Source organism: Zingiber officinale, chromosome 7B (genome assembly GCF_018446385.1).
Source record: "Zingiber officinale cultivar Zhangliang chromosome 7B, Zo_v1.1, whole genome shotgun sequence".
NCBI lineage: Eukaryota > Viridiplantae > Streptophyta > Magnoliopsida > Zingiberales > Zingiberaceae > Zingiber > Zingiber officinale.
This window is the reverse complement of record NC_055999.1, coordinates 24,667,337-24,739,425: the sequence shown is the minus strand read 5'-3', so window position 1 is coordinate 24,739,425 and position 72,089 is coordinate 24,667,337. Positions and strand designations below refer to the sequence as shown.

The 72,089-nt window shown below is 40.7% G+C and overlaps 3 protein-coding genes and 1 pseudogene across 4 annotated transcripts in view; 2 read left to right on the top strand and 2 right to left on the bottom strand.

Moving 5' to 3' along the window:
* Positions 1 to 3,065, top strand: part of LOC122005571 (proteasome subunit beta type-6) — a 3,782-nt gene extending 717 nt beyond the window's left edge. The window contains exons 3-8 of the mRNA XM_042560652.1: positions 787 to 842; positions 1,006 to 1,078; positions 1,164 to 1,275; positions 1,368 to 1,441; positions 2,080 to 2,154; positions 2,724 to 3,065. Coding sequence (XP_042416586.1) covers positions 787 to 842; positions 1,006 to 1,078; positions 1,164 to 1,275; positions 1,368 to 1,441; positions 2,080 to 2,154; positions 2,724 to 2,855 — 522 coding nt within the window. The 3' untranslated portion in view covers positions 2,856 to 3,065. The remainder of the gene's footprint in view (positions 1 to 786; positions 843 to 1,005; positions 1,079 to 1,163; positions 1,276 to 1,367; positions 1,442 to 2,079; positions 2,155 to 2,723) is intronic.
* A 331-nt stretch (positions 3,066 to 3,396) lies between these two features.
* On the top strand, positions 3,397 to 4,170 carry LOC122003653 (60S ribosomal protein L12-1-like). The gene has a single exon (XM_042558733.1). It carries the CDS (start codon positions 3,412 to 3,414, stop codon positions 4,006 to 4,008), a length of 597 nt encoding a protein of 198 aa, XP_042414667.1. The 5' UTR covers positions 3,397 to 3,411; the 3' UTR covers positions 4,009 to 4,170.
* A 16,826-nt stretch (positions 4,171 to 20,996) lies between these two features.
* Positions 20,997 to 29,603, bottom strand: LOC122005570 (far upstream element-binding protein 2-like). Of its 2 annotated transcripts, XM_042560651.1 has the most exons (8): positions 29,160 to 29,602; positions 27,250 to 27,368; positions 26,962 to 27,147; positions 26,753 to 26,848; positions 26,603 to 26,674; positions 25,070 to 25,186; positions 21,456 to 22,341; positions 20,997 to 21,377 (listed from the first exon to the last, which is right to left on the bottom strand). In XM_042560651.1, exons 1-8 carry the CDS (start codon positions 29,497 to 29,499, stop codon positions 21,208 to 21,210), a joined length of 1,986 nt encoding a protein of 661 aa, XP_042416585.1. In that variant the 5' UTR covers positions 29,500 to 29,602; the 3' UTR covers positions 20,997 to 21,207. The 2 variants fall into 2 exon arrangements, with proteins under 2 accessions (XP_042416585.1, XP_042416584.1); XM_042560650.1 differs by having other exon boundaries at positions 20,997 to 22,341; positions 29,160 to 29,603.
* A 980-nt stretch (positions 29,604 to 30,583) lies between these two features.
* On the bottom strand, positions 30,584 to 69,225 carry LOC122004256 (annotated as a pseudogene).
* Positions 69,226 to 72,089: the final 2,864 nt, after the last annotated feature.

Here is a 72,089-nt window from a genome sequence, read left to right as displayed (position 1 = left end):
CTGCCCTTGCACTATGTCTATTCCATTCATATTCCTGAGAGTTGATATTTTCTCAAATGAGATCTGCCCTTAAAATAACCTCCCTTTTCTGAATGGTATTTTGTTCTTAGTGCACTGTTACTTTGATGCAATTTTTTCCTGCTTGAAATATGTCTCTTATCTTCTTAGCTCATAAGAGTGATGGAGAGGGCAACCAACCAGTAAACTGTAGACCTAGACTCAAACAGATGGAAATTGTGCTACTGCTGTCAATAATCATTTCCTTCTCACCTAAAATGCTTTTTGGACGCTATGCCACTTAGATTATCAAAGTTTCTTTCTGCTTCTCTTGTATGCAAAATGTTGGGGACATATTGCATAGAAAGGAGATATGTTGTAGCTTATGTAATTAACTTTCTTGTATCCTAGACATTTCACATGTTTGCATTGTTATAAAAGGCGGTAAGTCCCTTAGTAAATCAAATGTTATGTGTGAAGTCCTAACATTTAACAAATTTGATGGTGGCATAGTCACCAGTCAAACTGAACATATGTGTAGCAAATTACCTTGCCAATCTAAACCTTTGCTGCCTCAGATATTTATGTCATTGTATCTACTTCAGGTTTTTAATTTGGTTTATATTTCAGTCGGTGTTTTCTTTATTTTCTAACTTATCTCCTGCCTTTATAAACATCATCAGCCGTGGAGGAATTAGTTTCTGTTGAATTGTTATTTCTACAACTCTATTTTTTTCCCAAATTTTTATGGACAAAAGCAGTCTTCAACAAATTTGTTCTTTCTTCCAGGCTGCTGATTCCCAGGTTATCTCTGATTATGTCAGATACTTCCTTCATCAACACACGTGAGTTAATTTTTATGTTGGTTTTTTATATGAACACAGATCTTGATAGTTTGTTATGTGAAGTCTTTGCATAACGATACTAAACTTTAGCCTGCTCTAGTTCTATGATCTGACCAATTAGTATAGGTAATGTGGTTTAACTGGACTTGTGTTTTTTCTTCAGAATTCAACTTGGGCAACCTGCAACTGTCAAGGTGGCAGCTAATTTAGTTAGATTATTGTCTTATCAAAACAAGGTACCAAATATACTGTTTCCTAGCTAATATGCTCTGCAATGTAACATACCTTTATTATCTCACTTGTCTTGTGATTTTTTTATAGAATATGTTGCAAATGGGTGTCATTATTGGTGGATGGGACAAATATGAAGGAGGCCAAATATATTCAGTGCCCCTTGGAGGGACTATTTTGAAGCAGCCTTTTGCAATTGGAGGTGGGTATGACAAACTGGATAGTGAGAATAAAAAAATCTTTTGTTTTCATTGTCTTGTGCATGATCGTATGTTATTTGGTCTTTTGTCACAGGATCTGGCTCAAGTTACCTTTATGGGTTTTTTGACCAAGCATGGAAAGAGGGGATGAGCAAAGATGAAGCTGAGGTATGAAATGTGAAGTTGTTGTTTTTTGTTTTTTTACTGTAGAGTGGAGATATTTTGACAAAAGATCTAGTTTCTCTGCAGTGATGGTATTGAGCAGAAATTTCTGTGTTATTCTGAATGTTGTGGTGATGCAACTATTAAATAAGCGAATTTGTGTCAAATATTCAGTCCATGACATTTGCCTTAAGTACTTTTGATATATAATTCCATTGTTTTATTTAACTTAGAATGGTGCCCTATTTCTCCTTGAAGCTTATTGTAAATAAATATTCCATTTTTTCATTAAAAGTAGACTGGCACATTTCTCTTGTCACGTTCTAAAGAATAATAAGTTTATCTACCAAAAGGATTTCTATATTCTGATTAGAACTGAGATTCTCAAGAATTGAGTTAATTTCTGTAAACTTCTTTTTGTTTAGTACTATGAATGACAGACTGTTCTGTTATTTTCATCTCAATGCTGAGAGAGTTCAAACGGTTTTATTTGCTTATTCTTCAATTTTATTCTCCTTTCTGTCAATTGCAACATTATATGCAGGCACCCTGGATTATATACTAGCTACACTTGCATTCTTTTAATCAGTCATTAGGAAGAAATTATCAGACAGAGAATGACATTTTTTTCATCCAAAATGCAGAAATTAGTTGTGAAGGCTGTCTCTCTCGCTATTGCACGGGACGGAGCAAGTGGAGGTGTTGTTCGGACAGTTATAGTGAGTATCTTAACTGTGTATATATTTTGCAACGAGCACAATACTAGTGAAAAATTTCACATTTTTGCAGCAAATATCTATTTTCAAGGGAAAAGAAAAAGGAAACGATCATTATGTTTTTTTGCCAAAGGCATATCCGTATGCTGCACACCTACAAATATGCATATAGTGGATGCATACTAATAAAATAATTTGCTTGATTCAATTTATAAATTATGAAAACCAGTCATGCGGTCCAAGTCTCAATGCCTCTAGGGAGAGGGTTGAGGGAGATGATTCACGTAGCTCTAAATATTTATAAAATCAATGTTTAACGCCAATGCTTTCATATGCTTATTTGTTCATTTGCATACCTTCTTCAATAGGTACTTGCTAGATCCCAGAAATGGCTCTCATTTTCCTTGGATGATAGAATTTTGATTTGATTGAATGAAACAAATTTGCTGATTGGTCTTTTCAATTGATTTCTTTTCCTTTGTTGATTTAAAAGAATTGGCAGACTAATCACGTTGGAGCTTTGTTTAGACTTTAGATTATGCTTCTCAGTTGTTTTTCTTATGCCTTCACAGATAAATGCCGATGGTGTCACGAGGAATTTCTACTCCGGTGACTCACTTCCTCTCTGGCATGAAGAGCTGGAGCCACAAAACTCCCTTCTCGACGTCCTCTCATCCAGCAGCCCGGAGCCGATGAACACTTGATCACATGAACGACTGAACTCCTTTCATCTTTAAATTCGTGTTGTTTTAAACTGCATGAAGTTTGTCCAGCTTTATCGAAAACTTTAGTTTAAAAATGTGTTTTTTGGGGACTGGATTTACATTCGCCATAGAACTTTTATAAGATATATTGTGTTTGCATATTAAAATCCAGAAATTAATACTTGCATTTTATTTCATTCTCTATTAAAATTATTCCAATTTGTTCTTAATGGTAATGTTGTTAGTTTAAATTTATCTTTTTAAAAATGTACTACAAACGTTAACACTCTGTCACTTCACTCTCTCCCTTGGTTATTAATACTTAAACGATTATCATGCCATCCCAAAACAAGTTTTGTTCATAAATGTTTTTTTCATGGAGATTAAGAAACTTAACATATAGGTAATTTGTTCAATTAAATTTAATGAATTATAAAATTTATGTAACTAGGAGTAAGGATAGAACGATAAATACACTAAATTACAATTAAACGCTGCAACTTATTTCCATCTTCAAAATGCTAGCTTTTTAATTTAAGAAAACTACAGTGGCAAAATGAAAATTCTGTCACGTTTATATATACTCTCCCGCCCCAGGCGAAACCCTAATCGACTCTTCGGGATCGTCACTGCTGCCGCCAACGACGCCGCGATGCCTCCCAAGCTCGATCCCACGCAGATAGTGGACGTCTACGTTCGAGTCACTGGAGGAGAAGTCGGTGCCGCCAGTTCGCTGGCTCCAAAGATCGGCCCGCTGGGTCTCTCCCCGAAGAAGGTAGGAGAAGACATCGCCAAGGAGACGGCCAAGGACTGGAAGGGCCTCCGCGTGACGGTGAAGCTCACTGTGCAGAACCGGCAGGCCAAGGTCAGCGTGGTACCCTCCGCCGCCGCCCTCGTCATTAAGGCACTCAAGGAGCCCGAGCGCGATCGTAAAAAGACCAAAAACATCAAGCACAATGGCAACATCTCCCTTGATGACGTCGTCGAGATTGCCCGGGTGATGAGGCCCAGGTCCATGGCCAAGGATCTCTCTGGCACCGTCAAGGAGATCCTGGGCACCTGTGTCTCCGTCGGATGCACGGTCGATGGGAAGGACCCCAAGGATCTTCAGCAGGAGATCAGCGATGGAGATGCCGAGGTACCACTCGACTGAGCTCAGTTATCGCTTCTATTAGTAAATTGGTTATCGATTGTGCCAAAAGCGCTCTTTTTATCAATCTCTTTCTGTTGTTCAACTCTAGCATTTCTGAGACTTTGCGAAATTGCGGGCGGTTTAAATTCGATCTGATAATTTTAATAATTATTGTTCTGTTCTTGTTTCCGTAGACATCATCTATTTTTGCCTTTAATTTTTATTTCTTGGCCTGAGAATATGTTGAATCATGGGTGGTGTTTGAATTTGATGTAGTTGCTTTGTGAAGTATTGATATGTTTGTGTTTTGGTATCCATCATCTACTTTTGTAATCAAATATTTTTGTTGTTTTTTTTGGAACTATTCTGCGTGTCTTCATGTCATAATGTTTACTTGTTGGCTTTCTTGATAGCTTTGGCAGCTCTTATTGCATTTGTGACTTAGTTTGTTCACTTGTTCACATGTGTCCAATGTAAGAAGGATAGATTACAGATAGTAAAATAGAAGAAACAATGGAGTTTATTTTTTTTAAGGTTGAGTTGGATGTAGGGTAGAGAATGAGTTTGAATAGATCAAAAACTAAACAAATTGGAATTTTTTTGAACTGATTGAATTTTTCTACGAAAATAGAATTGACCAAATTTTCTTACGAAAATTGAATCGGCTGAATTTTCTTATGAAAATCGAACCAATAAAATATAAGATTAATTCAGATTTCAACTAAATTAATTGAAATTTTAAAATCTTATGCGATTTTAACTAAAAAATAAGATTTTATTTCATTAATTATATTTTTAAATAAAAAATAATTAAATTAATATTTTTATTCGATTTATTCAATTTAATCTAATTAAAAATTAAAATAGAAATTAAATTGAATTAATTAAAATTTGAACTGAATTTTTAAAAAAAATAAAAAAAAACTAAAATAATCTAATTGAATTTTTAAATACGATTATTTCAGTTAATTTGATTTTTTTTAATTTTTGTTCATCCCTAAGTAGATGTGGTAGATCTTTTGGTCCATTAAAAAATAAATTAGGGGATGGATCATCTGCAATTGTAGTTGAATTATGATTATGATTCGGCTATAATTGGTTGTGATTCTTCTCTGGGTTTGTCGTCTCACTTACGTTATAGTTTCGGTCGGGACGGGTGGACAAGAATACTAACTTAGTCTAAAAATCCTCTCTTAATTATAATCAAGGATTTCTTATATAGCTAGAGCGGCCCTCATAAATTGTGGATACTAATTTGTTAAGAACAAATTGTGGATACTAATTTGTTAAGAACCAATCAAATTGAAGCTATAGCGTCATAGTTGGATGGAATCGAAATATCTGCAAGATCTGGGTCACAATTTGTATTGATTAAATAAATCGTTGGAATACCCAAAATTACACTCTCGAAGAGCCGTATATTTAACAGCCTAGCTCCAAGCGGAGGGCGGCCTCTGACCATCCGCTCCAATCCAAATTATAACATGAGAGGAACGATGGACTTAAGGAGGGGACACAATCAATTATAGTCAGATCACTTTCACAATTCAATTATAATTACAAGTGCTTTATCTCCTGATCCCCTTATTTGTTTTTTGGATTATTAGATATGAGCTTAGTTGGACGTGTGAATATAGGACAAATAAGTTAGAATATTAAAAAAAAGAAATTGAGGTTGTTAGGAAAAAGTTTAGAGATGCATTTGAAAAAAAATAATTTCAGTTAGCGTTATTGACTATTTCTAGGGTGATCGGCTCGATCTTACGGAAGTTTTCTATCAACTACCAGGATAAATCGGGAAGTGCACACGACGGTCAATCCATAAACCCAACATCCTTTGATTACACCCCTATTTAGAGGAAAAATCTCTGCAAATACACTATAACTGAAGTTTGAACTACGAGTGTTTGCGTAACAACCTGGATGTCCTATCGCGGCACCATGGCCCTGGGGACAAGATGCATTTGAAATAAAAAAAAAGATGATTATCCCATTTAATCTCATTGACTATCTCTTAGGGTGACCGGCTCGATTCCACGAATGTTTTTCCACTAACCACCAGGGTAAATTGGGAAATGCGACAGCCAACCCAGAAGCCTATCATCTTTTGATTGCGTCTCTCATTTGGTGGAAAAATTCTTATAAATACTACATAGCTGAAGATCAAACTATGAATACCTGAGCGATAATCTAGATGTCCTACCGCGACATTATAATCCCGGGGACCAAGATGCATCTGAAATAGAATGAATACGAGATGATTAATAAATCTCCGAGTTAGATACATATGATAAATATACCTATTAATTTAAACATATGTAAAGTATAGAAGATTCGATTAATAATTATAAAATTAAAAATTATTTAATTATAAAGGTTATATAGTAAGCTTTCGTTTGATAGGGATGATAGGATTAGGATTATATTTTTAAAAAGTTATTAATATGTCGTTTGGTAGGATTGATTAAGGATAGGATTAAGGTTGATTAGGAGTGAGATTCATAATCCCTAGACATGAGAAATGATTATTAATCCTATCCTCAATCCTATCCTAACTAATCTAATTTTAATCTTATCACTCCTTACCAAATGGAGCCTAAGAGATTGAGAGTCTAATGAATTAGACCTCATTTGAGATACAGGTTTTTCGTCAAGTGGATGATTTGAACACTTTTTTGAAAAAAAAAAAATATGAAGTGGAGGATTTGAGCATTGGTGAAGACAACTGGGTCGTGAGAGGGTGTGACTTGTAACTATGCAAATAAATTTGGTTATGGATTGTGTTTGTATATAGTATTTGCAACATATAAATGTAGTAAAATTCTTATTTGGTTCAAAAATTGGAGTCTTTTCGCACTTCAATTTTGCATGCATTATAATTTTATTTCGTATGTTGATTGTCAAAACAATTTGCATGGCTAAAATTGCTCAATTTCACCCTTGTTTAATGCTTTATATATAGTATTGATATTATTCCTTCACGCGTCTGTGCGCGACGGCGAATGTGGCATCTGAGCATGGATATTTTTTTTCTTTTATTTCCCAAAATCCAAAATTTTCTATGCCATATCATTTGATTTTTTTTTTTTTTTTTCTAAAATGTAACTTTTCCTCTCCTGTGACGCTATTCGCTCGGCATTCCTCGCCTCGCCAGTCCTCACTTATCGATCCCCGCCGTCTTTTGTCGCTGTCACCACATCTGTCAACAGCTGCCGAGCCGTCGTGCACAGACGCGTAAAGGAAGTTGCGCATATATACCAAACAAAAACTAAATATTTGAATTTATTTGTAGATTTTCACAGTTGATTTGTAAATTTATTTGGGATAAAAATTAAAAATAGCATACAATAGTTTACATGTGACTTGTGAATTAAAAAAAATGCACTTTAATTTAATATACTCTCATGGTAAAGGGATCCCACAAATCCGAGTCAAAGATGGGAACAATAATCAATATAGAGGTCAAAATCAAGACAATCAAAAATAAAAAATTATCTAGTCACCAAAGGTTGTTGAACGATGGCAATGGGCCGAACGGGCCTGAAGGGTTTATTCGGCTCAGAGGCTCATCTGAATAGATTACTCGTCCGACTATGATGACTATAGAAAAGACATTAGATGTTCACAACTGTGATGACCCTATAATAGCTAGTCCGACCAGACCACATGTCTGGTCGCGTGAGGTTACCTACCGAGTCAAGTGATCGTGGAGAAGAACAGCTGAGATCGACTGGGTGGGGATCTCAACCGAGCGGCTCCTTTTTTAGGCCAAACAGTGAGACCCCTTGCTTAGCTCATTGTATCCTTTTGGGAATTGGTGTTGTTGACAGGAGGCATGGTCAATAGGCAAATCATATGACAAAAGTTTCTACTGTTATGTTAGGGATTTGCATGTCCTGTTAAGGAATGGTGTCAGAGACACTTTTCTGACAAAACTTTTCATAAGATAGTTGGAAAAATGTGTATGTGCCTTGAGAAGCGTGCACATCTGCTACTGCAGCACTATATTAAGGGGGGCCATGCAATACCGGAGGTATGCATCATTTGTGATTAGGTTCATGTTGCTACAGTTCTTTGCCATTTTTCTACTATTCCTATGACTGACTTGAGCGTCGGAGGGCCGACACCGGGGACCCCTTGCCTGACCCGACACTGACGTTCTTGGTTTTGTAAAGCGGAGCGGAGTCTTCACAAGGTCAACTACTGAGCCACATCCCCAGCCAACGTCTTCACCGTTTTTGGACATGATCATATTGGCGCAGTCTGTGGGAACTTAACCTGTATCCGAGATGTGGAGATGGAGGACGCTGGATGATTTACGACCGTGACATTAACGAAAGAGGAATTGGACATACTGATACAAGCCCGAGCAACCAAGATGGTGGAGCAACAACAGCAGGCGATGGCTGAGCGCCAAGCAAATGAACCCGCGGTGTCAGTAGTGGGACAGTATTCTGGCTACAGAGACCGAGTGGAAAATATATCCGCTCGCGGGCCAAACAAGAATTCGACCAACGCGTATGGGGATGCACCAAATACACCAATCCCCTTTCATCGAGCATTGCTCCACACCCCTTCAGAGAAACAAGGCCGAGCGAATAAAGAGCAAGAATCTTCCTTAAATGACGCGCCTATCTGAGACGGAAGGAAGGGAAAGGCATTAAGGATCGATGATTCCCCCGAATTGATCAACAGGAAATTCTCTCAAGGGATCCTGGACGACCCACTACCACGACATTACATGTCATTAACGATCAAGGAGTAAAATGAGACAACCGATCTTGAGGACCATCTGATCAAGTTTGACAACACAACCATGCTCCATCAGTATACCAATAGAGTGAAGTACCGATGCTTCCTTACCACTCTTTCTGGATTAGCACAGAGGTGGGTTAGACGCTTGCGAATTGGATCAATCCACAGCTTCAAGGACTTCCGGACGACGTTTTTTGCATTTATTTTGCCAGCAGCCGCTATTACTAGAAGATAAACGTTAACTTGTTCGTTGTGAAGTAAGGGCCCAAGGAGACATTGAGGGCCTACATTAAGAGATTCGACCAAGTGGCCATGGATATCTCATCAATCACCCCAGAGATATTGGTAAGTGCCTTCTCGCAGGGGCTTACAGAAGGCAAATTCTTTCGCTCACTCATCCGGAAGCTGTCAAAAAACTTCGACCACTTGCTCAGGCGCGCCGGTGAATACATCTATGTGGAGGAGGCCCAAGCAGCACGAAGGAAGGAAGTGCTCACTGAACATAATGCCACCCTTGAACGACGACCGACCAATATGCATCAACCACCAAAGGACCCTGAGCGGGAGCAACTTAGCTGCAACAGGAGCCCCGAGTCCATGCTGTGCAACATGTGGAAGCAGAGCAGCCGAAGGCTGCGAAAGGCAGGCCGTGGACATCGTTGGTTTGCTCCTACCATCACTCGGCAACACATAATACCCAGGATTGTTACGACTTAAGGCCAGTTTCAAGCCAACCGGCTCCTCCAGGATATCACCACCATTCACCCTCTCTCGATTGGAATCATCGACGCCGATCGGACGGACGATGGGAAGAAGAAAGACTAGCGGCTGAGCAGCGTCAACGCTAGTCTCAACGAAAAGGTAATGCAAGTCTCACCCGAGCTTCGATTGAGCGGGCTCGATCTTCATCTCGGGAGGAGGAAAACTTAAGCAATATGGCTCGAGGAGAAATTGGAATGATTGCTGAAAGGTCGACTGATGGTGATTCCAACAGAGTAAGGAAGTCGCATGCTCAACGACCGGAGATACATGCTATGGGATACAGCAAGGAGAAGGCCGAGGGACCAGAGATCAGTTTTGGCTCTCGGAACTTAGAGGGAGTGGAGATCCCTCACGACGACGCCTTGATCATCCGAGCGATAATATCTAATTACATCATTCATTGAACTTTTGTGGATACAAGTAGCTCGGTGAATATAATCTCCAAGAGGGCGTTCGACCAGCTGCAAATCGTTTGGAGCGACTTGCAGCCCATGATGACCCTATTGTATGTGTTCATGGGCAATTAAGTATTGCCAATTGGCCAAGCTCGGCTGGTCATATCACTCGGAGAGAAGCCTCTCAAGAGGATAAGGACCATAAACTTCATCGTGGTGGATGTGCTGTCCACCTACAATATAATATTGGGTCGACCGACCCTGAACAAGTTCCGAGTCATAGTGTCCACCTTCTGCCAGAAGATCAAGTTCCTAGTGGATAATTCGGTAGGCGAAGTCAAAGGCGACCAACTGGCCGTTCGACGATACTACGTAGAGATGGTTAAATCCGAGACAAAGGCTACTCGAAAAACTCAGTGTTTGGAAGTGAATACAATCATTAAGGAATCTCCTGCGTTGGTCTATGATGAAAAAGAGGAGGTTCAGATCCATCCCAGTCGATCAGAAATCACAACATTTGTCGTCGTTGACCTAACAGATGAGAGGAAGGCAGAGTTGGTCGCCTAACTTAGGCAAAATCACAACGTGTTTGCCTAGTCAACTCACGAACTCCCGGGCATCTCGCTGAGCGTGGCGCAGCACGAGCTTCACATTCGACCAGATGCCCAACTAGTGAACAGAGGAAGAGGGATTTCAGCTCGGAGCAAAATCAGATCATCCGATCGGAAATAGAAAAATTGTTGGAGGTCGGTTACATCCGCGAGGTTCAATTTCTGAGCTAGCTGGCCAACATTGTGTTGGTCTCCAAACAGGGCAACAAGTGGCGGATCTGCATCGACTTCCGTGAGTTGAATAAGGTTTGCCCGAAGGATTTCTATCTTCTGCCATGTATTAATCAAATGGTGGATTCCACGGTAGGCTACGAGCTGATTTGCATGCTTGATGTGTACCAGGGCTACCATCAAGTGTCGCTCGCCAAGGAAGATCAAAAGAAGGTCAGATTCATTAAGGTCAACGGGACCTACTGTTGCAATCTCATGTCATTTAGACTGAAGAATGTCGGCACCACTTATCAAAAATTGATGAACAAGGTGTTTCGATGGCAGATCGACCGGAATATGGAGGTATATATCAACGACATATTAATAAAATAGCTCCGAGACATTGACCTTTGCGTAGATATCGAAGAAACCTGCCGAACCTTGAGGACGTATAGAATCAAGTTGAATCTGAGCAAGTGCATGTTCGGGGCAAAGAGTGGTCGCTTCCTCGGTTACATCGTGACCGAGCAGGGAATCGAGGTAAATCCGAGCAAAGTGAAGGCGTTCCAGGACATGCCCCCACCTTGCAACTTAAAGGAGGCCCAACGGCTCACCGGACGGATCACCGCATTGTCAAGATTCATCTCCAAATCATCCAATCAGAGTCACCCGTTCTTCAAGATCCTGCACCGCGTAATAAAATTCCAGTGGAACGTGGAATGTGACAAGGCACCGAAAGAACTTAAGAAATACCTTACCTCCCTACCTGTATTGGCAAAACCCATTGCCGACGATCCACTCTGGATATATTTGTCGTCCACAGAGCATGTGATTGGCTCGACGTTCGTGCGACAGAACGACTCTGAACAACAGTCGGTGTATTTCTTAAATCATATATTGAAAGATGTAGAGTCCCGCAACACCTGTCTCGGAAAGTTGGTGTTTGGGTTAGTACTCGCCGCTCGGAGACTTCGTCAATGCTTCCTCTCACATTCCATCATGATGTTGACTAACAACATGCTGGGAAGAGTCCTTAACCCGGAGGCATCCGGACGACTAATTAAATGGACCATCGAGCTAAGTGAGTTTGACATACAGTATCAACCCGAACGGCAATCAAGGCCCAAGCCTTGGCTGATTTTGTCACTGAGGTACAAAACGTTGGGTCGGACGTGACTTGGAAGATATATGTTGATGGCTCATCCACTCGGCAAGGCAGTGGAATAGGATGCAGTTGTCCATTTGGCTGGATTATCTTGCCACAAATAATGAGGCAGAATATGAGGCCTTGATAGATGACCTACAAGCAACCCGGTATGTGGGAGCCATAAGAGTCCTTATCCATTCGGATTCTCAACTGGCAGCTCAGCAACTGTCGGGAACGTTCGAGATAAATAACGCCTGACTCAAGCTATATGCTGAAGCTTTCAAGAAATTGAAAATAAGTTTCCAAGAAGTAATTATACAGAAGATCCCCCGATTTGACAACCAGTATATTGATGAGCTATCCAAGTTAGCAAGTTCTTTATCTTCGATCGTCATAGATAAGCCAGTCGAGCAAGTTTTACTAATGGCACATATCGACACAATGGTTGGAATGAGCTTCTCGAGTAACTGGAGGACACCACTGATAGAGTTCCTTCGATCGGGTGCCACACCGGTCGATAGTCAGAAAGCTAGGTTGTTAAAAAGGAGAGTCGTATGGTTCACACTAATTGGAGATCATTTATATAAAAGAGCTTTCTCAAGGTCGTTGCTTAAGTGTATTGGATTGGATGACATTGAGTACATCTTGCAAATAGTTCACTAAGGCTCCTGTGGTAGTCGTTCGGGCAGGCGATCACTAGTTCGCAAGATCCTGTGGGCCGGATATTTCTGGCCCACATTGAAAGACGATGTCGCTCAGACGGTGGTCACTTGGCTGTCCTGCCAGAAATACTAGAATATCCCGCACCGACCTACCGAAGAGTTAAAAGCATCCACTATGTCCTGTCCATTAAACCAGTGGGGCATGGACATCGTGGGACTATTTCCCATGGCAATCGGGCAATGAAGATTTCTACTCGTGACAATAGATTATTTCTCAAAATAGGTGGAGGTCGAGTCGTTCGTTAAGATAATCAAGCACATGGTTATCAAATTTATATGACAAAACATCTTGTGTCGATTCGACATCCCTCGCAAGCTTGTCTCGAACAACGGAAGATAATTCTCAGGGCAGAGGCTCAGAGAGTGGTGTGACGGTTGCGACATCTTACAAGCTTTCACTTCGGTGTCTTATCCGCAGGGCACGATCAGGAGGAAGTCATCAATAGGGAAATCCTCAAAGGGCTCCGAGCTTGACTCGACAATGCCAGAGGTAGCTGGGTCGACGAACTCCCAAGCGTATTGTGGGTTTATTGCACCACACCTAGAGAGGCGACCGGTATAACCTCGTTCCATTTGGTGTACGGGGGTGAGGTAGTGGTGTCGGTCAAAATAGGGGTAGAGTCTAATCAGGTGCAGCTCCACAACGAGGTAAACGCCAATCGGAGGCTCATGGAGCTTGACTTGGTGGATGAAGTGCAAGATAAAGCTGTCGTCCGGTTCATGGCGTACCGGCAGCGTATGAAACAGAGCTACAACCGGAGGGTGATCCTGAGGTCATTACAGGTTGGCGACTTGGTATGGAAGAGAGTGAAATCAATCAGCGACGTCACCAAGCTAGAAGCTCCTCGGGGAGGACCATATAAAGTCATTCAGAAGCTCCACTCAAGAGCTTACTATTTACAAGATGAAAATAGAAAAAATCTCGAGCGGTCCTAGAGTGTAAACCATGTCCAGCCCTATAGGGTTGGGTGAGAGGTGCGTGATTAAATTCAGATACACTTATAGAAATGTTTGTTCCATGAGTACAGAAGGATATGAATGAAAATCTACCAATTGTCTTGGAACCTTGAGTCGTCCAGCTAAGTTATGTGCAAATAGAGTCTTCGCACCAAATATAAAAACAACAACCGAGCGCCGGCTGTAAACCCTGATAAATTTAATATTAAAGTCGAGCGACGACTATAAACCCTTGAGCAATGATACTTAGAGTCGAGCGGCGACTATAAACTCTGGAAATTAGTAAACAATAGTCGAGCGACGACTTTAAACCTGAAAGTCTACTAAAATAACAGCCAAGCGGCGACTTTAAATCCAAGAGTCAACCAAAACGACATCCGAGTGACGGGTTTAAACCCGAGAGCCGACACAAACAATAGTCGAGCAGTAGCTTTAAACCTGAGAGCCAATGAAAACAACAGTCGAATGGTGGCTATAAACCCTAGCGTTGCCATTTGAGAAGAATCAAATCCGAGCGACGACTATAAACCCGAACACAATGTAATTTGAGAGTCGAGCGACGACTATAAAACCTTGAGTTTGGATAACTAACCATTCGAGTGGCGACTATAAATTCGAGTACAAGGGGGATAAATAGTCGAGCGGCGAATATAAACCCCGATTTAACAGCCGAGCGATTGCTATAAAATCTAGTGGGTGTCATCGAGGCTTTCGAATAAAAACACAAGTGTCAAACTCTTCTAATCGAAGAGGAATCTTTGCATGAAAACGTCAAGAGTGGGAGTCACTCGACCCGATCGAGCCGAGCACCTGGGCTTATTTCTTATAACAGGATGCCTCTTGGACGCGACTCATGGGATTCAAACTATTGCACGGGGTAACTAAGTTAAATAGAACATGCTAAATCACTGAGCGGGAACACATGGATTAGTATTCGGTAGCTTTAAGGATGAAACGTTATATGGAGCTGAACGGGAATGTCATTGATGAACGTGCAAGACGGAGAAACATTGATTCATACTTGGAAATTTTTTACAAAAAACTAAGGGAGTACTAAAAAAGCTGATAAGGAACTTAATAGAAAGCCTACTCTAGATTGGCAACAGCTTCCTCGAGGAGCGAGGTCATGAGCTCATCCTTCTGAACTGATGAAATGGAGACATCAGCAGACAAGTGGCCGCCCTCCTTTAACTGTTGGACAGTGTCGGCTATGCCAAGGTTGATGAACCATAGTATCCGATCAGAGAAGAGCTAGTTAAAGCCCTCCAAGCGAAGATACTTAACTCAGAAGTCCTCAAGCCGAGCGGGCTCGTCCTCTTGAAACTTAGACAGTTGGATCTTAGACGCTTCCAGCTTGACTTTTAGAGATTTCAGCTTGGCATCTTGATCGACGATTATCTATTGTTCCACCGATCGGCTCGATTGTTCTTATGCCTGAGTTGTCTTAGTTTCCTTAAGCTTTTTGTCTAAGGCCCGCCTCAAGGTTTTTCTTCTCCAGGTCCTCTATTGGGCAGAGTTTTCGGGTTTCGCTAATTTGACCTTGGAATCAAAATCCTTGGTCTGCTTGTTGAGTCTCTCGAGCTGTTGAGCTTGCTCCTGACTCTTTTTCTTCTCTGTTGATAACGCCTGCTCAAAGCCAACCAGCTGTTCGGATGACTTTTCTAAGTCCTCCTTCAGCTGAGTGACCTCAGCGGTAAGTGCTTTGACAACAACTCAGGATGCACTTGCTCCACCGGTCGAGGTCGACAGCTGCTTATTTTCGTATTTGAGGAAGGTCAACCTCTGATACATCGTCAAACTCTCCACCCAGAACTACAAAAAGTATTAGTTAGAATGGCACAGCAAAGGCGAATAACGACTCTTTAGGAATATACCATGGTGGAGTTCTGAGTGAAGTTGTCAGCCAGTGCCCTGGGTGGAATGGTCATCACCCTACTCTGGGCGTCCGCCCAGGTCTGAGCCAGAGAATCATGAATATGGATCGTGTGCTCGGGCGATCGGGGCGTGTCATCATTGGGGAAGCGCTAGGCATCAGTGGGCAGTCGGATCAGAGCTAAGATATGTCTACAGCCGACCGGATCAGAGGGCTCTAAAGTCGCCTGGCCCTTGGACTTGGACTTCAAGGGGTAGATGGTGGAGACGAAGATCCCTAGATCGGCCGACGGTGGAAAGAAGGAAACCGGTTGTGCCAAAAGGGGGTTGGTCGGCAGCTCTAGCACTGATGGAGTCTGGTCGGATGAAGCTGGTGTGGGAAAAACTGTCGCCCTCTTAGGGATAGCAGAAGACAAACTCTCACCCTGCTCTGACGGGGGTTGGGAAGTAGGAACTTCCACGGGCGCTGGTGTTAAGGCTCCCGAGCAGGAGGTCCCCTCCGAGCGAAGTCTCTTTCTCCATTGGTGCTGAAGCAGTGGTTCGCTAGAACCCGCCGAGTTAGTCAACAGCGACTTAGATGGTACGACCACTGGGACCATGGTGGGCCGCTCAAAAGGAAACTCTCCTGTGACATCGGCCTCATTGCTCCCTGCCACTCGGCTCGCATCATCGATATGATCGGCGAAGCTGCCAACAGGTACACATCCGCGGCTTACCAACTCGGCCGCATCGCGAGTATTAATCTCAGGGGGCGTTTGGTTCTTTCCTAAGAATAGGAATCGGAATGGGAATCATTGTATTGTGGAATGGTAATGGGTATGAGCATGAATATCACTCTTAAAAGCAATGTTTGGTTAGTTGCATATTTTCTATCGGAATAAATCAAAATTCTTTTTTTTACCCTTAAAGGAAAATAAGAGAAAAAATTAGATGTGAGAGAAAGATGAATGTGAGAGAAAAATATGATGAAAGAGAATGATGAGAAAGAAAGTCTGATGAGAGATAAAGTATGATGAGAGAGAAAGTATTATGAGAAAAAATGAAGAGAGAGAAAGTGTGATGAGAGAAAAGAGAGTGTGATAGGAGAGAGCATGATGAGAGAGAAAATATGATGTGAGAAAAAGTATGATGGGAGAGGATGAAGAGAGAAAGAAATGTAATGAGAAAAATAAGGAGAGAGAGTATAATGAGAGAGATTGAGGAGAGAGAAAGTATGGTGAGAGAGAAAGTGTGATGAAAAAAAAGAAAACAGTGAGTGTGATAGGAGAGATTGAGGAGAGAGAAAGTATGATGAGAGAGAAGGTGTGTTGAGGAAAAAAAAATGAGGGAGTGTAACAAGAGAGATTGAGGAGAGAGAAAGTGTGATGAGAAAAAAAGAGAAAAGAGAGTGTGATGGGAGAGATTAAGGAGAGAGAAAGTATGATGAGAGAAAAAGAAGGAAGAGAGTACGATGGAAGAGATTGAGGAGAGAGAAAGTATGATGAGAGAGAAAGTGTAATGAGAAAAAAAGAGGAAAGAGAGTGTGATAGGAGAGAGAAAGTGTATGATAAAATGATGAGAGAGAACAAGGAGAGAGAAGTAATATGAAAGAAAAAATAAATATATATATTTTGATATTTGATATTAAGGGAGAATTTTAGTTTTAGGTTAAAGGTATTTTTGGAATAAGGGAATATTTTTATTGATGAAAATAGGGTAATGACTCATTGAAGGGGAGGTATATGAGAATGAGTTATTACCAATTTCAAGGATTCATTCACTTATTTGCATTCCTATTCCTATAATCCAAACATTAACAATGACAATCAATGATTCTCATTCTCATTCCCTACTCCTATTCCCCTAAACCAAACTCCCCCTCAGCCTCGGAGAGCTTGCTCTTGTCGCTCAGCAAAGACTTCAACATGACTTCAGCTGTAAAAACGAAAGTGAAATCAGTTAGATTTTAAGGCGACATAGGAAGAAATAGTTTACATAATGAGCCAGGTAGTTGTGAGCATAAGGTATTTAGTCTAAAAACATATAGAACGTCTTCGTGCAGCAATTTATGTATGTGGTATTTCTAACCGACAAGATGAGTGACCGCCTCGAGGTAGGTCGGCTCCCAACGATACTTGCGCAAAGCAGGGGCTTCAACAACTCCATTTATCAGTCGATCAGAAATGATGATCGCTCGAGAAGGTGAACAAAAAAGTAACACTCCTTCCAGTGCTTGTTGGAGGAAGACATTTTATCAAAAAATACAGAGCTCACTCGGGCCTGTATCAGAAAGGTTCCCACCTCGGATAGCTTAGGATAGTAAAAATAATAGAAAATGTAGGGGATGAGCGGGATGTCATATAGGAGGAATAAGATTACCACCCCACACAGAAGTCTAAAGGAGTTCGGCATTAATTGGGGTAAAGGAATATGAAAGTATTTATAGACTTCAGAAAATAAGCTATGGATTGGGAAGCTGAAAATAAGGCATGGATCGGGAAGCGTAGACTGATTAAAAATTGGTCTTTGAAAAGAGTAAAGCAGCCGTACGATGACGTATGTGGGCGTGCATATGCAGTGGGAATGATTATTTGGTAGTCATCGGGAATATTGTAAGACATTTGCATTTGTAGTATTTCGTCGTCGTTAAAATCAGACTTGGTGGATGTATACCACAATCCAGTGACGGGAGGAGGAGAAGAGGCGACCATGGAGAATCGATGAAAAGCAAGAAGCGAAAGAACAAAGGAAAAAAAAGCTTACTGAGAAATATCGTCGGCGATGAACGATGGAAAAGAGAATCAACAAAGAGCGTGTGCGAGGAAGAAGATGAGGTGAAGTATTTATAAACCCTAGGGATGGCTGCTCTGAGCTATCCAATCGAGGGCTACAGAAAACAATGCTAAGATCTGGCCGTTGAATTCAAAATGGCGCTTGTTACATCAATCGCGGATATTCGCCTGTCACATTAAACATGCGATGGCACAAAGCAGGACACGTGGCATCAGGTGACAGGGAGACGTTAATGAGGTTTAATTAAAGGGCATGGGCGGCGTGCTTGACAATAATGATTAGAGATTTGCACAATCTTCAAGAAATTGAGATGACGTAGGCAGCTATTAAAAGACACTCACTCGCCAGAGGAAGCAGCTGGAAGTTGAAAATTTGCTAAGTGCTACCCACGAGCATTCCGAACAGGCAGCGCGGATTAAGATATAGCCGAGCGGCGCCTCTAACACATGTCAATAAGTGATAACTGAGCAGCGATTCTAAACTCATGGCAGAAAGCGACTGCAGCATTCCCTACGACCCAGCGGTGGCTCTAAGTTCGAGTAGAGTCGAGTGGTGACTATAAACTCTTGATTGATGGAACGGAAAACCGAGAAGCGACTCTAAACCCGTGTCAATAAGTGATAGCCGAGCGACGGTTCTAAACACATGTCAATAAGTGATAGTCGAGTAGTGACTCTAAATCTATGTCAATAAGTGATAGGCGAGCGACAACTCTACACCTATTTCAGTAAGTGATGTCCAAGCGACAACTCTAACTCATGGCGAAAAACACTTATCGTATCCACCATAGCTTTGTGGCTGTTCTGAAACCAAGAATGTCCGATCGGCCATGGAGGCCGCTGAAGACACTGCTCATCCAGTTAGTCAGACTTACAGCCTCATACGACTAGACTTAAGGGGAAGGCTCGTGATGCGGTGGTAAAGGGAGCCCACCAAGTATGAGTCAAAGGCAAGAACAACATCCGACGTAGAGGTCAAAGTCAAGGCGGTCAAAGGCAGGAAAGTGCCTGGTCACCAAAGGTTGCCGAGCGGGTGGCAACAGGCCGAGCGGGCCTGAATGGTCCGTTCGTCCCGGAGGCTCACCTGAACAGATCACTCGTCTGGCCAGGACAACTATAGAGAGGACATTAGATGCTCACAACTGTGACAACCCTATAAGGGCTAGTCCGACCGGACCACATGTCCGGTCACGTGAGGAACAACCTACCGAGTCCAGCGACCATGGAGAAGAACAGCTGAGATCGACTGAGCTGGCATTCCAGCCGATCGGCTCTCTCGCTTGGCCGAACAGTAGTACCTTACCACCACTCGGCCGAACAGTGACATCTCATGCTTAGCTCATTGTATCCTTTTGGGAGTTGATGTTGCTGACAAGAGGGCATGACCAACAGGCAAATTGTACGACGAAAACTTCTATTGTCATGTCAGAGATTGACACGCCCTGTTAAAGAATAATGTCAAAGACACTTTTCTAATGAGTATTTTCATACGACAGTTGGGAAAACATGCACACATCTTGAGAAACGTGTACATCTGTTACTAGAGCACTATATAAAGGAAGAGTCTATGCACCGACGAAGGTATGCGTCATTTGTGAGTAGACAACTCTTGTTATAATTTTTTCCATCTTTCTACTATTCCGATGAGCATTAGAGGATCAATATCAGAGACCGCTTCACTGGCTCAGTATTGACATTCTTAATTTTATAAAATCAACTACTGAGCCACATTCCTAGTCAATTATTTTCATCATTTTCAGACAAGATTATACTCAATTTATGATTTGCAAACCAATTTACAAATTAATTTCAAGGGTAAAAATTAATAACTTGTAATAAACTTTTTAATCAAAATTTAAATGTTTCAAATTTATTTAACCATGAAAGTTACTTTCCCTAAATGCGTCTTTTTTTTGTTAATCATGTACCTTCTTGCAGATTCATTATATATGTTTATAGTTCGTAAATTTACTTGTACGTGCCTTTCCGAGAATTAAATTTCAAAAAAAAGGTTACGTAATGCAGAAATTCAATCGTAGGTGGGAAACATCCGATGCTCAGGTCCAGTGTTTTCTTGTTCATTATTTTTATTTTTCAAAATGTCATTTGACCAAAAACGAATACTAAAGTAAACGCCTTTTATTAATTCTGCAGCTGGTGAAAATATTTTAAATTGTATTTATTTTTTGGTTTTCATATAAAAGAACATGCAAAATTTAAAACAAAAAAAAATCAGCTGCCGCACCAGTGTTCCGCCGGTATATCTAACAGAATTATATTAAACTAAATGATACTAAACTAATTGCATAATTTTGAACTTGTATCAGTCATATGATATTACAAAGCCACCGGCACTAGCGTTAAAAGGGTTAATGCTAATAAAGAATCAGACACCATCCCCAGCAAGCAGCGTAGCCCAGTTCTCAATATCAATTTCAATGTTATGAACAAACCACTAAAAAGCTCACCAACCTTGCTAAACTTGCCCATTAGATTATTACCTCAGCTAAACACCAAACAAGACTAATCATGATCAAACTCCTCAGGAACCATCTCCACCAAACCCATGTCCTCAAAACAGACCAACCAACTCAAGCAGATTACCCTCATTCCTAACCAAACTCTCATGCAGCCAAATCCTTGCAAATAATGTTGACATCAGAGAGTGACATGTATCCAGCTCCTGATTTTCCTGATCATCAGGTTCTGATAGGTAGAGACCATTAGAACCCCCTCAATCAACCATATCATTATTGAGAGAAAAAAGTTATAGCCAAGCCTCAGAAAGCTACACAGGGCATTGGGAACGAGACAATACATTCTATTGCATTAAAAAAACCAATATGAAAAATAATAGCATGGCAAAATGAGACCAACGAACTATTGTTCTTAATAATTCAGAGTATTGCAAACAAAATAAAAGATAACAAAGATACTGGCAGTTCAATAACCTAGATTACACAACCATCAAACTCTGAACACCACATTAAAAATGACAGAAAACAATTCTTAAACAGATACAGAAATGATTAAAGAGTTCACAAACTACAGTCCTATGTGACTTACCGGACAGCATCATCAAGTTGCATGTGAATTCGTTGCAGGTGCACCACCAGGGGCAGAAGGGGCAGCAGCAGAAGTATCATAGGTCCCTTGAGTTGCATTGTCACTAGAGTATGCAGGAGGCTGTGAGTTACCACCACTCGCATAAGAATTAGTGTATGGTGGCTGCTGTTGATTGCCATAACCTGATTGGCCATGTGGCGCTACATTATAAGATTGCTGTTGACTATAAGCGGATTGAGAGACTGGAGATTGACCATAACCTGGTTGCACAGGAGTGGATTGCATATAGCCAGCTGGAGCGGAAGTAGCTTGGCCTTGTCCATAAAGAGACTGAGAAGGTGGTGTCTGGGCCGGAGGAGGCTGTCCATAACTAGGGGGTGCTGCTTGACCATATCCAGTAGGGGCAGTGGGTTGGCTCCCATATCCCTGCTGTGATGTGGGTGAAATGCCATATCCTGATGGAGCTGTTGCTTGTGAAGGATAGCCAGCAGTATTGTTATTTGGTGGTTGACTCAATGGAGGCTGTTGAGCAGGAGGTGCTTGAGTAGATCCACCTGGAGCACCATAAGCATTAGCAGATCCATCTTGAGACGGAGCAGCAACTGTGCCATAGCTAAGAGTAGAGCTATAGCCCTGCTGATCATAACCACCTTGAGGGTTGGGTGTAGTCTGAGGATAACCAGGTTGCAATGCAGGGGCATTATACCCACTAGAATATCCATCTTGGACATAACTTTGTTGCCCAACAGATGTCTGAGGGTAAGCAGCATCGCCATAGGATGTCTGATTGCTGTAATTAGGAAGTGGCTGTCCATAGTTGTAGCCTGCACTACCAGTAGTGGATCCCCCAAGAGACGGTTGCTGCTGTTGAGATTGTTGATTATAGTAATCGTATCCAGTAGCTGGTGCAGTTTGCTGAGAAGTTTGATTAGATGTTCCGTCCCATCCAGGAGGATAGCCTCCATAAGATGGGTGGGGCAAATTATACGGAGGCGGTGGACCAGGATAAGCTCCAGGTGGCATGTAACCATAACCAGGTTGCTGTGTGGGTGGTGCACCAGGCGGAACCCAACTTGTTGGAGGACGAGGTGCCTGGTAACCCTGCTGAGAATACCCTCCAGCCATAGCTGGATTTCTGGCACGATTCTGCATGTATATTTATTTCATGTGAACTTGTGCATGCTTTTTTTTTTTGTGCAATCATATAGTGAAGAAAAAGCAATTGATGCAAAATTTACTAAAGAATAGTAAAAGGCAGCAAATATAGCAAAGACCAGAACAATAGGCCAACAGAAGCATTCATTTGAAAAGGAAGAACACCACCAACTTACCACGAGAAGAGACAGTCTGATTGAATGTCCACATAAGCTCTCCTCATGAGACCTAATGGACTAGCAAAATAGTCCAGAAATCCAGACAAATAGTCCAAACAAAGCAATTTAAAAGGCCCTATGTAACAAGAGATTCTAAGTGATAATAGATGTAATATCCTTGTGATCTCATTTTTCTCAGTCAATTAAAGGTGTTGTGAGAAAATTTTGACACATTCATCACTACTGTTTATCATAACTAATGAGAAACACAACAACAGATGTTAGTATTTAGAAAGGAAAAAAAATGATAACCAAGGGTCTCAAAACTCATTCCAAGGGAAGTGGCCTGAAATTGAAAGAGTTCAGGAAAATATGAAGGATAAGCAAAGGCCATTGCCAATGAGCAGCAAAACCTATAAAAATGCAAAAATAAAGTTTGTCCAAAATTATTGAAACTTCATTAATGCAAGGGAAAGATATCTCAATTCACTCCAATATGCACCATCACTTACAAAAGGAAAGAAAATGCCCTGTCGCTCTTGAGGACTGATTAATATTTAATATAAACTTCAGGAAATGATATAGAAGAGCAAAACAAGTATATATCAGTATAATATGTCCAGTAACGATTTAGGTGCAGGATTGACCTAATATTCAATTAATCATAAGGAATAAGGCCAATGCCATACCAGTTTCAAGCCAACCTACACCCTCGCCAAACATTGGAGCACCAACGCAAGTTAATCCTACAATTAAAATAGTTCTCCAAGAAGCAAAGCTTAATTCAAGACATGTGAGAGCTCATTCTTTCGCACAATGACCAATTCAATCTCCAGCTAAAAAAATCTAGGATATTTAAGCTGAATTGATCTAACTAATCATCATATATGAATATCTTGGAACCATACTAGAAAAGAGGGGTAAATCCAACAGCAATATAACTCAAATAACTATAGAGATTCAGCAATTAACAGATATAAAAAGAGATAAAGACTGCCAATCAGTACTCCTGCAGAATCACAATCTCAGAAATATGTGCACTCTGATATAAATAAAACAGGAGAACTGATAAACTGGACAATCTAAACAAGAATAATCATTTAAATGAAATAATAAATTTCAAGTTTGAAATAAATATAATTACAAAAATAACTGTCATATAAATAAATGAAATAAGCTCAATACTGTGCACTTCCAACATGGAAAATGAGGCAATAAATAGTGTAAATATATAATGAATATTTATTTTCAATGAGAATTTTCTTTGCCTTAATTAGTTTGATGAAAATAAATTGTATGAAAAATAAACTGTAAGAATACTTAAGCATCGACACCGAGAAACATCCTAGTAAGATTTTACATTGTCATATAAGAGGATAGCAAACAACATACATTTAGCTTACAGGAAACATATAAGTTCAACTACGATATGGTTCAAGAGCCTTGAACACAGATCATGTAGTTGACAAAGAAATGACAAATGATAGATATCATGTATAGATTTTTTTTTTTTCAATGGGCACTAGAACATAATCCCTACTCTTCCATCCGTGTGGATATATAATAAAAGACTGAATGTAGGGCAATCACAAGAGACATCGGTATTAAGAGTTACCCAAAAAGACCATATTGTCTTCTGGTTTCAATAATAAAATGTATAATCATATCAAAATAGTCTTAGAAGATAATAACAAACACAAGAATGTTGGACAACAAATCACTTCATAGTTTCTTTGCAATTTCCATAATGAAACTACAACAACAGAAAATGATCTTGTAAGGTCAACATCTCACACTTGGCAACAAACATTAACAAAACTAAATCAACTACACTTTACAATACAATGAATCTAAGATGAGGAAAAAAATCAAGCAAAAGCATAATGTACTACTGTGTTAGCGGTGGCTAAAACAGGGGAAAGGTCTTGAGAAGAGTAAAAGGAACACTCAAATTATTTGTTTGCAGCATATGCTAATTAAATCCCACTGGAATACAGCATGGTACTCTTAGAACCTATACACCAGATTACTTTGTTTGCAGAATACACCAATGTCATGCATCATATTAGAAATACAGAAGAAACCACAAAAATGGTTCACAAGAAACAAAAATCAGCAACAGTTTTAGACTAGAGAAATTAGCAGCGAAAAATAAGAGAAATGTCCAATCAAAGCTGTAAGATATGTTGTAGTAAGCAACAAATGATGAACACATAGTCCCTTGCCAGATATTTTGCAAATTAATAATGAAATTCCATCATGAATAAAAATAGAAACAAAAGCAACAACACAAATAATAAAAAATCCAAAAGATGCATGGAATAGGAATACAGTCGGAATGGCTTGGTTAATTTAAGGATTCAAAAGTTAACCCTAAACCTAAAGGTTATATAGATCTCAAAATTTGGTGTTAGCTCTTGCTAAATATATTTAAACAGAGAAATCCATAACATATGATAAAGCAAAACGCATTTAGATAAAAGCTTACAATAATTTATTGTCCTAAAAAATTCTAACCATCTAATGTTTTCTAATATAAAAACTTGAAGGATAATCAATACCTCACTAATAACCTCATTGACCAACTGTTTTGCTATTTCAATCTGCTCCTGTGTGCCATCAATATACACTGTTCTTTCAGTAGATATATCACCAGGTGGCAAGTGAAGAGGTATCACCTACAAACAAATACTCTAAAGTTAGCATATTTTATATCAAAGATGCAAAAACACTGTAAGTACAAGTCATTTTGTACAGAGAAAAAAAAGACATTAGTGAGGCTATTACAGATCATTACTCAAAAGGCTACGGCAAACCCTAAAACAAACCTTGAGGAGATGCCGGCTGACCTAACATAAAATGTTCAGAACAAAGGCTATTATGAATACAACCTAAGTTGGTGTGCCATTAACTGGTCATGCCACATGGTACCTATAATCCTTATAGCTTGGCCAAACACAAGCCCATAAATAAGAAGGATCAAACTTGTGAGCCAAAACATGATAGGATTATAAGGTGAAAATACCCACTTGATCAATTTAACATATACTTTCTATCATGTCCCATGATCTAACAGGATTCATTTAAGAAATTACGAAAATATACAACATTTGGTGTCAGACATTGAAAGCCTATAAAAAATTAAGTGCCATAGCAGTGGGAGAAGCCAAATATCCAGTTTATTTGGTCCAAATACAAGCCAATCAACTGTTGGCTTATGTCACTTGCAATGAAGTTGAAAAGGCAATATTTTTTTTACCATATTCATATTTGGTAAACTCACTCATTTTACACAGTTCTGCGAATTTGAGTGGGCAAAATATATGTGATTTAGATGAACAAAAGTTAGTTTCTATGTAAACATTTTTAATAATTTCAAGTGGACAGACTTCAACAATGTTAGTAATTAGAATTCCTGATACTTCTGCTTACACTAATTTATAACAAACAATACAGTAACGAAGCCAAAAACAAAATAAAGCAAAAGAGAAAATGGCAAAGAAAAATTGGCAAAGAAAAAAATACAAGAAGATAAAGCCCTGGGAAAACAAGGGAGGTAGAAGAAACAAAAAAATGAAGTCTGAACCCAGAAAACAGAGGTAAAACAAACACACATTTATGAACAGGGCTCATATCAAGTGTATTTAGGTTATAAATCTGTCATTGTGAGGGAAACCCAACAATCTCCTGGAGTAGAGAGGAATATATCCTCATGAGAAAAAGAAGATACCAAGCTAAGAAACTAGCACCTTCTTCCCTCCATCTGACACCACAGGATCAAGGGGCCTCCCAAAGCCCACTCAAGCCTCTCTCTTTCTAATCACAGCCCTGAATAATATGTAAAGCAAACACAAGAACAAGATTCTAAAAACAAGAATAATATGTAAAGCAAGCATTTTAGAAAATCATTGATTTAACCTGACAGAATTTCCTAAAAAGACAAACTAATGGTTAAAAAGAATTAATCTTTGTTGATGGATCCATGTCACAAGAAGAAAACAAACTCTTTAATCAGCTAGAAATGAATCAAGTGTCATCAAATGCACTAACATGTAAATGCTGGAAAAAATATATTAATTAGTGAAACTACAAACCTGTATACGTGCACCAGACCTTGCTTGCATGCTTTTAATTGTCTCGCCACCTTTACCAATCACCATACCAACCTGAAATAAGAATCCAATTTAGACTCCTGTGCAGGATAGAGCATAGTTCATTATCACAATATATTAAGTGACAGACACCTTGTTGTTTGGAACCTTCATTTGAAATTGTTCTGCACCAGGCTGAACACTACCCAATTTCCTAGAAGCAATCGTAGCTGAAGCCCCAGTATCAGCCTAGAGAAGTAATTTTACACAAAATAATGGATAACATAAAAAATAAAAAATGTATCATCTGGTGGGTAATGACCCTATGAATCTTTTTACCTGTATAGAATATAAAATATTACCTCAGCAAGAACATCGTTAATTAACTGCTCAGCTCTGCTAATCTGTTCAGATGTACCCACAATTTCTACTGACCTAGTCAGTGAGTTGGGATCAGCATCCATATCTCTCGTTACTTGAATCTTTGCCCCTGATTGAAGCTGAAGGTATTTTATAGTCTCTCCACTTTTCCCAATGATTACACCAACCTGTGACATCGCATGATAATAAATGGCGTATGTCAATAACATGCTTCATTAGTTAAACAAATATATTGCATGGCCAGACAATTAGAATAAAGGAAATCATACCCTTCCATTTGGAATCTCAATCTTTTTACTTGAACCCTGATAGCCATAAGAGGGTAATGGGTGGGAAGTGAAGCTGGTTTGAGAAGGTAGTTTTTGGCTAATAGGCTTCAATATATTGTCTGCCAATTTCAGAAATGCAATAACCAATTTATCAAGATGATCATTAACCAAAAAAAAAGATACTTACTAATCAAAGAAGCTTCACTAGATACAGGACCAACACATGGTGAAAGTTGCACGAATATGATAACATAATAACCACTGAAGAAATTATTAAATGACTACAGTTCAAACGCATTTATCAAATATCATAAGGAATTTCAAAGAATGGTAACAAAAATCTATTAATTTTATGTGGAACTTGGTTCACAAAATGAATTAGTAAGAAATAGAATAATGAGTCTTAGGAGATAATACAGCAAAGGAATAGAATAGCCATGTGCATTCCTCTGTTTGGTTGATTGAATAAAATCATTGAAAATGACTATTACTTATACGGCAACTCAAATGATGGTAGCACAGATCTATTGCTTTTCCATAAATTTGATCCAAAGAATGAATTGGTGAGAAACAGAATAGTTATTATTAGGAAATAGAATAGTAAAGAATAGAACAAACATGTGTGTTCCTTTGTTGGGTTAATAGGACAATGACATATCAGAATAAGTATTAATGGGTTTGCTACAAGGAATAGCTAAGAAAGATTGGAGGGAATAACAATTCTGATAAAAAATAAGTGCTCCAAGTTCATTTTGTAACTGAACACATAAATAGTTATTCCATCAGAATTCACAAGGAATGGAATAACTATTCTTGCAATCAAAAATCAATTTAGTGACCGTGGGTCAAATCATATGCTGGAGCATGGCACCGCAAACAATTTAGATCTAATTAACTAGATAAACAAACACAATCTGGCCAAAAAGTTGCAAAAGCATAACTACTTGTAATATATAGTTTTATGTTCTAGAACCTAACAACACAGTAAACAAGTGTTATGGGACTTCATTTTGATTTTTGAGAACAAAAGAAATAATTCATTTTGGCGAGCATAAGAAAGTCTAGCTGAGTAATTATGGAGAATTTGTTGATATTGAAAGCCCTCCTTCCAAATTTCATGTAGCTAAATGATAACACTCAAGCAATATTTTCAAGAGTATTCCAATTGGCATTTCCAACAGTCATTGAAAATGGACAAAAGCCCAATAGACAAAAAAAAATCACTGAAAATAACTGAAATTAATCTTTCTTGAGTTTCTAGATAAGAAATTAATTGTCAGGGCGTGCAAAGGATTAAGTTCTTGGGTGAGCACCATTCAGCCACTAGCATTCAATTCTGATATGGAATTGGTTGGGTAACCCCTTTTTTCCATCTGAGAGTCACCTTTTGCAATGAAAAGTAGTTGAACCAAGAGAGAAGGGAATGATCGGCAACAGGCAGAGGTATGGCAGTGGAGCAACATCTTAACAAATCAGGGTGTTGCAGTGAGAGACAACAAGAGAAAAAATAAATTTTATTACTGCTTTGAACATTGATGCTTTTCCAGGTGAAAAAAAAATTGTTTAAAGATAGAAGCAACAACTCCACTCTGTCCTACTTTCATACAATAATGCTCCTCACAATTTATGCTCTCATTTAGCCTCGTCACCGTGCTAATGGTAATTCACAACGACAAAACTAATTGATGTCCGGTTAACAGCCGCACCAGGATTCCAAAAGCACCAAGACAGTTGACGATCAAAAAGTTAGCAGCTTAATCATCTAAACAATGCAAGAATGTTTAACTATGGCCACAACCATATCTATACCTAAAAGAAAAACTTAAATCAGACAAAAGATACAGATGACGAATCGACAACGTAGCGTCCGCGTCCAAAAGATAGGAAACAAGAACAGTCGCACGACTTACCACCGATAGCAGATCCGAAATTGGTATCCTTCGAATCGCCCGTTCCTCCTCCATTCTCGACCCTAGGGCGTTTGGCCTCAGCATCACTGAATAACCTCGCAGCGATCTCCTGGGCACGCTGCTTGGCGAGCTGGATCCCATCAAGGGGCGGAGGGACGCTGTTGTAAGATTGTTGGGCGGGAGCAGCGCCTCCGGAACAGCCGTCAGGAGACGACGAGGCGATCGGCGCCGAGAAGCCTGACGGTCTCCTCGCGGGAGGCGAAGGAACGCCGCCATCTCCCGGCTCCTCGAACTTTCTCTTGTTATCGAGTCGCGAAGAGTAGTGGAGGTCTTCCGCCATGACCGCAGATGTTGGCGGACGCGACGGCGGCAGGTAACGCGAACAAGAGGCGACTTGGGGACGCACCTTGGAAACCCTAATCGGAGGGCTGCCACGGGTGCATTTATTAAGCCGCAGCGAGCGAGCGAGCGAGCGAGCGAACCAGTTCAAGGCTAACTCCGTGTGGCCGGGGGGACCCACGAGCGAACCGGACGGTTCATGATTTTTATTTGGTTAACCGATTAAGATAATACGACCAAAAGGAGGGGGAAAAAAAAATTTAGGGGGTGTTTGGTACGTGCGTTTTTCATTTTCATTTTCTGAAAAACGTACGTTTTCTGAAAAATGATGTTTGGTTTGTATTTTTCGCGAGCGTTTTCTAAAAAATTAGCTATCGTTTTCTAGAAAAACAGAGAATGACAAAAAGTCGTTTTCTGTTTTTTAGAAAACGCGCGTTTTCTAGAAAATGAAAATGAAAACTATACAAATCAAACACACCCTTAATTACTTGAGCAAGTCCTCTGTTTTCACCTGCTCACCAGCTCCCTGGCAATGCCATCGGCATTAATGACCACTGCCCAAGCAAACAAAAACAAAATAGAAATTTACATATTTGCAGAGGCCGCAACCCTTCCGCTGCTCCCTTAATTCCCAATTTATTAGCTTTTCTATGCAAGCATATGAAGCCAAACTTTAGAAAGATCAACAGGTTGTTGGATTGGAGGAACACTGACAAAGATAGACGCTGTTTCCCATGCCTCCCAGGTCCCCTCACATATTTCCTCTGTTTTCTTGTCCGCTCGCGACACGGATTGATAATTAAGATATAAGTTTTATCACATGAGTGAAGTCATGAGGTTAAAATTTAGCGTATCTGCACATATCTCCTCTCGTACCTTGTCATCTGTTTTCATATCTTATCATTTATACTAATTAATAATCATCCGTGATTTATCCAGGGACAAATTAACAGGGACACTGGGACATGTTTTCTCTGCTTTCACTTCCACCTTCCTACTTCAACATTGCAAAAAAAAACACAAAATGGTTTCTATTAAGTGAACAATAGGAAGTATTTTGCAAATACAGTTATGGAATGGTGTAACAGAGAATTTTGATTGAACTTAAGGGTGCGCGGTCATGGCGACGGCGGCGAGCTTCTGGAGGTTGAGCTTGACGACGATGTCGGTGAACATCTTGGTGTCCTCCTCGGTGTTGCCGTCGAGGATGTCGACGACGTAGGACTCGAGGACGACGGAGTAGGGCTTGGTGTCGCTGGCATCGGCGAAGAACTCGGTGACGGAGGTGACGGAGCGGTAGTTCTTCTGTCGGTGCTCGCCGCCAGTGACGCGGAAACTGAGGATGTGGCGGTCGTCGTCGAGGATATCGAGGCGCTCGACGCTGGTGGAGCCGGGGAGACCGGAGACAACGGTGGCCTCGCGGATGCTAGCCGGAGACGAGGCGGCAGCTCTTCACGAAGTTCTTGTAACGCTGCGGACTGGAGAAGCAGCGGACCACCGGCCACACCGCGCGCAACGGAGCCTCGATACGCTACGTGATCAAAGACGTGCACGTGCCCGGCGCGCGAGGGAACGTGTGGTGCGCGCGGATAAGAGGCTTCAGCGCCGCCCGCTCCGCCGCGACGAGTCCCTGCGGGGCTGCTGGCGGCTGGTGGAGATGAGGCGGAGGCGGCGGCTCCGTGTCAATGCTGCTTTCTATTTCTTAGCAGGGTTAAAGAATGGGAAAATTTTAAATTTCACCCTCCGTCGGCCAATAGTAAAGTCACTGGACGTTACACCGAACTAATTAGAAAAACAATAGAAAAAACAATGCAACGATTAACTTCTCTAATAAACATAAATAAATAAGTAATACGTTTTATTTCTTTAGATTTTGCCCAATTAATAAATGAGTGTTAAATACCACTATTTCTTATAAAAAAAATGAGTTCCTGTTATTTTGATTGAAAAAAAACATTGAACAATATAACATCTGTTCATGTTCGATAGTCAAAATGATAGAAATTGGAGATGTGGTACTCTGGTTGACTGTGTATTGACTTCTCGCGATCCTATAATCATAACTGCGTCAATGTCGAGATAGGGAAGAGGTCCCGGCGATGACCATCCGACATTCAAGTCAGTCACTAATGGTGTATGGAAGCAGAGCAAAGTAGTGAACAGTAGTAGCAACAGTAGATTATTGCATATCTCCGCTGAAGCTTGGACTCCCCTTTATATAGGGCTCCTGTAGCGTGCGTGCACGCTTCTCAAGATGTGCACGCTTCTCGAAGCTTTCCTGAAAAGATATATATCAGTAAAATGTCTCTTACACAATACATTAACAAGTCGAGCATATCTCTGAAGTGACAGTGGAAGTTTTTGTCGTACGATCTTCTATCTGAACCGGCCGCCGATCGACCATGCCGCCTGTCAACGGCGCATGCTTCCCAAAAGATAATATCTAGCTAGCGGTGTCTTTTACTGGGCCGAGAGGGATAGCCGCTCGAAGGATAACCGCTCGGCTTGGGTTCTTACTTTCTGCTTGGATGAGTATATTATCTGGTCGAGCTGGAAGGTCGCTCGACCGGTGCTCTCACTGTCCTGATCCATGAGCCATTATCTAGATGAGCGGGAAAGTCGCTCGGCCGCCCTTCTGTTTCTGTATAGCTCGGTCGTAAATCCGCTCCATTCTTATAACTCTATATAAGGTCGAGCGGGGAAGCCGCTCGGCGTGCCCTTACAGATACCTAGCAGTCTTTCTGAGCGTCGGAAGCTTGGAACCTCACCGAGCTGCTATGATGTCAGATCGGGTCTTCATTATCCGGATCGGGCGAACGTGCACCCCGATCGGCCAGTGGTATAAGGGCGTTTGACCACCTTGACTCCGACCTCCACCATGGCACTAACCTCCACCATGGCAGGAGGGTGGAGCATTCCCCCTTATCACCACATCATACAAGTCTCCCCTTCAAGTCTAGTCGAAAGAGGCTGTAGTCTGACTGACTAGACCAGTGTGTGTCGGTTTCCTCTCGATCGGCCTTCATCATTGTATGGACTTCGGTCAGGATGTACCTGATCCTCGCTGATCGACCTTCTGAAGGTAGTCGCTCGGTCAAGCATGCTCCTTTGATCCGGACGGGAAAGCAAAGATTTACACTTAGAAGACTTCTTCCTCCATCTATCCTGGGTGAACGCAAATGGGAATGACGTCACCCCAATTTCTCGAGAAGCGTGCAAATCCATTTTTATTAAGGCAGAGTGGGTTCGCATGTCGATCTTAATTGTCGACCAGTGATAGCGCGCTACGTGTCACGCCCGCAGCCGTGACACGTCTGACGTGACAGGCATTAATGGCGACGTTTGGCGGTTTGAATTCAACGGTCGGATCATCGCCTAGGTTTTCATGATCTAGATTGGACAGCTTCGGTCGGCCGAGCCCAGGGTATATGAGCTCGCTATCTCGCCGCCTTCTCCACTTCTACTGTCGCATTCTCGACTCTCATGCTCTCCGGTGATCTCTTGTTCTCCTCCTCCGGCGACCTTCTGTTGGAACCCCAAGGTTGTTTTGGTGTGATCAACAAGTTAAGTTAGGTCCTGTGTTGTATTTAACCTTGTGTCTAAGTGTGCAGGAGCTTAGGAGCACAGGTACTCGAGCGGAAGACGTAGCTAGCGAGAAGGACGGCACGCGGTGCGTCCGAGGGACGAGGCGCTGCGGAAGAGTACACCGGCGGACAAGAAGGAAGTGCGCGCGATGGTTCCGAGGTACGAAAGCCGGAGCGGAAGATTGCTCGGGGAGCAAGAGACGCAGCTAGCGCGAAGGTCGGCACGGGGTGCGATTGAGGGACGAAGTCTGCGGATGAGTACCCTGGTGGACGAGAAGGGACACGCGGCAATTCCGAGGGACGAGAAGCCGGAGGGAAGCACGCTCGAGAAGATCGGAAGATGAGTTCGGGTGAGCCCTATTCCGGATGTCAGAGATCACCCAATCAAGCGGATCCGGAGCAGAAGACCCGGACCGAGACGGGGACTTAACGGAGAAGTGGTCCCGGATAAAAAGTCAACCGTAGTTGACTTTTTGCTCCGGGGCGCCCGGAACCAATCCGGGCGCCCGGACCCTGATTTTGACCAAGATCACGATTTACGCGATTTGAACGTTGGGGGATAAAATTTTATCCCCCTCAGGGCGCCCGGAACACTTCCAGGCGCCCCGACCAAGGCTATAAATATAGCCTTGGTCCAGAAGCTTTTCATCAGTTCAGAAATTGTAACAACACTTGTGTGCTTCCATTGCTTTGATTAGCTTTTTTCTTTTTGTGCCTACACTGCTGTAAACGAGGCTTCTTCGCCTGAAGGAGTTTTTAGTGCAACCATCTTCCTTGGATTAACAACCTCCCCGGTTGTAACCAAGTCAAATCCGGTGCCTCGTTTTTATGCTTTATTTTCTGCTTAATCTATTTTTCAAGTGTTAGCGTAATTGTTCGAGAAAGGGTTGTGTTTTATTCAGGGCTATTCAACCCCCCCTTCTAGCCGGCCCAACGGTCCTACTAACCGCCGAACGAAGCAACGAGATGGCCGGATCTAACATCCACCCGCCAAAATTCGAGGGGGACTTTGCAAGCTGGAAGAAGCACATGGAGGTATTTTTCGGTACCGATTTTGATTTATTATTAATAATGGAACTCGGTTTTGAAGCTCCCGAGGGCAAAACAAAAAGTCAATGGACAAAGAAAGAGCAGGCCGAGTACGTGGCAAACAAGAAAGCAGAATTCCATCTGCTAACCGTACTTCCTCCACAAGAAGTCAACCGTGTCGGCACCTACAATTCGGCAAAGGAGCTTTGGGAGAAGTTCCTTGAATTACACGAAGGAACATCCGAAGCCAAACTTGCGAGACAGGACTTACTTCGCAACCAGCTCACCAACCTCCGTCTTGAAGAAGGTGAAACAATTGCACATCTACACTCGAGGATACAGGAGCTCATCACCGGACTTTCGAATCTCGGAGAAGAGGTAAGTAATCGAGATTCGCTAAGGTACGCTTTAAATTCCTTCCCTAGAAATTCAAAATGGGCATCATTAGTAGATGCCTTTTACATTTCGAAGGACTTAGAAAAAATTTCATTAGAAGAATTTTTTTCAACATTTGAAGTGCATGAGTCAAGATGTGCAGGAATGAGAGAGCCAAAGAACAACGTCGCCCTCAAAGCTTCGAGAGACGAACCTGAATCGGAATCTTCTCTCGACGACGAGGAAATGGTAATGATGGTAAGACGATTTAAGAAGTTATATAATTCCAGAAAAACTAACCATCCACAGGGTAGAAAGAAAAGAACGATCCGCTGCTACCATTGCGACGAAGAAGGGCATGTCAAGGACAACTGCCCCAAACTGAAGAACAAAGACAAGGAAAAGGGTAAGAAGCCTATCCAAAAACGAAAGGCCCTGAAGGCGACGTGGGACGATACGTCGTCCGAATCGGAAGTCGAAGCATTCTCCGGACTCGCACTGATAGTGAGTCATCAAAACGACAACTGCGATTCAAGCTCTTCCGAAATGAGCATCGAGAGCATCGATGAAGGGGGAGACACGTCGGAAGAAAGCAGCAGCTCAGGGGGAGAAACGGACAACGAGATCGACAAGGTAAGTCAGGTACGATCTCTTCCTCCCGATAAAATGTTTAAGTTTGTTAAACTTTTAACAAAAGATTGCTGCAAATTAGAAAGTGAAAATAAAAATTTAAAAGTAATTCTAGCTAAGTCTTGTCCCTTAGAAGAATTAGATAAATTAAAACTAGCAAATGAAAAATTAAAACTTGAAAATGATGATTTGAAAATTCAAGTAGATAACTTAAAAAACCATGCATGTTCATCTAAAACCAATGTTAGAAGATTTAATAATTTAAATTGGTACTTTAAATATCACCCTGGACAAATTAGGAACATTTCAAGAAAATATGTTCCTAAAAACTTTTTAGTTAATTCAGTAGGTTGGAACCTATATTGGGTTCCTAAATCATGCTTAAATTAACTTTAAAATTAAAATTTGTGCTTTAAGTGAGAAAATTAAACAAAGAATTTCTTTATGAGGCTTTGTCTAAGGAAGTGGTTGTTGTTCCAATAACCAAGAAGGCCTAGTGCCTGGCCACGACCTGGAAGCCAAAATATTGAAATAAATGTTTAATTATGAAGCATTAATACAAGAATTAATTAGTGCTTGAAAAAGGTTATTCAAAACATTTTATTTCAAATTAGAAATTTACTTACTTAGAATCTCTTTATTCTCAAAAATCATTTTTTTTAGTTAAGAATCTTTTTAAACAAGAAATCTCAGCTTAAATTACTTAGAAAAACTTTCTAAATTTCTTAAAAACTTAGAAATTTATTGAAATATTTTTTTTTTAACCCTTAGATTGTTTTTCATGGAACCCCATTTTTATTGTGATCAAAGGGGGAGAAGGGAAAGTATAAGTCTAGGGGGAGGTAGAAAAAATTGCAAATTAAAATTTGAAATTTTAATTTTTTCTATCATGTTGCATATTATTGCAATTAATTTCATATCTATTGTTGACCCTAGCTTAACTTGGGTTGATCACACCAAAAAGGGGGAGATTGTTGGAACCCCAAGGTTGTTTTGGTGTGATCAACAAGTTAAGTTAGGTCCTGCGTTGTATTTAACCTTGTGTCTAAGTGTGCAGGAGCTTAGGAGCACAGGTACTCGAGCGGAAGACGCAGCTAGCGAGAAGGATGGCACGCGGTGCGTCCGAGGGACGAGGTGCTGCGGAAGAGTACCCCGGTGGACGAGAAGGAAGCGCGCAGTGGTAAGCCGGAGCGGAAGATTGCTCGGGGAGCAAGAGACGCAGCTAGCGCGAAGGTCGGCACGGGGTGCGATCGAGGGACGAAGTCTGCGGATGAGTACCCTAGTGGACGAGAAGGGACACGCGGCAATTCCGAGGGACGAGAAGCCGGAGGGAAGCACGCTCGAAAAGATCGGAAGATGAGTTCGGGTGATCCCTATTCCGGATGTCAGAGATCACCCAATCAAGCGGATCCGGAGCAGAAGACCCGGACCGAGACGGGGACTTAACGGAGAAGTGGTCCCGGATAAAAAGTCAACCGCAGTTGACTTTTTGCTCCGGGGCGCCCGGAACCAATCCGGGCGCCCGGACCCTGATTTTGACCAAGATCGCGATTTACGCGATTTGAACGTTGGGGGATAAAATTTTATCCCCCCCAGGGCGCCCGGAACACTTCCAGGCGCCCCGACCAAGGCTATAAATATAGCATTGGTCCAGAAGCTTTTCATCAGTTCAGAAATTATAACAACACTTGTGTGCTTCCATTGCTTTGATTAGCTTCTTTCTTTTTGTGCCTACACTGCTGTAAACGAGGCTTCTCCGCCTGAAGGAGTTTTTAGTGCAACCATCTTCCTTGGATTAACAACCTCCCCGGTTGTAACCAAGTCAAATCCAGTGCCTCATTTTTATGCTTTATTTTCTGCTTAATCTATTTTTCAAGTGTTAGCGTAATTGTTCGAGAAAGGGTTGTGTTTTATTCAGGGCTATTCAACCCCCCTTCTAGCCGGCCCAACGGTCCTACACCTTCCGCGCTTCTCCTTCGACCATTTCTCTTCCGACGATCTACATCTTCGTAAGCTTCCTTCCTCACTTGCCTTCGATCTCTGGCTTCTTCCTGCTCTTGGTGCCCTTCTAGCGGTCTTTTCGCTTTTTCGATCGCATTTTTCTCACCCGTTTTTGCTTCCTTGCAATGGCCAGCTCTTCTCAACCACTCTGATACACCACCATGGAGACCAAGTTTGATTCGGGCAACGCTGAGAGTCTCAAGAACGTTTTTGAGACTCCCCCTGATCATGAGATCATTTTAGCTTCCGCATCCGATATGCCAAATGCTCCGCCGATCGACACCATCTGTCTATTCAGGGATCAATTTGTGGTCGATCTCCACTTTCCTATCCATCCCTTCATCATTGAAGTTTGTAATTATTTCCGTGTTCCCCTTCCGCAACTTATACCGAATTCCTTTCGCCTTCTGTGCGGCGTCATTGTGTTGTTTCGGTTGCACGACATCCCTTTGACTCCTCGAGCTTTCCACTACTTCTACTGTTGGGTTTTTCGGGCCGCGAAAACCACGTTTTCGCGTCGTGGAAACCTCGAATCACACATGCCACTGGATCTCGTGCGAAGGATAGATTTCAAAAATTTACATGTACGAGTTTCTACTTAGATCTACTTCTAGATCTACCTGAAGAAAAGGTTATACCTTTGAAGCGCGCCCTTCGCGAATCCCGCTCGTCCAAGGTGCTGGATCTCTAGACTGTCAAGCGTACGGTCCTCTAGAAATATCCACACGAACAATCCTTGATGGAGAAGACCAAACAAAGGTGTGCTAGCACCTTGTCTTGTTCGGCCAAGAGAGGAGGAGGGGAAGAAGAGAGAGCTCCAAGAGGAAGAAGATGTGAATGCACTTGAATGAGAAAAATGAATTCTCTTCACATTCAAAAGTGGCCGGCCACTTCCCAAGTGTAACCCCCAAATTTTGCATTCAGTGCAATTGATGTGAAGCCATTAAAGAAAATGGCTTTGTAACTTCCATGAGGTGTCGCCCCATGATGATGTGGAATAACATCATTAGTCCACATCAATGCCAACTCACCAATGAGGTGGCATAAAGTCAAGTCAAGTCAAACTTGACCAAATCTCTTCCATGGTTGATCTAATCTAACCATTTGATTCAAACCAACTTAATATAATGAATCTAATTCATTAAATTAAGTTGATCTAATGAGTCATAATCTAAATTAGACTCATTGAATACATGAATCAACTTGAGTTCAACTCAAGTTAGCCCAATTAGGATTACTCTTAATCCAATATGATTCATCAAATGAATCTAATCCTCTTGGTTCATCATATGAACTTAATCTCCATCTAATTGTTCTTAGTGTGTGACCCTATAGGTTCTTGTAACGTTGGCAATACCCCTAAACTCATTTAGGAGCATAAGTAATGAGCGGTATCTAGCAACACATCATTACTCCCCAATGTTACAAGAATGTTGAGATCCAACATCACATTGTGACTACTAATTGTGACTCCTCACAATATATGACAAGTGTTCTTTTATCCTAAACATCTAGATTGATCAATGTGAGGCATAGACCGTATCATCCTCTGATCAAACTAAATCTTGAACTCCAAGTAGACTCACTAAATCAAATGAGCTTAATATCTCATATTGACTCATTTGGGTATGGTCATGCACTTCGTGGTCTCACTCTATCAAGAATACTGATGTCTCTCCCGTCATATAGGAGGGATAGATCACATCTACATCACTCACATCCCTCTGCATAATTTGTTATATACCCAGTAATTGCCTTTATAGTCCACCTAGTTACGGGTGACGTTTGACGAAACCAAAGTACATAACTCCTTATGTAGGGAACTATGGTGACTTCAGGTCTAAGGACTAGTAGTCATACTAATAGCCACATGAGAAAGTATATGACACTCATATAACGATCCATGATACTTTCTCATGGTGGGTCATTCAGTATACATTCTCCAATGCATACCCATGTGTTAACTTGATATCTCTATATCCATGACTTGTGAGATCAAGTCATCGAGTTGACATACATGCTAGTCTTATTGCATTAACATTGTCCCTGAATGTTAATACTCGACTAGGAATGATTAAGAGTAGTGTTCCCTATATCATCTCACTATCGGTTCAACTAACCATTGATATAGGTGAGAACCGTCTACTCAAGGACGTTATTATACTTAGTTTATTTGACACCAATACAAGTAAGTATAATAACCAAAAACCAAATGTCTTTATTTATATAGAATATGATACAACAACTCCAAAATACAATCATCAAATGATTGGCTCTAGGGCTCTAGCTAACAATCTCCCACTAGCACTAGTGCCAATCAGTGTAGGTTCTAAGCTCAAATGACCTAGTATGACCATCATGCTTCCTCTGTGCCAAAGCCTTGGTCAAGGGATCTGCGATGTTAGCCTCTGTAGGTACTCTGTAAATCTTCACATCTCCTCTCTCGATTAACTCTCGAATGAGATGGAAGCGTCGTAGTATGTGTTTGGTTCGCTGGTGTGAGCGTGGTTGCTTTGCCTGTACTATAGGTCCATTGTTGTCACAATAGAGCTCAATAGGGTCAGCAATGCTAGGAACCACCCCAAGTTCAGAGATGAACTTGCGAATCCAAACTGCCTCCTTTGCTGCCTCTGATGCAGCAATATACTTGGCCCCTGTCGTAGAATCAGTTACTGTGTCATGCTTCGAACTCTTCCAGCTCACAGCACCACCATTAATGCAAAACACGAACCCCGACTGCGATCTATAGTCATCCTGGTCGGTCTGGAAGCTAGCATCACTGTAACCCTTTACAGCTAGCTCATCATTGCTTCCATATATCAAGAAATATTCTTTAGTCCTTCTTAAGTACTTAAGAATATTTTTGACCGCTATCCAGTGACTTTCACCTGGATCTGACTGGTATCTGCTCGTCATGCTCAAAGCATACGAGACATCAGGTCGAGTACATAGCATGGCGTACATGATAGATCATATGGCTGAAGCATAAGGGATCTGATCCATGCGGTCTCTCTCCTCTCTAGAAGAGGGACCTTGAGTCTTCGAAAAACTCACGCCATGTGACATCAGCAGAAATCCCTTCTTGGAGTTCTGCATGGCAAACCGAAGGAGTACCTTGTCAATGTATGTACTCTGACTTAGGCCAAGCAATCTCTTAGATCTATCTCTATAGATCTATATCCCTAGAATGCGAGATGCTTCACCTAAGTCCTTCATTGAGAAACAAGTCCCTAGCCAAGTCTTGACAGACTGTAACAAAGAGATGTCCTTCCCAATGAGTAGTATGTTATCCACATACAATATGAGAAAGACAACTATATCCCCTACAACCTTCTTGTAGACACAAGGCTCATCTTCGTTCTTGATGAAACCAAACTGTTTGATTGCATCATCGAATCGAAGATTCCAGCTCCGAGAAGCTTGCTTTAGTCCATAAATGGACCTATGCAGCTTGCATACTCTGCTAGTATGCTGTGGATCTACAAAACCCTCAGGTTGTGTCATGTACACATCCTCGAGTAGGTTTCCATTCAGAAACGCGGTTTTGACGTCCATCTGCCAGATATCGTAATCGTGGTAAGCTGCAATAGCAAGCATGATCTGAATGGACTTAAACATCGCTACTGGAGAAAAAGTTTCATCATAGTCAATACCATGAATCTGCTTGAAACCTTTAGCTACCAAGCGACCCTTATAGATAAGTCCAGCCATGTCAGTCTTTCGCTTAAAGACCCACTTACACCCTATGGGTTTACCCCTTCAGGTGGATCAACCAAAGTCCATACTTGGTTGGTGTACATGGAATACATTTCGGATCTCATGGCTTCTAGCCATTTCTCGGAATCTGGTCTCATCACAGCTTCCTGATAGGTGGTAGGCTCATCCTCTATGAGCACAACGTCATCATGGTCAGACAAGAGAAATGAGTATCTCTCAGGCTGACGACGTACCCTATCAGACCTGCGAAGAGGTATGTCTACTTGAACTGGTCGTTGTTCCTCAACTCTTTGTGGAACAACATCATCCACAACACTTTGTGGTTCCAGTTCAACTTCCATCGAGGCTTCAGTGCTAGGATCTGCATCTTGAACTTCTTCAAGATCGAATGTACTCCCACTAGTCTTTCTAAAAACAAAGTCCCTTTCTAGAAAGACTCCAGTCTTTGCCACAACTATCTTGTGCTGACTGGGAACATAGAAGTAATATCCCTTAGTTTCCTTGGGATATCCAATAAAATAGCACTTCTCAGATTTGGGTCCTAACTTGTCTGAGACTTGACGTCGAACGTAAGCCTCACAACCCCAAATCCTCATGAAAGACACCAAGGCATCTCTCCCAGTCCATATCCTATATGGTGTCTTTATCACGGCCTTGGATGGAACTCGGTTGAGTATAAAAGCTGCCGTGTCTAGAGCATAGCCCCAAAGGTATGTCGGAAGATCTGTGTAACTCATCATAGATTGTATCATATCTAATAGGGTACGATTCCTCCTTTCGGATACACCATTCCACTGTGGTGTTCCAGGAGGAGTGAGTTGGGATAGAATCCCACACTCAGCTAGGTAGTCACGAAACTCATGGCTAAGGTATTCTTCACCTCGATCTGATCGAAGTATCTTAATACTCTTGCCAGGTTTGATGCTTCATTCTTGAATTCTTTGAACTTTCAAAGGATTCGATGTGTCATCAAGTACACATAACCATATCTACTGAAGTCATCAGTAAATGTGATGAAGTACCTATAATCGCCTCTAGCAGCGACATTGAAAGGGTCACATACATCACTATGTATGAGTCATAACAAATCAGTCGCTCTTTCGTTGTGCCCACTAAAGGGAGTCTTAGTCATCTTGCCTTGTAGGCATGACTCGCATATCTCATATGATTCAAAATCAAATGAGTCCAGCAAATCATCCTTATGGAGCTGGGATAAGCGCTTGTCATTTATATGACCTAAGCGACAGTGCCAGAGGTAGGTTTGGTTCAGGTTATTTGACTTGAACCTCTTGGTATTTATGTTATAGATAGGGCTTTCAAGGTCTAGAATATAGAGTCCGTTTATCAGAGGTACACTACAATAGAACATATCGTTTAAATAGACGGAACAACATTAGTTCTTTATTGTAAACGAGAAACATTTCTTGTCCGACCAAGAAACTGATATAATGTTCTTAGTTAATGCAGGCACATAACAACAATCGACTAACTCTAGTACAAGCCCAGAGGGCAGAGATAGAAAGTACAGCAGCAACCCGTGCTCCATTGCCTACTCGTAGGTCCACCTCGCCCTTTGTCAATGCCCTGCTATTTCTCAGCGCCTGCACATCAGTACAAATGTGAGAAGGACATCAGTATCTAATACTCATGATGTAGAAATAGATAGATTGACTTCTATAACATATATACCTGAAGTGGATATCTCACTTCGCTTCTTCTTAAGATCCTCCAAGTATACCTTGCAGTTCCTCTTCCAGTGCCCGGTCTGACCGCAGTGGAAGCAGGTAGCATCCTTGGCGACCCCTCCTTTAGGCTTCAGTGCCTTGCCTTTGCTCTTGGCTTGGGACTTTCCCTTGCCCTTATGTTTCTGAACCATCAGAACAGTGTTGGGCTTAGCCTTCTTAAGGTTCAGCTCAGCAGTTCTTAACATGCTAAGCAGCTCGGGCAGTGACTTGTCAATTTCGTTCATATTGTAGTTTAGAATGAATTGACTGTAGCTATCCGGCAAAGATTGCAAGATCAGGTCAGTGGCCAGCTCTTGGCCAAGTGGGAACCCCAACCTTTGTAGGTTCTCTATGTACCCAACCATTTTGAGTACATATGGGCCTACAGGAGCCCCGTCTGACATCTTGCACTGAAACAGTGCCCTTGAGATCTCAAATCTCTCATGCATCGCTTGTCCTTGATACAGTTGACGAAGATGTTCAACCATATCGTAAGCGCCCATTAACTCGTGTTGCTTCTGAAGCTCAGAGTTCATGGTCGCGAGCATTAGACAGGACATATCTAATGCGTCATCTTGATGCTTCTTGTAAGCATCTTTGTCAGCTCACGGGGCATTGGCAGGAGAAGCCTCCAGAATGGGCTGCTCCAGAACGTACAGTTTACGTTCTTGGGTGAGAACTATTCTCAAGTTCCTGTACCAGTCCAGGAAGTTTGCTCCGTTGAGCTTGTCATTCTCGAGGACAGATCGCAGGGAGAAGGTGTTCGTATTCAACGTCATGGTAATCTACAATAGAAATAAATGCAGAAATAAATATCATATTCTTAATCATTTAATTATGTCTTTAACTAAATGATGCTCCCACTGAATTCTATAATTCATGTGGGACAAGATCCACATCATACTAACCCTTGAGTTAGCTTTGGCTAATACGCCCAAGACTTAGTATGATCGGTAGGTAACGATTACCAATTACATCACTATGCAACTCTAGTTTATAGGATCAAGATTCGCATTGATATTAAAACTCGAGTTAGCTTTGGCTAATACGCCCGAGAATTAATATAAACGTGATTTTGTCCTACCTTTCCAACCGTTGGAAGAATGCCTATAGTTGTACTCGATCCAACCGAGTTAACTAGTTACTTAATCTAATTGAGTCGTACTCACCCATGCGTTGATAGGCGGGACCAAGATTGTCCCTCCGTACCCTACCAAGATAGTATGTGTTGCTCTGCTTTGGCAGATTCAACAACAACATGCGATCGAGGTAGTGGTAGGTATCACGGCATGGTAGGCATTACGAGTTGACGCGATTTAGATCTAATCTAAACGATGATGCATATCAAATACTTGATTTAGATTTAATCTAATCATGGGGGTGCATCATATGCACGATTTAGATCTAATCTAATCGCTAGACACTAATTAACTACTTAATTAAACATGCATCACATACATATAAGCAATTAATTAAATAATTTTATGATTATGTCATGGCCCTACTACGATCTTCTCAAGCCAATGAGAAGATCGGATGGTCAACCTAAGGTCAATAGCTTCTCAAGCTTCTTCCTTTGACCACCTTGTGTTGCTCGCGCCCTCCTCGTAACTCCGTCTCGTGTGGACCTTCCACCGCTTCAAAATTTACATTACATTTTGAAACTCGAGTTACATTCGAGTCTAAATCTAATTTACAATCAGAATATAAGAGAAAGGCACGACGCGTAGGTCGTGAAAATAAAATAAAATAAAAAATAAATACAACACGCACATCATATAACAGCACGCAGACCGTATTATGAATTACAACACATTTCCAAATCCAATTTGAGTCATTTGGGCCATGACTATCACAAAATTAATATATAATTCAAAATTATATATTTCTATAATTTTCTGTAATTTTTTTTATAATTTTACAATTTTTACGGGTACAATTTTCCCGGCAGTTCCGTTTAGCGGTTTTCGGGCGCAATCGCGGAACGAATCCCCTTGCGGGGCCAGGGGCAGCGCCCCTACCCGCGATCTAACCATCGCGAGGGTTCCTTTGCGATCTAACAGCGCCTTAGCCCGCTGTCCCAAAAAGATTTGGGGCAAAACCAAGCCGTTTTGGAAAAATCTTCCCGGTAGCGGAAGCCTACAAGTGCCGAAACACTTGTGCTTCGCTTCTACGAGAAAATTACCCATAAAAACTATAAAAAACCTAATTTACAGAAAATCACAGAAGCTATTTTTCATAAAAATCAAAAATAAACTCGTACACGCCTTCGCACGTGACTCTGATACCACTGTTGGGTTTTTCGGGCCGCGAAAACTGCATTTTCACGTCGCAGAAACCCTGAATCACCCATACCACTGGATCTCGTGCGAAGGATAGATTTCAAAAATTTACATGTACGAGTTTCTACTTAGATCTACTTCTAGATCTACATGAAGAAAATGTTATACCTTTGAAGCGCGCCCTTCGCGAATCCCGCTCGTCCAAGGTGCCGGATCTCTAGACCGTCAAGCGTACGGTTCTCTAGAAGTATCCACACGAACAATCCTTGATGGAGAAGACCAAACAAAGGTGTGCTAGCACCTTGTCTTGTTCGGCCAAGAGAGGAGGAGGGGAAGAAGAGAGAGCTCCAAGAGGAAGATGATGTGAATGCACTTGAATGAGAAAAATGAATTCTCTTCACATTCAAAAGTGGTCGGCCACCTCCCAAGTGTAAGCCCCAAATTTTGCATTAAGTGCAATTGATGTGAAGCCATTAAAGAGAATGACTTTGTAACTTCCATGAGGTGACACCCCATGATGATGTGGAATAACATCATTAGTCCACATCAATGCCAACTCACCAATGAGGTGGCATAAAGTCAAGTCAAACTTGACTTTTATCTTCCTCTCAAGTCAAGTCAAACTTGACCAAATCTCTTCCATGGTTGATCTAATCTAACCATTTGATTCAAGCCAACTTAATATAATGAATCTAATTCATTAAATTAAGTTGATCTAATGAGTCATAATCTAAATTAGACTCATTGAATACATGAATCAACTTGAGTCCAACTCAAGTTAGCCCAATTAGGATTACTCTTAATCCAATATAATTCATCAAATGAATCTAATCCTCTTGGTTCATCATATGAACCTAATCTCCATCTAATTGTCCTTAGTGTGTGACCCTATAGGTTCTTGTAACGTTGGCAATGCCCCTAAACCCATTTAGGAGCATAAGTAATGAGCGGTATCTAGCAACACAACATTACTCCCCAATGTTACAAGAATGTTGAGATCCAACATCACCTTGTGACTACTAATTGTGACTCCTCACAATATATGACAAGTGTCCTTCTATCCTAGACATCTAGATTGATCAATGTGAGACATAGACCGTATCATCCTCTGATCAAACTAAATCTTGAACTTCAAGTAGACTCACTAAATCAAATGAGCTCAATATCTCATATTGACTCATTTGGGCATGGCCATGCACTTCGTGGTCTCACTCTATCAAGAATATCGATGTCTCTCCCGTCATATAGGAGGGATAGATCTCATTTACATCACTCACATCCCTCTGCATAATTTGTTATATACCCAGTACTCACCTTTATAGTCCACCCAGTTACGGGTGACGTTTGACGAAACCAAAGTACATAACTCCTTATGTAGGGAACCATGGTGACTTCAGGTCTAAGGACTAGTAGTCATACTAATAGCCACATGAGAAAGTATATGACACTCATATAACGATCCATGATACTTTCTCATGGCGGGTCATTCAGTATACATTCTCCAATGCATACCCATGTGTCAACTTAATATCTCTATATCCATGACTTGTGAGATCAAGTCATCGAGTTGACCTATATGCTAGTCTTATTGCATTAACATTGTCCCTGAATGTTAATACTCGACTAGGAATGATTAAGAGTAGTGTTCCCTATATCATCTCACTATCGGTTCAACTAACTAATTGATATAGGTGAGAACCGTCTACTCAAGGACGTTATTATACTTAGTTTATTTGACACCAATACAAGTAAGTATAATAACCAAAAACCAAATGCCTTTATTTATATAGAATATGATACAACAAGTTCAAAATACAATTATCAAATGATTGACTCTAGGGCTCTAGCTAACATCTACTACCCCAAGCAGTCCGAACTGGGTACCTTTCTGTTTTAGTCTCTGATTGGGCTAGTATTTTTTGACAAAATGTCAACTTCCAATAAATATTGGAAGAAATACTTCTTTTTTATGCATCTCCCTGAGCGACCGAGCTTCCGGACCTGCTGGCAGGTTGGCCTACTACCTCTAGGGCAGCTGCATTTATGCTGGCCGGCCAGAAGTATGACATCCACAAGTTACTTCTTGAGGGTGTGTTATACATCTTTGGCCTAAGTCCGATCTGCACTGGACTCCCGATCAGCTTAGGTAAGAGGTTCCATGTACATTTTTCCTTTGATTCTAACTGATTTTTCTGCTTCTTTTGTAGTCGAAGTCATGCTACGTGCTAGGATGTCCGACCTTACGAAGCTTCAGAATGCTGAGATCGAGGCGGTGGCTACTGAAGAATTGGCGAACCACGGCCTACAGCCAGTCGACTCTCAAGATAAGAGCGCAGCGACTCCTACCCTAGTGAGTGTAGGGGTAGCTAGCCGAGCCCTAGTGTTGAGGTTGCTAGCGGCTCGAAGCAACCATCCGAGCAAGTGCCTATCGTCCGATCGAAGAGTTCAGGCTCCTCTGGCGAGCCGTTATTAAGGCCTAAGAGGCACTGAACAGAGTCTTCGCGCTCTGCTGCTTTGGCGATGGGATCTGGCGAAAGGGTCGAGATCGGCACCTCGAATCCCTCCGCAGTTCCTGAGACCATGCCCGAGATATCCTCCGACCAGACTCCTTTGGTGGCCGAGATGTTGCAGGAGCCTATTGTTGGTGCGGTTAGCACTAACGATTTAACCCAGGTTTTGATGAATGATAAATCAGGTTAAGTTAGTTTTGTTGTTGTCTGACACTTTGATCGAGTGTGCAGGAGAAGTCCAGACAGGTCGACGGGCTGACCGGATGTCTGGCACGAAGTCCATCTAGGTCGATGGGCTGACCGGATAGCTGGCGAGAAGTCCAAGCGGGTCGACGGGCTGACCGGACGCTTGGCGAGAAGTCCAGCTAGGTCGACGGGCTGACCGGATAGCTGGCAAGAAGTCCAAGCGGGTCGACGGGCTGACCGGACGCTTGGCGAGAAGTCAAGCGGTCGAGGTGGCCGGACGTCTGGCGGTAAGTGAGGTAAGTCGCTGGAGGGTAGTGTGAGGGCGTTCGGGAAGGGACATTGGCGTCGATCCGGCTTAGATCCATTCGGATGTCTAAGTCGAGATCGTGACTAGATTCCGGTCTCGAAAGACGGAATCTAAGTTATACTCTTTTATCCATCTGTTGAACTTTAACGTGCTAACAATCTATTTTACAGGATGTATATTTGCCTCGGACTAACTTTGTTTTGCGGGAAAAGGGTTTTTCGAACAAGGTGGTCGGGCGCGGAAGTCTATCCGGCCAAGTCGCCACGTGGAGCATCTTGGTTTGGCGATTCGTCGCATTCGGTGCGCGAAGGGATCAGGCGCCGGAGCGGCATATAAAGAAGCCCGGCGGGGCTTGAATCATCAATCAGTGAGAACTCTTCTACTGCAGGTCTTGCTGCTCGACGTTCAGTGCGACGCCAACAAAGCTCCGACACTACGCTCCGTTCTTTTCCCTTTTTGTCGGTATTTGTTTTTCAGTTTTCATTAGCATTCCCTGTACGGTTCTCTTGTAATCATTATTCCAAATTGCTAGTGATTGCCCAACGAAAGTGGTCAAGGACCACGGGCCTTTGAGTAGGAGTCGTCACAGGCTCCGAACGAAGTAAAACCATTGTGTCTATTTTACTTTTCCGCTGCGTTTAAACTCTTGTTTTTCGAATCGATATTCACCCCCCCTCTATCGAATCTAACGGTCCTACAAGTGGTATCAGAGCAGGTACCGCTCTGATTTGGTGCAACCACCAATAAGGCAAAGGGGGGACCTTTTTAAAGAAAAATTAGATATCGTTTGTCTTTTAAATAAACCTTACGCCTTTCATTTTTTCCCTCCAAAACGGTTTTTGAAAAATACATCGCCATCTTTTCACCATTGTTTAGTATTTAAAAAATATTACATTTTCAAAATTTTGAAATAATATTTTTTTAAAATATTTTATTAATATTTTAATAATATTTTATTATTTTTTCCGAAAATAGTGAAATATTATTTTTTCCAGCACTGCTAATCCAAGATCAAGTCTTGGGATTTTTTTCTGTTTCTCTGTGTGCAAGAATAATGACTCTTGGAACCACCACCATACGATCAAGATTTCAACTATTGGAAGCGATTAATGGAATGCTTCTTAGGAAGCGTAAACTTTGATTATTGGCTGATATTGAGAAAACCTTCTCAGAACTCAGAACTAAACACAAATGTAAGTAAAATCATTTGTAATGTTTTACCTAACAATGTTTTATGCAGACTAGAAAAGTACAAAGATGCACATGAGCTTTGGACCCAATTGATCAAACTTCACGAGGAGTCGATGGAGCTCGAGGATCAAGTAAAAATCGAATCCGAACTCGGGTTAGATCCAATCGAAAAGCCTACTGAATTAGGGGTTGCGCTCAAGGTTAGTGATATTTACCAAAATACCCCTGCTAATAGTAGTTTAAAAAATATGAGCATTGATCTGGTTATTTCTGAAAATATATGTGAAAATAATGTAGTTGACAATAATTACAAAAATACCCCTAGGATATTATCCGATAAAACAAATCCAATTAATTTAAAAAATTCAAACTTAAACCTAAACCAATCTGAAAACTCAAATGATAGAGATGACAAGGTCAATATTGATCTAGATAAAATTAATAAATTATTTAATAATCTAGACAATATTAATCTAGAAAATCCTATCCAAACCCAAGATAATTTAATTAATAAAAAATTAAGTTTTAATGATAAGAATAATCTAATAAATTCCACTAATTATATCAACTTAAAAAATAAAGAAAATATAAGAATAAAATCAAACACTTTGATAAAATCAAAACTAAATTTAACAAAATTAAAATTAAATGTTAAAAATAACATATTAAATAAAGATAAACCTTTAAGGAAACATAATTCAAACAATTTAATTAATTCAAAGTTAAAAATGAATAAAAACTTAAACTTTAAAAATAAGCTATTAAAGAAAGATAATTCATTAAAAGTGAAATTGAAAGAAAATTCAAATATTAAATACACTCTCTTAAAGAAAGATAATTTGACTAATTTAATTAATTCAAAATTAAAAACTTAAATTTAAATTATAAATTTTAACCAAAACTTAACTATAATAAACCCAGAACTAAAAACTAAATTAATGGCCAATAATTCAGGGGAAGGCTCCAGAATAGCTGGCACCTCCAAAACTAACATACCCGAAAGGGTAACCCAAACCAACCTACCTGACAGGGTAATTAGGACTAGTTAAAGAGGGTTCAAGTTTAACTTGAAAAATGGTACTTGTGAAGTTTTGGATGATAGTACGTTAGGGAAGCTTAGTCTATGCATGTCTAGGAAGATATGGCTTCGACCTGGTGCATCTGGCTAAGTGGAACTGACCGAAGCTACCCTTAATGAATCCTAACTAGTTAGACCAAGGTTTAGTACTAAGCTCCGTGGATAGGACTATTCGGAAAACCTCGAAGGGTTGGTTACTTCTAATGATGTCCAGGTGACTCACCAAGCTTAGAAGTTTATCCGAAAAATGCCTATTTGTTGAGACCAAAGCTAAACCTGAATCTAACACAAGTTAAACCAAACTCTGTAATAAAATCTAATTCATCTCACAAAATTATAGGATTCCCTGATTGATAATCTAGATCGGGTGAGATGAATAAGGATCAAATTAATTTTCAAATTAAATTAAAATTAATTAAATTAATTAAAATTAAATTTTGAATTTCAAATTAAAATTAAATTTCGAATTAAAACTAAATTAAGTTTTTTTTTTAAAAAAAATTAATATTAAATTCCTTTTAAAATTATTTTAAAACATTTTAAAAATTATTTTAAAAATTCTTTAAAAACTATTTTAAAAATTCTTTAAAAATTATTTTAAAAAATTCTTTAAAAAACTATTTTAAAAACTATTTTAAAAACTATTTAAAAATTATTTTAAAAACTCTTTTAAAAATCATTTTAAAAACTTTAAAAATCCTTTTAAAATTATTTTAAAACATTTTAAAAATTATTTTAAAAATTCTTTAAAAACTATTTTAAAAATTCTTTAAAAATTATTTTAAAAACTCTTTAAAAATTCTTTAAAAACTATTTTAAAAACTATTTTAAAAATTCTTTAAAAATTATTTTAAAAACTCTTTAAAAATTATTTTAAAAATTCTTTAAAATCTATTTTAAAATTCTTTAAAAATTATTTTAAAAATTCTTTAAAAATTATTTTAAAAATTCTTTAAAAATTATTTTAAAAACTTTTTTTTAAAAAAATTCTTTAAAAACTATTTTAAAAATTCTTTAAAAATTATTTTAAAAACTTTTTTTTAAAAAAAAACTATTTTAAAAATTCTTTAAAAATTATTTTTAAAACTTTTTTTTTTAAAAAAAAACTATTTTAAAAATTCTTTAAAAATTATTTTAAAAAACTCTTTAAAAACTATTTTAAAAATTATTTTAAAAATTATTTAAAAACTATTTTAAAAATTAGTTTAAAAATTCTTTAAACAGCTATTTTAAAAACTATTTTAAAAATTCTTTAAAAATTATTTTAAAAACTCTTTAAAACGTATTTTAAAAATTCTTTAAAAACTATTTTAAAAATTCTTTAAAAATTAGTTTAAAAATTCTTTAAAAAACTATTTTAAAAACTATTTTAAAAATTCTTTAAAAATTATTTTAAAAAACTCTTTAAAAACTATTTTAAAAATTATTTTAAAAATTCTTTTAAAAATCATTTTAAAAACTTTAAAAATTCTTTTAAAAATTATTTTAAAAACTCTTTTAAAAATCATTTTAAAAACTTTAAAAATTCTTTTAAAAATTATTTTTTATTTTAAAAACTCTTTTAAAAATCATTTTAAAAACTTTAAAAATTCTTTTAAAAATTATTTTTTATTTTAAAAACTCTTTTAAAAATCATTTTAAAAACTTTAAAAAATTCTTTTAAAAATTATTTTAAAACATTTTAAAAATTATTTTAAAAACTCTTTTTAAAATCATTTTAAAAACTTTTAAAAATTATTTTAAAAAACTCTCTTAAAAATAATTTTCAAAACTTTAAAAATTCTTTTAAAAATTATTTTAAAAACTCTTTTAAAAACCATTTAAAACTTCTTTTAAACCATTGTAAATTTTTTTTAAAAAAAATATTCTTAAACTTTAAAAAGTATTATTTAGATTTTAAATTTTTTTTTCCTTAAACATTGTTTTTCTTAAAATTATTTTAAAACTTAATTTAACCTAACTGAATATTAAAACTTAAATTAAAACTTAATATTGAAATTACAATTAAAATTTAAAAATTTAACTTAAACTTAAAACTTAAACCTAAATTAATCACTAATACTAATTTAAATCTGAAATCAAAATTGAAATGAACGTATGTTAATTGCCATTAAATAATTATAAAAATCATTTTAAAATCCTTTTAAACACTATTTTAGAAATCCGGTTAGAAATCCCTTAAAAATAATAATAATAATAATTCTTTTAAATCCATTTAAAACTTAAATTTAAGACTTAATATAACTTAGAATTAAAACTTTAAATTCATAACTAAGATAAAACTTAAAACTAAAATTTTGACTTTAAACTTAATCAAGTAATTAATAAGTAAATAACTAATTCTTTAAATCTAACCTTAATTGAGAACTAAGCTTGATTTGATTATAACCTAGGTTTAACCTTAGTAAAAATATTAAAATTACTCTAAGTCATTTTTTTTATCAACCTTTAAAATATTAATTATTTTTATTAAAACATAATTAAAGTTTGACTTAAATTGAACCTTACTTAACCTTGTTTAATAACGAGTTTAACTTCAAACTACTACCAACTTTAAACTAAGTTAATCCAACTTAAAAGGAAGTAAATGAAAAGTTAACTAACACCTTCATCAATTAATACAAAATTTAGATTATATTAAATTATTGAATCAAGCAAAATTTAATCAATAAATTATTAATATTGATTAATTATTGAATTAATAACAACTTATCTTACTTAACATTACACTAAAGGTTAACTCATTTCAACTGAATCTAACGTTAATTACGTTTAGTCAAATTTAAATGAACAATTTTATAAAGATAATTATACAATCGCCTAAAACACTTAGGTACGAAAATATGTTACGGTTGTAAAATTTTATATTAAGGGGGAGTAATAAATAAGGAGGATTAATAAATTAAAGGAGTATCAAATTAAGGGGGAGGTTTATTTTTTAATTATCTCCTTAAGTGTTATTAAGGGGAAAATATTTTTAGCAAATATTTTCAAATTTATGTCAGGTTTAGGGGGAGGAATTAATTAAAAAATTTCCCTTTATATAAAATATTTTAAATTTTGTTTGAAAAATGTTTTCTTAAAAATTTCTTAAACCTACTTTTGAAAACTAACTCTTATAAAACTAAGTTGTTTTTAAGAATTGGGTTTTAATTTTTATTGAAAATTGATTTTGAAAATTAGATTTAACTTAGTTTTGAAAATTAGATTTTTTAAAACTTAAGTTTACAAACTAAGCTACTCAAAATCATTTTCCTTAATTTTGAAAATCAAAGTTTAAAAATCAATCTTCAAAATCAACTTGCTTAAAATTGTGAAAGTTTTTTTTCAACTCAAAATTGTTTGTTTTAAATCACAAACCTTTTATCCTTTTTACTTAGTCTTTGAAAACTGAACTTTTCAAGTATTTTAAACCATGGTTTTGAAACTAGTACTTTTCTTAGTATTGTGGAAGTTAGATTTTTCAAAACTTAAGTTTACAAACTTAAATCAGTTTTGGAAAAATAAAATTTTTCAAACTCAGTCTTGGAATTTTTGAAAACTTATTTGAAAAGCATTTCAAAATTGAAACTTGTTTTGAAAATTTAAAATTTGATCTTGAAATTTAGAACTTATACACTTGTGTTTGAGATTTTGACTATCTTAACACTTTTTCTTTGTCTGAAGTCTATGCTTACTTAATCCATGCTTATTTTTGATGAATGCCAAAGGGGGAGGGTTAGGTGGTTAAGTTAGCTAAACCAGAATTGAAAATACAAACTAACTTAAAAACCCTTTAAATGCTTGTTTTTTATTGCATATGTTTTCACTAACTTAACCAGGTTGTCATTCCATCAAAAAGGGGGAGATTGTTAGTGCGGTTAGCACTAACGATTTAACCCAGGTTTTGATGAATGACAAATCAGGTTAAGTTAGTTTTGTTGTTGTCTGACACTTTGATCGAGTGTGCAGGAGAAGTCCAGACAGGTCGACGGGCTGACCGGATAGTTGGCGAGAAGTCCAGCGGTCGACGGGTGGCCGGACGCTTGGCGAGAAGTCCGGCTAGGTCGACAGACGGACCGGATAGTGGCGAAGTCAACCGGTCGGCGGGTGGCCGGACGCTTGGCGAAGTCGAGACGGGTCGAGGCTGGCCGGACGTCTGGCGGTAAGTGAGGTAAGTCCTGGAGGGTATTTGTGAGGGCGTTCGGGAAGGGACATTAGGCGTCGATCCGGCTTGATCCATTTCGGATGTCTAAGTCGAGATCGTGACTAGATTCCGGTCTCGGAAGACGGAATCTAAGTCATACTCTTTTATCCATCTGTTGAACTTTAACTGCTAACAATCTATTTTACAGGATGTATATTTGCCTCGGACTAACTTTGTTTTGCGGGAAAAAGGAGTTTTTACGGAACAAGGTGGTCCGGCGCGGAGATCTGGCGCCGGAAGGATCAGGCGCCGGAAGGCATTCTATCCGGCCAAGTCGTCGCCACGTGGAGCATCTTGGTTTGGCGATTCGTCACATTCGGTGCGGAAGGGATCCAGCGCCGGAACAACATATAAAAAAGCCCGGGAGCTTGAATCATCAATCAAGTGAGAACTCTTCTCTGCGGTCTTGCTTCGACGTTGATCTGGCCTTGAACAAAGCTCCGACACTACACTCCGTTCTTTTCCCTTTTTGTCGGTATTTGTTTTTCAGTTTTCATTAGCATTCCCTGTACGGTTCTCTTGTAATCATTATTCTGAATTGCTAGTGATTGCCCAATGAAAGTGGTCAAGGACCACGGGCCTTCGAGTAGGAGTCGTCACAGGCTCCGAACGAAGTAAAACCATTGTGTCTATTTTACTTTTCCGCTGCGTTTAAACTCTTGTTTTTCGAATCGATATTCACCCCCCCCTCTATCGAATCTAACGGTCCTACACCTATTGTCGCAGAGCCCCTGGCTTCTATGTCGCCATCCTCGCAGTTATCGAGGGTTCGACGATTGGCTATCCTCCCGGCATCTGCATCTCGATTGGCCGCTCCAGAAGCCTCAGTCCACTCGGCCCCTGGCGGCTGACGATCAATCACGACGATTCTCCATCTGCCAACGGAGGAGTACAATGAGTCGAGCGCCCAATCGCGCATTCCTGAGCATCAAGTCATCATACGGGGCCCGCTCGGCCAGGTCTGGGAAGAAGCCCGAGCCCGAGCGACGGTGATGCCCCCGGGCGCGCTCGCCACCAGCCATACCCAAATGGCAACTGGGGTAAGCTCCTTGTAATTATCTTTCCTCCTATCGGCTCTAATCCTTTTACCTGTTTGTAGTATTGGGTGGAGAGTCTGGCCATGTGCCACAGGCTGGCTTATCTGTGTTAGGACCAAAAGTAGCTAGAGGGGGGGGGGTGAATAGCTCATCGCATTCGCTCGGTGCTCGGCGTTGCTTGTTTCTTCAAAGATATGGCAGCGGAAAATACACAAACAATCACACAACGCTAACACGGTTGGTTTACTTGGTATCCACCTCACAAGAGGTGACTAATCCAAGGATCCACACCAACACACACACCCTCCACTAATAAAACTCTCCTTTATGGTAATTACCAAGGGCGGAGAAGCCCTACAAGACTCAATACAAGAAGAGAGGGAAAGGATACAAGAAATACAAGCTTACAATGAGTATAAACCCTAACCCTAGCTTCTCTTCTTGGCTTTGATCCGCCTCTTGACTTGGAGAACTTCCAAGATCCTTCAAGAACTGGCGATCTGAGCTTTGTGAGTGCTGTGGAGGAGCTGGCGAGAGATCTGGAGTGAATCGGAGAAGCGATGCAGAAGGAATCGTGCGCCTGCGGCCTTTATCGACGCCAACGGTCGGATCCCGATCGATTCGAATGTTCCCAATCGATCGGGGAGGCTTTGGATCGATCCACGGATCGATCCAGAGCGCCTCTGTGCTCTGGGAAAAACGCCTGGATCGATCCATGGATCGATCCAGCGCTTATCGCGCGAAGCAGCCGCGTCCCAATCGATCCACTGATCGATTGGGACATCTGGATCGATCCACGGATCGATCCGCTCTAGCGTCGAGAAGGGCTGGATCGATCCACGATCATCGCTCTCGAATCGATCAGCGTCGATCCGGCGGCTTCGGTCCTGCATTATGCGCAGGAAATCTCTCAAACCAACATCCGGTCAACCTTGACCTGTTGGTACATCATGCCTAGCATCTGGTCACTCCTTTGACCTGCTAGGACTTCCCACCAAGTGTCTGGTCAATCCCTTTGCCCCACTTGGACTTTTCTATTCATGCCAAGTATCTGGCCACTCCCTTGACCTACTTGGACTTCCATCAGATGTCTGGTCATTCCCTTTGACCTATCTGTATTTCCTCGTGCCAAGTATCCAGTCAATCCTTTGACCTACTTGGACTTCCCAACACCAGATGTCCGATCACCCTTGATCCATCTGGATTTTCCCTTGCCTGGCTTCACTCACCAGGACTTTCACCTAGCTTCACTCACTAGGGTTTTCCATCTGCCAAGCTTCACTCACTAGGGCTTTCCATCTGCCTAGCTTCACTCACTAGGGCTTTCACCTGGCTTCACTCACCAGGACTTTCACCTAGCTTCACTCACTAGGGTTTTCCATCTACCTAGCTTCACTCACTAGGACTTTCACCTGGCTTCACTCACCAGGACTTTCACCTAGCTTCACTCACTAGGGTTTTCCATCTGCCTAGCTTCACTCACTAGGACTTTTCTTCTGCCTGGCTTCACTCACCAGGACTTCCATTCTACCTAACATCCCAGTTAGGACTTCCCAGTCAAGTATCCGGTCAACCCTGACCTACTTGACTCTTCTTCAATCAATTTCTTATTGTCAAACATCTAAACTCAAACCAAGACTCAGCTTGGTCAACCAGGTCAACCTTGACCTGAGGGATGTTGCAACAACAATCTCCCCCTTTTTGATGTTTGACAATATCAACAATAACACTTACAATACCACATGTAAGTTAGGCTAATCCTATAGCCTCAATCTTCATGCCACTAGGTAATGAACACATAAATTAAGCTCTTCATTCTCCCCCTAAGAGGGCACACTCCCTCTAGGTAATGAAAGCCTAACTTACACCCATTCACAGGTCCTTTCATTCTCCCCCTATTGGCACACATCAACCCATCTTTGGGCACACATCAACCCTTGCCCCAATTTTGGGTACACATCAACAAATCCATTTGTTGACGACTCTCCCCCTGAAGAGTTGCTCCTCGTTGTTCACAACATCGCTCGTTGTGATCAACACGATAAATAAGGTCCCATACCCTTCATTTATCCTTAACTTCTCCCTCAATGTAGACAAATACCCAACCTTGAGCATTTTCTAACCACCTGAGTTCCCACTTGAAATAATAAGGATATCCACTCCCCATTTCAAGTTCAAAAGCTCATACATGAGCATTTTCTTTAAAGAAGGTTAACCACCTTCCAAGGTTTATGAAAAATAATTTTTCATGTCTTTAAAGAGTCCCTCCCCCTAAAGATATGGTGGTAACTTCTGTCATTGCACCAACAATGACTTGGAATCCCTAAACCTTTAGGAAACCCAAATTTAGAAGTTTTGAGGTTCAAATACTCAATATTTGAAACAAACCTCAACCTAAACTTCAATGAAGCCTTCCTTAACCAATCCATCCTTGTTTTCACATGAAAACACCCTTTGTATGTATACAAATGTATTTTAGGGGTTTGGATTGGTTACCTATGTAAGACCGTTAGATTCGATAGAGGGGGGGGGTGAATATCGATTCGAAAATCTCGAGTTAAAACGCAGCGGAAAAGTAAAGAAGTAAAGAGATGACACTGTTGATTTTTACTTCGTTCGGAGCCTGTGACGACTCCTACTCGAAGGCCCGTACTCCTTGAGTACTTTCGTTGGGCAATTCACTAGCAATTCGGATAATTACAATTTACGTACAAATATTGCTAATGAAAAAGAAAGAAAACAAAGCTAACCGACAAACAATGAATTAAAAAGAGAGCCGGAGTGAGTCGTCGGAGCTTTGTGAACGTTGTTGGAGCGCAGAGCAGCAGAGTGATTGGACTCAGAGTTCTCAGCAGACTTGTGTTTTGAAGCTCCTGCCTGGGGCTTCTTTTATATGCTGCTCCGGGCGCCTGGAATGTGACGTAACACTCCCAACCAGCATGCTCCAAGTGTCAACGTCGTCCTGGGGATAGAACTTGCCTCCGGGCACCCGGATCCCTTCCGGGCGCCCGGACCCTCACTGTTCCCTACCTGCAAAACAGTGTTAGTCCGAGGCAAATAAACCCTGCAGCACAGTTTGTTAGCACATTTTTACAGATACGCTAAGTAATAAAAATTAGCATCAAGAGTATGACTTAGATTCCGTCTTTCCGAGACCGGAATCTAGTCACGATCTCGATTTAGATATCCGAAATGGATCTAAGCCGGATCGACGCCTAATGTTCCCTTCCCGGGAACGCATCCTCGCAGTCACTCCCCTCCAGTGACTTACCTTACTTACCTGCCAGACGTCCGGTCAGCCCGTCGACCCGTCTGGACTTCTTGCCAAGCGTCCGGTCAGCCCGTCGACCCGCTTGGACTTCTCGCCAGCTATCCGGTCAGCCCGTCGACCTAGCTGGACTTCTCGCCAAGCGTCCGGTCAGCCCGTCGACCCGCTTGGACTTCTCGCCAGCTATCCGGTCAGCCCGTCGACCTAGCTGGACTTTTCCTGCACACTTGATAAAAGTGTCAGACAACAACACAACTAACTTAACCCATTTGTCATTCATCAAAACCTGGGTTAGACCGTTAGTGCTACCCGCACCAACAATCTCCCCCTTTTTGATGAAATGACAACCTGGTTAAGTTAGTGAAAGCATATGTATGAAACAACATGCATTTGTGTGGTTTTAAAGTTAGTTTGAGTTTTCAAATTGGTTTAGCTAACTTAACCACCTAACCCTCCTCCCCCTTTGGCATTCATCAAAAAAGAACAAGGGTAAATAAGCATAGTGTTTAAGTTACCTAATCATGAAAAATAACTGAGTTTGGTTCAAAATTCAAGGATAAAAGTACACTCTTTAAATCCAAGAAAAATCAATTTGACTTTGGGGGAGCTTAAAAAAACTTGTTTAACGCATTTGTTCTTTAGCTTTTGAAAGTTTGCTAAGTGTAGATTGTCTAATTTTCAATCATAAGTGTATAAGGTCTAATGTTTCAAACCAAATTTCCAAAACAAGTTTGAGAAAATATATTTTTCAAAACTGATTTATTTTTCAACACTAAGTTTGTAAAAGATTCAATTTTCAAAATCAAAGAAAATGATTTTGAGAAGCTTAGTTTGTAAAATTTAGCTTTGAAATTAAGATCATATTTTTAGAATGTGTTTGTAAAATTTGTTTTCTAAAATCAAATTTTCAAAGTGTAAAAGTGTTAAACCCATGGTTTAAAATACTTGAAAAGGTCAGTTTTCAAAGACTAGGAAAAATGGAGAATAAGTTTGTGAGGTAAAAGAATTTCACAATTTTAAACAAGTTGTTTTTAAATTTTGATTTTCAAAATTAAGTTTAAAATTCAATTTGGAAAACTAAAGTAGTTTTATTTCTCCCCCTGAAATTGATACTTAACTCTAACCAGCTGTCTAACCAATTAGGTACTAACTAACTATTAGAAGATAGTAGCTTTCACTAGGTTAGTCAGATTAAGGAAATTATAATCAGTCAGTGTTTGACTTGACTGATGAACTTTAATCTGATTAATATCTGAATTGTATTTAACGTCCAAACTTATGTTGATGCACTGAAATAAGCATCTTAAGTCCAGACAGTTGGCCTATGCATCTCACCCCTTTCTATGTTTGTCAAACACAAGCAAGGTAACCCTAGGGTGTTGGTGAGATGCTCAAAAACTAGTCCTATGGGTACATGCTTTCTAAGGATGTAAACCTAGTCTAAGGCCAAAACTGTTTTTGAAAATCTAAAAATGGAAAGTTTTGAAAGCAAACAAGTTTAACCTATAATTTGATAAAATCATTTTTGAAAGTATTTTTTGAAATTTCCTAGTCTATTAAGATAGAACATATTCAATGTAAGTTTGAAATGCCACTAGATAAATCTAAAATATTTTACAAATAGTGTAGCTACAGAAGTAGGTCATCACTAAAGCTACTGAGATGATGAAGGGGGTGGTCCAGATCCCAAGGATCGAAGAAGTGCCATCAGCTCAGTGTGGCGGGTGTCCCCGGCAGCTCGTAACTCGGCAACCTCTCGCCGTATGTCCCGATGAAAGTCGGAGTTCTCCTGCTGGAGACTCGCCATGGATCTCTCTAGTCCGGTCATACGGTCGGCTAGAGTGCGGGGAGCGTGTCGTGGTGCTCAAGCTGGGGGTGGTGGTGGAGCCGGTGCGGCTTCCTCCGGAAATAGTGCGAGCATGAACTCGTCCATCTGTGCGTCTGGATCGGGCTGGTGCTGTGCCCCCCTCCGCCAAGTCATAGTCCCATCATCTCTATCTACCTGGATGCCGGCTAGGGAAAAGTTCCGAGAGGATATAACATCGAACTCGGTCATATGGGCAACGTCTCCTCTAGTGACATCAATGTGCAGTGAGGACATATAGGCTGTCAGAATGTGACCAAATGGCATATGGACTCAACTGTCAGTCATGTATCCGGCTGAGTAAATGATGGTGGAAAAGATATGTAGGCTAATGTCAATCTCTAACCTATGAATCAGGGCATAAAGTAGGAATGAATGGAATGGGCGCATCACAGCGATGTCCCGAGTGGTCAGTGGTAAAATGCAAAGAACTACAACCCTATAAAGAGCGTAGTCCTGGACTCTAAGTTCTACTGACCTAAACTATGTCACAGTGGGATCTCTCTCTCCCCCAAAAAAATACGAATACATCGTATCGAGAGTAATATGTGAGTAGGGATCGTTGAACGGTAGATCCCTCGGAGGATAGCATAAAAAGGAGCAAGTAGAAGGACGCAACTCTAAAAACTCTCGGATAGTCGTAGGGGAAAATACGATATCAGTACTTGCAGCCCTAGTGGTATAGGTGAAGTCGTCTACTTTTACTAGGTTATTGCAAAATTCGGCACATAGACTTATGTTTATTGGACTGGTACATTCGACAAGGTTCCTTAAATTGTAGTGGCCTATAACCTCTAAGGCAGAGGGACATGACCTTAGGAAGAACGCTCTATCTATGCAAGTAGTCCTAATGGCCTTATAAATGGTGGACTCAAATTTAATCCTAAGTTCGTCTGTGGGAAACCTAGGGTCTGTACTAGCATTGGAGGGTCCAGCACCAGTATTTGTTCGTTTCCTACTGTATATAAAGAATATTTAAAAAAAATTTAGAAGACAAAAGAAATTTTTAGAGAGTGGAAGAGTGTTTTACCGAGGAGCCATCGAAGAAAAAAAATATAGATTTGACGACCTCGGTTGAATCGCAACAGCGTCGTCACCGCAAGAAGATTTTGATTTAGAGTACTTTCGCACTGAGGTTCAAAGTGAACCTTGGCAAAAGTGAGAGGGAGTGGGGCAGATGTTGGGGGCGCCTGCTGCCCCTTATTTATAGGGGACTCCGGGCGCCCGGGGTTGCTGGGGCGGGGCGCCTGGAACCCCTTCCGGGCGCCCCCGACCAGAATACCAGGGGCGCCCGCCCCTGGTTTTGGACCTTTTTTTTTTTTTTTTTTTTTGAAATTAATTTAAGTTAAAGTTTTGAAAATAATTTTTAAGTTAAAATTTTGAAAATAATTTTTAAGTTTAAAAAAAATTTAAAGATTAAATTTTGAAATTAATTTAAGTTTAAAATTAAATTTTGAAATTAATTTTAAGTTTAAAATTAAATTTTGAAATTAATTTAAGTTTTAAAATTTAAAATTTTGAAATTAATTTAAAGATTAAAATTAAATTTAAATAATTTTTAAGTCTTATTCATCTCACCCGATCTATATTATCAATCAGGGAAACCTATGGTTTTGTGAGATGAAATTGGTTTGATTATAGAGTTTTGGTTTAACTAGTGTTAGATTCAGACTTAGCTTTGGTTTCCACAAATAGGCATTCTTCGGATAAACTTCTAAGCTCGGTGAGTCTCATGGACATCATTAGAAGTAACCAACCTTTCGAAGTTTTCCGAATAGTCCTATCCACGGAACTTAGTACTAAATCTTGGTCTAACTGGTTAGGATTCGTTTAAGGGTAGCTTCGGTCAGTTCCACTTGGCCAAATGCACCAGATCGAAGCCATATCTTTCTAGACATGCGATGCCCAAGCTTCCCTAACGTACTATCATCCAAAAACTTCACCAGTACCATGAGTCAAGTTAAACTTGGTCTCTTTTTACTAATCCTAATTACCCTGTCGGGTTAGTTTGTTTTGGGTTACCCTGTCGGGTATGTTAGTTTTGGAGGTGCCTGGAGCCTCCCCCTAAATTATTGGCCATTAATTTAGATTTTGGGTTTGTGTCGATTCTTTTTATAGTTATAATCAACTTGGTGATAATCTAAATTTTGTTGAGTTTTGAATTTTGATTTTAAGTTAAATTTATATTTTAGTTTTTGATCTGATTTATTCAAGTTTATATAATGTATTTTATCTTTAGGTATATAGAATTGATTAAGTCCTACTTGCGTGGTTAAGCACGCTTTCGGGACCCAAGCTTGTTTAGTTGCTTTGTATTGGGTTAATAATGATTTAAAGGTTTTGTTTGAGTTTGACTTATATCCAAGTCCGGTTTTATTATAGCATGCCTTTTGGTTATTTAGAATTAAATCTAAATTTTTAGATCTTGTTGTGAATTTTTCCAACAATTCTTTTAACTTATTAATTTCATTTTTTAATGATAAATTCTCCTCCTCAAGTGTTCGATCTTGAGTTGGATTCGAATTTTTTAATTGTTCCTTGAGGTTTTGATTTTCCTCAAGAAGCGATTTATTTTCATTTTCTAACTTAACTACTTTTTTATTTAAACACGAGATAATTCTAAAGAATTTACAATTTAAGTTTAGGTATACCTCTTCGGAACCTTCGGAAATGAGTGCGGACTCGTGGCTCGATTCGGGTTCGGACCCGTCTTCCGATTCCTCTGATTCGTCTTCCGTTTCAGCTTCGCGAGCCATCAGCGCGAGGTGACTTTGGTGCTTTTGCCTTTCTCCTTCCGATTCGTCTGAGGAGGAATCGTCCCATGTTGCTTTGAGGGCTTTCTTCTTTGTTGACTTTGGTTTGTCAAGTTTCAATCTTGGGCATTCGTTCTTGTAGTGCCCCTTTTTGTTACATCCGAAACATGTGACATTTCTTGAGTCAGCTGGCGAACTGATCTTCTGAAGATCCTGTTTTGAAGCTTCTCTTTTCCGGTGAACATTTTCCTTACCAGTTCACTGTGTTCTTCGCTCTTGAGTCTTGATCGGAATCTTCTTCGATTCGGGTTTGTTCTTCTTTTCTTTAGAGGAACACAAATAAAGCTACACCTTTCTCGACCCTGCGTTAGTTTGCTCATGAAGTTCTAATTCACAGAAGAGTTCATCCAATTTTAATTTAGATAAATTTTTTGAAATTTTGTAGGCATCTACGATTGATGCCCACAAATTGTTTCGCGGAAAAGCATTTAACGCGTACCTGATTAAGTCTCGGTTCTCCATTTGGTGGCCTATCGCGTGGAGACCGTTGAGGATATCTTTGACCCTCGCGTGGAGCTGACTTGCCGTTTCTCCTTCCTGCATTTTTATATTAAAAATTTTATTTAACAGCAAATCTCTTTTTGTTACCTTTGCGTCACTTGTTCCTTCGTGCAGCTCGATCAGTTTATCCCAAAGCTCCTTAGCATTTTCATGTGGTCCGACCCGGTTCAGTTCTTCTCGTGTTAGTCCGCAGTGTAGAGTATTGATGACTTTGTTTTCAATTGATGCCTTTTTCTTTATATCATTTGTCCATTCTTCAGGGTCTACTATTTTCCCGGAGTTGTCTACTGGAATTTTGTAAGCCTTTGTGACGCACATCCATTGGTCGTAGTCTGTCTTCATGTAGACCTCCATTCTCCTCTTCCAGTACGAAAAGTCATCCCCGTTGAATAGGGGAGGACGTACTGTGCTGAAGCCTTCTTGTTGAGACATCTTATCCTGCACACACTAAATTAACTGGAAAAAATCCCAAGACTTCGTCTTGGATTAGCAGTGCGGGAGAAATAGAAACTCTAAGTTGGTGTTGTACCAATTTTGATTTTAAATGCAACGAAAAAAAACTTCCAAAAAGATAATAATATCAGTTTGGAATTAAAAAAAAATGATTTCACCCCCTGTCTGATTGGTGGTTGCACCAAATCAGAGCGGTACCTGCTCTGATACCACTTGTAAGACCGTTAGATTCGATAGAGGGGGGGTGAATATCGATTCGAAAATCTCGAGTTAAAACGCAGCGGAAAAGTAAAGAAGTAAAGAGATGACACTGTTGATTTTTACTTCGTTCGGAGCCTGTGACGACTCCTACTCGAAGGCCCGTACTCCTTGAGTACTTTCGTTGGGCAATTCACTAGCAATTCGGATAATTACAATTTACGTACAAATATTGCTAATGAAAAAGAAAGAAAACAAAGCTAACCGACAAACAATGAATTAAAAAGAGAGCCGGAGTGAGTCGTCGGAGCTTTGTGAACGTTGTTGGAGCGCAGAGCAGCAGAGTGATTGGACTCAGAGTTCTCAGCAGACTTGTGTTTTGAAGCTCCTGCCTGGGGCTTCTTTTATATGCTGCTCCGGGCGCCTGGATCCCTTCCGGGCGCCTGGAATGTGACGTAACACTCCCAACCAGCATGCTCCAAGTGTCAACGTCGTCCTGGGGATAAAACTTGCCTCCGGGCGCTCGGACTTCCGGGCGCCCGGACTTCCGGGCGCCCGGAGCCATTCCGGGCGCCCGGACCCTCACTGTTCCCTACCTGCAAAACAGTGTTAGTCCGAGGCAAATAAACCCTGCAGCACAGTTTGTTAGCACATTTTTACAGATACGCTAAGTAATAAAAATTAGCATCAAGAGTATGACTTAGATTCCGTCTTTCCGAGACCGGAATCTAGTCACGATCTCGACTTAGATATCCGAAATGGATCTAAGCCGGATCGACGCCTAATGTTCCCTTCCCGGGAACGCGTCCTCGCAGTCACTCCCCTCCAGTGACTTACCTTACTTACCTGCCAGACGTCCGGTCAGCCCGTCGACCCGTCTGGACTTCTTGCCAAGCGTCCGGTCAGCCCGTCGACCCGCTTGGACTTCTCGCCAGCTATCCGGTCAGCCCGTCGACCTAGCTGGACTTCTCGCCAAGCGTCCGGTCAGCCCGTCGACCCGCTTGGACTTCTCGCCAGCTATCCGGTCAGCCCGTCGACCTAGCTGGACTTTTCCTGCACACTTGATAAAAGTGTCAGACAACAACACAACTAACTTAACCCATTTGTCATTCATCAAAACCTGGGTTAGACCGTTAGTGCTACCCGCACCAACAACCTAGAGTCAACATGGTTCAAAGATGCTGAAATCAGGCCTTCTACCCGCACCAAAATCTAATGTGCACTAAAGCACATACAAGTCACCTTATAGTCTTTGTGAGATGTAGATTTTGGTTTTGCCCTAATCTAGGGATCATGCATATCTATCTAGGCATTTTAAAGATATTAGACATCCACCTAGGATGTCACTTGTTAATAAGTATTGTTAAATGCCATTTGTCCTTAATTACAAGGAATTAAACTCAATGCATGATAATGTTATGGCATACATCAAAAGAAAATAATTTTTCAAAAGAAAATATCCTATAACTACATGATGTATGAGTGTCATGACATGATATTTTTGGATTTTTCATAATAAAACATGAATGCAAAAATAGACATGATGTCATGGCATATGATGGGCAAACAATCATGGCAAGATTTAGCAAAAATAAAATATACCTAGATTAACTATCTAAGTATCCTTAAAACCTTAGCTAAACTTACAATTTAAACCTAGATTGCCCTAAAGTGCTTCAAGAAAATGCCAAAGCCTAAATTGGCATATCTGATTCCCTTGATTAATTTATGCCAGTCGAAATTAAGCATATCCTCAAATGTTGGCATATTTCATTTTTCACAAAAGTAGCACTTTTAAATTAAGGCCCGGATTGCCTTAAATTTCCTAAGAACATACCAAAATCCCAACTTGGTAGTTCTTATGAATTTCCCAATATGTGCCATTTAAGTTTAAAATCAATTCTTCCACCATTAGGCACATTTTACTCTTTCAAGAAGTAAATAATAATTCCATTTCATTTTCAAAAGTTAACAAAACCTTGAAAATGCTCCTTGAGTGTCAATTTCCTCAAAGTTGGGTTAACTACCCTTCTAATCGGAGTTGACACTCTCTAACCCATTTATGGGGTAGAGAAAATGCTCCTAGGAACCCAACACCTATTGGTGCTCCTTGAATGCTCTAGGTACTCACTAGGGATAACTTCCCTAGATACCTTCCTAGTGACCTTGTTGGGCTTCTTAGAAGCCTTGGTCACATTTTCTAGGTCAACTCTAGGGATAGCCTCCCTTGTGACCTTGTTAGTGACTTTCTTAGACTTCTTAGAAGTCTTAGTCACTTTGGTTGCAAAGATACTTCTAGGGATATCTTCCCTTGTATCTTTGACTTGACCTCTAGACTTAGGGTTTGTTCCATAGCTATATGGAACCCTATGATAACTAGGCACATCCTTTTTTGCTTTGGGGTTGTATCCCAAACCTCTATGGCCATTTGATGGCTTTTGTATCCCTAAACCTAGGTTATGCTCATTTTGCCCTTTTAGGATATTTTCCATCCTTTTTAGGGTCTTTTCCATTTTATCAAGTCTTGATCTCAAGACTTGATTTTCTATCATTAAATCCTTAGATTTTGATTTTTCATTACACCCATGAGCATTTTTGTTTTGGGGCTTGTATCTATTATCCTTAGTGTTCTTTCCCAAGTGTCCATCTACCTTTCTAACCTTAGGTTGGGTAGTTTTGGCATGTAGGGCCACATGCTTTTCCTTAAAGCCTTCATGCTTCCTATTCTTATGGTAAATCACATTAAAATGATAAAAATTAGAACTATCATCCTTTTTACCATAATGTAAAGGGGTAGGCTCAATACAAGATACCTTCTTCTTTACCTTGGAGGCTCCCCCTTGACTAGTGCCTCCTTGAGCCTTGACCACCTTCTTCCCCTTGGGGCATTGAATTCGGTAATGCCCCTTTTGATTGCAAGAGAAGCATATAATATGCTCCTTGCTCTTCTTTGTGTTGGGGATGATCTCCTTGGGTTTCACCTTGCCCTTTTGTGCCACTTGGCCCTTCTTCTTGGCCAATTTAGGGCACTTGCTCTTGTAGTGCCCATGTTCCCTACACTCAAAGCATATAATATGATTTTTATTATTAATTGAAATATTTATACCTTTGCTTGTAGGGGTGGCATCTTTTCCTTTTGATCCGGAGGTAGAAGCTTCCTCTTGATCGGACCTTGATTCTCCTCCATTTGATTTTTCTTAACTTGTGGAGGTAGAATCTTCTTCCTCCTCTTCGTCTCTTGACCCGGATGTAGAAGCTTCTCCTTCTTCTTGATCCGGTGTCACCAAGGATTGCTCCCCCTCAATCCTAGAAGTGGAGGCTTCATCATCTTGAATATGAAACAAGGAGTATACTCCCTCCTTGTTCCCTTCGTTGCATTCCCTTGAGGATGAAGCTTCTTGGATTTCCTCTTCTTCGGAGGTTGAGCATCTCTCAACCTCGGAGTCCTCCTCTTGGTCTTGCTCCAAAGAGTCACCCTCTCTGAATACTTCTTGCTCTTGTACAGTGGAGGGGATCTCTTCATGAAGCTTGGCCAATTTGCTCCATAATTCCTTTGCATCTTCAAATTCTCCAATTTTGCAAAGGATGGTGCTTGGCAATAAATTGACCAAAAGCTTGGTCACTTTGTCATTTGCCTCGCACCTTTGGACTTGCTCCGGACTCCATTTGCTTTTCTTTAGAACTGTGCCCTTTGAATTTCTTGGAGCCTTGAAGCCTTCCATTAGAGCAAACCATTGCTCTATCTCCATCATAAGAAAATTTTCGATTCTTGATTTCCAAGAATCGAAACTTGTGGAAGTGTACGGTGGAGCCACCCTTGTGTCAAATCCAAGTCCATCTTGGAATTGCATCTTGAAGTTGAGCTTGATAAAGTCTTGAACTTGAAGAATTTGCTCCAACTTCTTCACCCTCTAGCTTTTCTTGATATGCTTGACCCTTCCGGCGATGATTCCGGTGAAGAGCGGCCTTGCTCTGATACCACTTGTTAGGACCAAAAGTAGCTAGAGAGGGGGGGGGGGGTGAATAGCTCGTCGCGTTCGCTCGGTGCTCAGCGTTGCTTGTTTCTTCAAAGATATGGCAGTGGAAAATACACAAACAATCACACAACGCTAACACGATTGGTTTACTTGGTATCCACCTCACAAGAGCATCTTGGTTTGAGCAGTTACGTCACATTCCAGGCGCCCGGAAGGGATCCAGGCGCCCGGAATAGCATATAAAAGAATCCCCAGGCAGGAGCTTCAGAATCATCAATCAAGCTGAGAACTCTTCTACTGCTGGTCTTGCTGCTCGACGTTCAGTGCGACGCCAACAAAGCTCCGACACTACGCTCCGTTCTTTTCCCTTTTTGTCGGTATTTGCTTTTCAGTTTTCATTAGCATTCCCTGTATGGTTCTCTTGTAATCATTATTCCGAATTGCTAGTGATTGCCCAACGAAAGTGGTCAAGGACCACGAGCCTTCGAGTAGGAGTCGTCACAGGCTCCGAACGAAGTAAAACCATTGTGTCTATTTTACTTTTCCGCTGCGTTTAAACTCTTATTTTTCGAATCGATCTTCACCCCCTATCGAATCTAACGGTCCTACACCTATTGTCGCAGAGCCCCTGGCTTCCATGTCGCCATCCTCGCAGTTATCGAGGGTTCGACGATTGGCTATCCTCCCGGCATCTGCATCTCGATTGGCCGCTCCAGAAGCCTCAGTCCACTCGGCCCCTGGCGGCTGACGATCAATCACGACGATTCTCCATCTGCCAACGGAGGAGTACAATGAGTCGAGCGCCCAGTCGCGCATTCCTGAGCATCAAGTCATCATACGGGGCCCGCTCGGCCAGGTCTGGGAAGAAGCCCGAGCCCGAGCGACGGTGATGCCCCCGGGCGCGCTCGCCACCAGCCATACCCAAATGGCAACTGGGGTAAGCTCCTTGTAATTATCTTTCCTCCTATCGGCTCTAATCCTTTTACCTGTTTGTAGTATTGGGTGGAGAGCCTGGCCATGTGCCACAGGCTGACTTATCTGTGTTAGGACCAAAAGTAGCTAGAGGGGGTGAATAGCTCATCGTGTTCGCTCGGTGCTCGGCGTTGCTTGTTTCTTCAAAGATATGGCAGAGGAAAATACACAAACAATCACACAACGCTAACACGGTTGGTTTACTTGGTATCCACCTCACAAGAGGTGACTAATCCAAGGATCCACACCAACACACACACCCTCCACTAATAAAACTCTCCTTTATGGTAACTACCAAGGGCGGAGAAGCCCTACAAGACTCAATACAAGAAGAGAGGGAAAGGATACAAGAAATACAAGCTTACAAGCTTACAATGAGTATAAACCCTAACCCTAGCTTCTCTTCTTGGCTTTGATCCGCCTCTTGACTTGGAGAACTTCCAAGATCCTTCAAGAACTGGCGATCTGAGCTTTGTGAGTGCTGTGGAGGAGCTGGCGAGAGATCTGGAGTGAATCGGTGAAGAGGTGCCGAAGGAATCGTGCGCCTGCGGCCTTTATCGACGCCAACGGTCGGATCCCGATCGATTCGAATGTTCCCAATCGATCGGGGAGGCTTTGGATCGATCCATTGATCGATCCAGAGCGCCTTTGTGCTCTGGGAAAAACGCTTGGATCGATCCATGGATCGATCCAGCGCTTATCGCGCGAAGCAGTCAAGTCCCAATCGATCCACTGATCGATTGGGACATCTGGATCGATCCACGGATCGATCCAGAGGCTCTCTGTTCGCTTAGGAAAGGCCTGGATCGATCCACTGATCGATCCATCTCCTGGATCGATCCACTGATCGATCCAGCACTTGGTTTTTGCCCAAAACCAAGTCCCAAGCCTCTCAAACCAACATCCGGTCAACCTTGACCTGTTGGTACATCATGCCTAGCATCTGGTCACTCCTTTGACCTGCTAGGACTTCCCACCAAGTGTCTGGTCAATTCCTTTGCCCCACTTGGACTTTTCTATTCATGCCAAGTATCTGGCCACTCCCTTGACCTACTTGGACTTCCATCAGATGTCTGGTCATTCCCTTTGACCTATCTGTATTTCCTCGTGCCAAGTATCCAGTCAATCCTTTGACCTACTTGGACTTCCCAACACCAGATGTCCGATCACCCTTGATCCATCTGGATTTTCCCTTGCCTGGCTTCACTCACCAGGACTTTCACCTAGCTTCACTCACTAGGGTTTTCCATCTGCCTAGCTTTACTCACTAGGGCTTTCCATCTGCCTAGCTTCACTCACTAGGGCTTTCACCTGGCTTCACTCACCAGGACTTTCACCTAGCTTCACTCACTAGGGTTTTCCATCTGCCTAGCTTCACTCACTAGGACTTTCACCTGGCTTCACTCACCAGGACTTTCACCTAGCTTCACTCACTAGGGTTTTCCATCTGCCTAGCTTCACTCACTAGGACTTTTCTTCTGCCTGGCTTCACTCACCAGGACTTCCATTCTACCTAACATCCCAGTTAGGACTTCCCAGTCAAGTATCCGGTCAACCCTGACCTACTTGACTCTTCTTCAATCAATTTCTTATTGTCAAACATCTAAACTCAAACCAAGACTCAGCTTGGTCAACCAGGTCAACCTTGACCTGAGGGATGTTGCACCAACAATCTGGAGGATGAGTTCAGGAAGCTCCAAGTCTCAAGCAGCCAGCCCTCCGCCGATCCGAAAGAGATGGCCAAGATGAAGGTCGACCTGGAGAAGGCGACCAAGCTCCTTGATGCGGAACGGGCTAAAACCACTGGCCAAGAGGAGATGCTGGGACGACTCAAGAAACAGGTCAGCACTTTTGACAAGAAGATTGAGTCGACCACCGCTAGGAAAAATCGGACCATCGAGGACCTGGAGCTGAAGAACAAGGAGGCTTGAGATCTCACCCGCAAGCTTAGAGAGACTGAAGACTTTATGGTGATCGAGCGAGCGAGCCGACCGGCGTGGGAAACTGAGCTCTAGGGCCAGCTCTCCGATAAGGATGCAACACTGAAGCTGTCCTAGGATGAGCTAAGGAAGGTGAAGGTTGAGCTAGAGGGCTCCCGAGCGGCGATGAAGATTTATCAAGATGTCGAGCCGAGTCGATTTGCAACAATGAAACAGAACTGCATCCTCTCGGGCACCTTCAATGATAAAGTAGGCGCCCGCTACCTTTGGCTCTGTAACCTCGTGATAGATGAGACAATCAACTAGCTCAAGGCGGGCGACCACTTTCCCGCGACCTTGAAGGACAACATTGTCAGTCGGGATAAGATGACCGAGTCACTACCCGATGACGCTTTGGATTACCTTGAGTGAGGTTGAGCGTTGTAAATTTTTGAAGTCTTAACGTAAGCTAGCCCGTTTGGCGAAGCTCTTATCTTTATTTTACAACTGTAATCTTGAAAATTTTGGTTTTAATATATGTGCGTCCATTCGGCGAAGCATTTCCTTTCACAGCATTTCTTATCTTTAGACTGTAAATGCCCATGATCTTGTATCTGCGACTAACCGCTTGACCGTAAGAGCAAGTTCAAATTTAAGGTCGTCGCTCGACCGTTAGTGAGGACACGCGTTTAACGTCGCCGCTCGACGATTCGGTAAAGATGAGAGTTTAAGGTCGTCGCTTGACCGTTGACGAAGACGAGAGTTTAAGGTCATCGTTCGACCGTTGAT

What these genes read in the sequence shown, in the direction of transcription:
- LOC122003653 (XM_042558733.1), top strand. Translation starts at nt 3,412, where the DNA reads ATGAAAATTCTGTCACGTTTATATATACTCTCCCGCCCCAGGCGAAAC.
- LOC122005570 (XM_042560650.1), bottom strand. Translation starts at nt 29,499, where the DNA reads ATGGCGGAAGACCTCCACTACTCTTCGCGACTCGATAACAAGAGAAAG. An exon ending in TTGAGATTCCAAATGGAAGG is followed by an intron (nt 27,148 to 27,249) that starts GTATGATTTCCT and finishes GCGATGTCACAG; the next exon opens with GTTGGTGTAATCATTGGGAA. An exon ending in GGTCTGGTGCACGTATACAG is followed by an intron (nt 25,187 to 26,602) that starts GTTTGTAGTTTC and finishes ATTTGTTTGTAG; the next exon opens with GTGATACCTCTTCACTTGCC.